Raw genomic sequence first — 72,089 nt, 5'->3', positions numbered from 1 at the left:
TTAGGGGGGGGGGGGTATATAAGTGCCAAGGGATTGAAGTTTTAATTTTAAAACATATTAAAACTTCAGTCCCTCATTCTCTTCGCTTCACCTTCTTCTCCGAGCCCTCTCTAAAGGCGAAACTGGGGTTTTATTTTCGCAATTCCGATTCAGCCATTTCCATGGCTCCATTGATGCGATTCTTGAGGGGTTTTGATCCCCACACTGTCCTCTACCTATTTCTAGGTTTATTTGCTTTTAATTGTTCCATTTTTTACCATAATTCAACTTGACCCGGGTTGTTGCTCGGGTCCTTGTTGAATTTTGGTAGCCATGGGCGAGGTTTATTACCTTTGGCCAACTTAAGCACCTAATTCGTAAATAAACTAGGACCAAGGGTAAAACCCATACAAATTATGGGAATTTTCGGGGGATTTATCCATTTCTTGTACTATTTGACCGTTATTTGCTATGTGTTTGTTTGCTATATGACTGAGTGTACTGTCCCTAAATTTTCACCTATGTTCTAGGGTTTTTGAATTGTATTTGGCTGGAATTTTGTCTTGTTGTATGAGGTGTTTTTGTTTGTAACTGATTTTAGTACTGGTTATACGATTTCTGTGAAAAATTCTATCCAATTTTGTCCTAAATTCGAATTTGGAATTGGGGGGAGGGGAGAATTTCTGATTCGGGGGATTCCATTTTTGCCCTTAATCATGTGTTATCTATAAATAGCAGCCTCATTTTTCACTTTAAGGATCCCCTTTTTTCTGATCCTAAGAATTATATATATACACTACTCTATATTATACACTGTACACTACAATACTACAGTTACAATACAATACTTCTCTAATATACAAGAAACATACAAAACTCTACTATATATTACAATACAAGTCTATACGACTGAAAAATACATACTGTTTTTACAAAAAAAACTCGAAAGCAATGGTTAAAAGCTTGTTGGTTGTTGAAGTTTGTGGTCCAAATCTCTCCATTTTGTTCTTTTGGTTGCCCCCATAAAAGGTAATATCTCATTCCGTCCTTTTTACCTCATTTACTTGCTTGCAACATGATTTTTATGCTATTACATGATCGAAACTGTCTATTTATTTTGTTATGGCTACATACTACTTTGAGGTTCATTAAAGGTGCACTATGATGTCTTTGTGTCTTATGTTTAAGTTAAAAACTTGTCTAAGAGGTTTTCATAGTTGTTTACTGCTTATATGATTTCGTGTAAGTGCTATAAGGTTAATAATGTAGAGATTGGTGTAACTTAAGCCAATGATGATTTTAAAAGGCAAAAAAAAAAATGAAAGAACCTATCTGTGTTTTTTCTGAGATTTCCTGATTGATTCTTAAGTTTTCAAAACTCTACAATGATGTTAGGCTAGTTTCAATAACCTTGCTTGATTATCCTGGTGTTATGGGTCTGTATATAATGCTATGTTAGTATTATGGATAGTTTAAGTTAAAAATGGCTCAATAGGGTAAAAATGAATTGAGAAAGAAGTCTTTTTGTCTGAGAGTCTTTATTGGCCTGCTAAAAGAAAAGAAACTTATTTGCATATGCTTATCAAGCCCCTCGGGCAACAGGAGTTCCAGTGACTCATCCCACACAACCAAATGTCACATTTCAAGAGCATGTCACCTGATATGACCCTACTAGTCACACCTCGCTTGAAGGCTCACATTGAAGACCAAGGCATGGCACTCCAATCCATTCAAGCTAGGAGGATGACCAAAGGAGCATTGGAGACCCATAAGAAGGCCTATGAAGTATGGAAAATAGCTTGGAGAGGAATGAAAGAAGAAGCTACATGAAAGAAGGCCAACACTCAGAGTGGCTAGAGTCGCAAAAGGACAGAAATGCAAATGTGGCTAGACGTGCAAAGAATGGCCATAGATGCAAAAGGGTCACAATTGCAAGCTTGAGGATTGGATGATGGCTATATGTGCAAGAGGATCCTTTTTCGGATTTCAAGCCAACATCCAACTAGCCAAACAAGGCCCTTGCCTCATTAATGGCATCCTTGTAATAACTAGCCTAACTCTTAAGTCTCTTAGTATAAATACTAGACTTAGTTATTTTCATCCTTAGATTAGGTTAAATGAAGAAAACTCCTATGAGAGATTGTAGTTGATAGTTTTAGATTAATATAGATTATTTGGTTGGTTAGCCAAGTGTTGCTTCCTAGTTGTGAAGTGAATTACTTATTTCCATCGAATTCAATGTTGCTTATTTATGGATTCATTTGAGTCATTTGTTGATTCAAATTGCTTAGGTTCTAGGGTTTGTAAATCCGATTGGAAGGGTTAGGGTTTGATATACCTTTTCTTGTCCATAGATTTCTTGCTCTTGGGTCAAGTATCTATCCATCTATCCTCTTCCATTTCTACTCTTCTTCCACCCTTTATTTTGATTCTTTTGTTCTTTTGTTTTTCGAGAGTTTCCTAGGTAGAATCGTATCATTTGGTATCAGAGCATAGGCTAAGAGATTGTTCTTACAATTTCTAATCCTATGCTCAAAATCTAAAAATCACATAAAAAAAATCCATTTTTTTTTTAAAATTGTTCTTGTGATTTGAATTTGTGGTTTTGAAGTTTAATTTGAGTTTATCAAGGTGGAAAACATCTAAATCCGAAGTTTGAAGTTGTTTGGGTGAGTTTTGAAGTTTTCACCATTGAATGACCTTCAAAGCTTGAAATTCAAAAAGTAGGTCTTGTGATTCAGTTGAAATTGAAGCTAATTTAGTGTTGAACCTTCTTCTCTAGGTGAAGGGGATCCTAGATGTAAATGTTGGTGGAAAAACAAGAAGATTTGAAAGGGTTTTAAATTTGGGTGTTCTTAGTGTTCTTGAAGGCATTCATATCTTCATAGTGAAGAAGAAGACCAGAAAGGGAGTTTGATCCAAAATATTTTCCCAAAGTTGTGGAAAGTTGTTTTTCTGCCCCAATATAGTAAATAGAAGGTTGTTAGAGGGTCAAAACGTCACAAATCCAAGAAAAACAAAATATAGAATAAAATGCATTTGAGAAGTGCATTTTATAGACTGCCACGTCAGCACTGATCAGGGCAGATTCAAAAGGGGGTTTATTGTGCGTTGAATGTGCGACGCACGACCATCGCACAAGGTCCAAAAATTTCAAATGTTTCCGAAAGTTTTGATTCTCTACAGGGCACGTGTTGCACAGATTCGGAGAGGGGTATTTTGTGCGATCATTGTGCGACGCATGACCATCGCACGACTCTAAATATTTTGAAAATTTTCTAAGTGTTAGATTCAAAGAGGGGTGTTTTGTACGCTGGGTGTGCGACACACAACCATGACACGACCATCAGAAAGTGGTTCTAAGTGTTCAAAAATGGTTCGATTCCTTCATAACTTCCTTTCTTTGATTCTTATTGCTAATTAACAACTAGTAATCGATCTTATTAGTTGTTAACTAGTTCTTGAGTCCTTAATTATTTCGTACTAATTTCTTTCAAGCTTTTCTTCGTTTTATTTCGTTGAAACTTTATTGGCTCTCGTCCTTTTTGCTTTGAGTCGTTTGTCATTCATCTAAACAAAAATCCATTGTACCACAAAGGATAAGCAACGTGTGAATTTGATTGGGCGAGTGATTCATCAACAACTTCAAAAGAGCACGGAGTGTGGTAAGGTTGAGAGTTCTATACGAGTGAAGTGAGGCTTTTATTACTAATCTTGTTTGCTAGTTTTGCAGGTCATCATGTCTAACCAAGGCGATAGGGCGCAAGAGGTAGTAGATATGTCATCTATAGCAAGTTCATTGGCTATGATCATAAATAAAATCTCGGGCATGCAAGCGGGTATGGAAGAGATGAGAGGAGAGATGAATGGGAAGTTGAAGGGTATGGATGATCGGATGGTGAGCATTGAGAAAGTTCAAATGGAGGGTTCGAGTAGAATGGGCACTCCTCATTCACGGAATGCCTAAGGTGATAGGGATAAAACACAAGACACTACACCAACCATTACCCCGGGACAAATCCATGCCTTGTGCAATCCAAACACCACAACCACCACCACCCAAAGAGCTCCACCACCCCAAACAACCAACCTTCCATCCCAAAACTCCACATTCGAAAACACCAATCGACAAACCTATCCCAAGTTTACCAACACAACCCGAATGAGGCAATCCCTCAAGTAACCTTTCAACAAACACCCCAAGCTCCACCCCAAGTCCAAACACAAGTTCCCTTTCCTAACCAAAACCAATACCAACGCCACTGCTAATACCCCATGAATGAAGAGGAGTATGATGACTATCCACAAGGTAGGTGGTGGGATGATAACCGGTAAGGAGGGAGGCGTGGAGGAATGAATAACCGGGGGAGGGGAGGAAGAGTAGGCTTTGAGAGATTTCCGGCCCATGACCCTAGATTCCAAGGTCATGTAGACTTAGGGAGGGCCCAAGGTCATGAAGACCGGGGAAGATGGCAAGATAATGAGCGGAATTTGAACACCATCAAGATGAACCTTCCTACTTTCCGAGGAGGTAGCAATACGGAAGAGTTCCTTGAATGGAAATTGCAAAGTGAGCGCATCTTCCTCACAAACAATGTGTCCGAGGACTTAAAGACAAAGTATGCCCTCACTCAATTTGAGGGGTACTGTTATACCCCGTAAGAGTCCGTGCTATTTTAATTAAGACAAGAAAGAATGAGTTAAGAAAGTTCAAGGAAAGTTAATCGAGTTAGTAAGAATATCGTTATATATATATGGTTGCCTTAAGTATCCCGAGGTGACATCGTAACCTAAAGGATTTGAAATCGCGTTATGAGCGTATATGAGTATGTATATGTATGTATAAGAGGTTACATGAGGGTCGGAAGAGGATTAGAAGTTAAACGAAGCTGAACGAAATGAATCCAAACAACTTCAGAAAATATCTCGGACCAGATTTTTAGCCCATATTGTTGGAGGCATATCTACTAGTATATGAGGAGTTTTAAGGTGTTTCAAAATTCTAAAATGAAGTTCATCGAGTATAGTTTCTAACGCAATAAACCGCTCGTCAAAACGATATCTGGATAAGCAGATATGGACGATGCAAGTTGGGCTGGCGGGGCAGAAAATTGTGACCCGATCCAAACATTCACATTTCGGCCCATGAGGCCCATTAACGTCAAGTATATAAGGAAAAATTATTTGAGGGCTTTTCATTTAACATAAAATCTTCCAAGAACATTAGGGAGAGAGAGAGAAAACTTCAAGGCTAAGAAGGTCATTTTGATCAAAATCCGAGCCCCGAATCCCGAAGCTCATGAAGAGAAAAGCATTGTACGTTGAGTTGCCTTCAATTTGAGCTAAATATTTGTCTTGGGGAATGAAATATTCGTGTTTGAGCTGCTTCTAAGGTATTTATAAGATTCATTTTATGTTATTAAAGTGTTTATTTAGAGTTTTAACGAATTAGAACGGAGAAAACAACATTATAAACTCGTTTGTTGTTTTGTTGAGATTTATGGATTAGGGGCTGTTTTAATTGAAATTGATGGACTGATTTGAATTAATATTTTGGTTGTTGTAATCATAGATTATGTGATGAGAATGAAGGAATTTGAAGGTTAGAGTTGGAGTTAAAAATTGTTGTGGGTTGTTGTAAGGATTATAGAGATAATAATGTGGTTTAGTTGCATATGAATAGATGATGTGGTGTCGTGTGGCTGCTGTTGTATTTCTCAGAAATTTGCTGAAAAGATTGCATGGAATAAGGTATAAGAAGTGCATACGGGCTGCTTGGTGTATTGCAAGTGTTCGTTAGAATTTCGGGCATCGTTATGTTATAGTTGGGGGCTGTTTTGATATGTTGTTGTTCTTGTTGAAATAAAAGAATTGAAGATATGGTTGTGTCCATATGTTATTGTTGGTATTTCTGTGTCAACAGAAGAGCAATTGGAAATTCGGATAGGCGAGTTTATAGGGGAAATGCTGCCGAAATTTCGGTAGACAATTATGTGATTAAGCTTAGATTCTTGAAAAGCTTGAAATTGACAATTGGTAAACATGACCATTTGTAGATTCTGGACGAAATTGGAATTGAAGCCAAGCGAGCATAAGGCGCAATCGAGGTATGTAAAGCCTTCCCCTTTGTTCTTTGGCATGTCCTAGGTGTGCTAGGTGGAGATTTTAGCCTCGGGGGAAATTCTGCTCATCGAAAACCAAGATTGATTTCTTGGTACTATTCATTCAATTCAATTGAACTTCAAAAGGTGCTTTTGTTGAAAAAAAGTGGTTAAACCTCCATAACTTTCACAAATGTAATCCAATCACTCCGAAACTTTCCTGGATGACTCCGTAGAGTCTAATGGGCGTGATTCATGTCCGCCACCCCGACTTGACCCGAGGTGGGCCCGTTACCCCCGGCGCCCCTCCTATGGTTTTGTTTGTCTAACTTCGGTGCGACAAGTCTAGGGACTTATGGCTATTGTCCCGACTACTAAACGGGAGATATTTTATCTATCCTGAGACGGATTTTAATTATTATTGAACCAACTGCGGGGACAGAAACCCTGATATGTGCTGTATGGCTTTAGCCAATGTACTCTTGTCCGGAGTTCGCAGGTAACTCCTGGTTATTATGCTGTTTACTATACGATAGGTGTTATGACCACCTTCATGAGCGTTATAAAATGTTTTTGACATCTAAAACGTTTTGAAAACCTTACCCTGATAATTTGGACAAACTACTTATCTTCTGTATTTTCTGATATACGATTTTGGCATACCTGAATCTTGTGTGATGCATGATCGTGGCACGTGTGATTTATGTTTGGGAAATAGTGATTTGGTATCCTGTATGGTTGTTTTCTGTTTCACCGAGTCCCGGGCCGGTTATGTGAATATGTGCATATGTAATATTGGCCGCTGGACCCTCGACCGCGGCGTGTCCGACATTGACAACTGGACCCTTGACCGCGTCATGTCGGACGTGTGGAATTGATTGCTGGACCCTTGACCGCGTCTGCCGCACTTGTGATTGTGCCTGACATAGACCGCTGGACCCTTGACCGCGGTATGTCAAATGTGTGATTGTGACCGCTGGACCCTCGACCGCGGTATGTGTGATTGTAACCGCTGGACTTTTGGTCGCGGTATATGTGATTATAACCACTGGACCCTTGGCCGCGGTACGTGTGATAGTGACCGCTGGGTACTTGGCCGCGGTATGCGTGGTAGCGACCGCTGGACTTATGGCCGCGGAAATTGTGCGTTGATTCTTTTATATGTGTGAAACAAAAATGTTTTTCAAAAGAAAGTAAAGCATTTTGACATTCTAACTGCCGTATTTTCCTGCTGGAACCTCTTGGGTATGACTTGTGCACTAGAGGCGACCTGGTTATTCGTGCACACCCCAGTGCATTGTCCATTGCGCCCCTCACTAAAGGGCCGAAACCTGAGGTAAATGTATACTACCTGTGCTTGTGTAAGTTTATGATTCTGCATGCATGGTTCTGCCTGTTACATTTCTGGACAGCGGATTCGGAGAATGATTCTGTTGGTGTTGCTTCTGCATGATTGAGCCGGACTATGCTTCAGTCGGCTATAGTTTTACACCCTTAGCTTCGGTTGCGGGTATGTCAGTCGCACTCTGTGCCCCGATCCGCACGATGATCCTGCCAGTTAGGCTTTGTACCTCTATTTCATATCACGATTCAGACGGCTACACCCCGTGCTTATGATATATATCGTGGTCCTGGCCACACACTCTGTATTTCCGTTTCGGCCTCGGATCCGATACTACCTGTTCTAGTTCTATACTTCTGGCTCGGTTTTGCTTATATTGTTATATTTCCGCTTTACATAATCGGTACATTTCCGTACTGACCCCCTGTTCTTCGGGGGCTGCGTTTCATGCCGCGCAGGTACTCCCAGTTGAGTTGAGGACAGATGGAAGATGTTCCAGTGCAGATGGCAAGCTCCATTTGTTCCCGGAGTGTTGCCGAGTCAGATTCTGTATGTTATGCTTTTGGGATCTTACTAGAGACTTTACAGACAGTGTCGTGGGTATTGGTTGTCAGTCTGTGTACGTAATGAATTTTGTATGATCACAAATTTGTTCGGCTTGAAAGCCACGAGAAAGAATATTTCTGAAAGAAAAGTTTTGCTATGTACTTTATTATTTGTTTTAAAGAAAAAAAAAAGAGTTGGCGTGATTTTATGTGCAGCGAGAGTCTGAGGGTTCGCTCGGCCCTAAGTAAGGGTCGGGTGCCCATCACACCCCAGCGAGGTCGGGGTGTGACAGGTACGCTTCTACTTGGTGGGAATCTAAGAAGTTACAAAGGGCTCAACAAAACATCTATGATCTTCCAACTTGTAACGACTTGATTGAGCTCATGGAAACAAAGTGGCTTCCACCCGCGTATCGTCAAGATGCACTCAAAATGGTGTATTTGTTGAACCAAGGGTCAAAAAGCGTGGAAGAGTACTTTGATGAGTTTGAGGACTTGCGGATGAAAGCCAAGTTAGAAGAACAAGAAGAGTGCACCATTATAAGATTCGTAGCCTACTTGAACCGTGACATTGCTAAACCCATGCGGCTCAAGACTTATAATATTCTAGAAGAGGCATTTCATGATGCATCCAAGGTTGAAGCGGATCTAAAAGAAGAGAGGCCTTACAAAGACAAAAGCAAATCATATTCAACTTAGAACCAAGGGAAAGAGAAGTGGAAGCCATCCACTTGGGAGAAGCCCAAGATCACTACTCCTACTCCTCAAGCTAAGTTTGATTATAAGGCTAGAGGAGACGACCAAGCCAAAGAAGGTCACAATGCTAAACCCAACTTCCCTCGTCCATCTACCATTCAATGTTTCAAATGCCAAGGTAGAGGACATATTGCAAGTGAGTGTCCCAACCGGAGGACTATCACTATAGTGAAGGATGGATATCAAACCGACGATGAAAATGAGGGCGGGGTTGGTCATGATAAGGAAGGAGAAAGTAGTGAGTGTGAGGGTGATTCTGAGGATGAAGTTGAATTGAAATATGAGGAAGATTTGAGTCATGCTATTGTTTCTAGGAGAGCCATGAGAGCTCTAGCTAGGGAAGAGAGTTACCAACGGGAGAACTTGTTTCATGCTAGGTGTAAGATTTTGGACAAGGTTTTTTCCTTAATCATTGATGGTGGGAGTTGCACTAATGCGGTTAGCCAATTTTTGGTTGAAAGTATGAAATTTCCCACAAGAAAACACCCTAGCCCCTGCAAGCTTCAATGGTTCAATGAAAGTGGAGAAATGCAGGTGACCAAGCAAGCGATTATCCAATTGAGCATTGGAAGATATGAGGATGAAATCTTATGTGATGTGGTGCCAATGCAAGCGTGCCATATTTTGCTTGGAAGACCTTGGTAATTTGATGTGGATGCTCAACATAGTGGGTGGACCAACAAGTGCTCTTTTGTGGTCAAAGGTAAAAAGTATGTCCTTGCTCCATTGACTCCCCATGAAGTACGTGAAGACTATAGGGTAATGAAAGAGCTACGTGAAAAGATGAAAAGAGAGGAAAGGGTTGTGAGTGAAAAGGAGACTTTGGTCACTCAAGAAAGACAAGGTTCAACCCAAGACAAGATTAAGGAGTGTATGGTCGCTAGAGAAATGTTAGGAGGAGAGGAAAGGTGTGGTGAAGAGAAGGACTTGGTGCCAAGTCAAGCTAACCCCTCTAACCTTTCTATTTCTTCTAGTTGTCTTATTCCTTTTGTAGTACTTATGTGGGTGATCACCCCAAAGAGGACATGGACCCGAGTTTCCAAGTTCCTTTGGAGGGTGAAGTAGTGCTACCCTCTTCCAAAGAGGAAGGCCAATACAAGGAACTTGACCAAATTGACAAAGGTGATGTGCTTCAACAAAGATGTAACAAAGCTAACCCTTCTACTTTAGAAAATATGGATCACTTTGTGCTTGATGAAAAATTGAGTAGAGGTAAAGTTTTGCCTTTTGTGGGAATTAGAGAACCTTTGTTAATTGATGATGCATTGGTGAAAAGTGCTTACACACTAGTTGATCCTTTTGATGACTATATTGACTCTTCTTGCAAGAGTAAATTGTGTCCATCTAGTGATAACACTTGTGTTGATATTGGTCCTATTGAGAATGAACTTGCTTATTTTGAATATGATCTTGTGATTGAACCTAATCTCTTCAAGGATGATAACTTGATTGATAGTAACATAGTGGATGATTGTGCATGTTACACCTCGGAAAAGTCCCCGTACATATACAAGGAATAGAACGACAAGGGTATGAGTGTGGGGTGCTTTACTAAGCAAGGGGTGATGATTCGTGAATTTTTGGAAATGTAAAAGTTATGGAATTTTATTCAGCACAGGGGTCGTGAAGTGGTATACGGCCCGTAAAGTGATTTACGGACCGTAAACCACCATCGTCCTCCAGCCTTTCAAGTTTCAACTTTCTGTTAAGTGGTGAAATGCTTAAATATGACTTGGAATACGGCCCGTAAACTGGTTTACGGACCGTAAACCTCGATCGTAAACTGCAATATTCTTCAGCCAACTTCTCTGTTTTGGACATGCTTAAATACGACCAGGGAGGACGGCTCGTGAACCAGTTTATGACTCGTAAATTGTGGTTTACGACCACTGTTCACCCCGACTGGAATTCATTAAAGACCAGATTTTGAATTAATAAATGGGACCAAGGCTTCATTTTATTTCATTATGCATCTACGCCATTCAAGAACACTCTAGAAGCTCTCCAAATATTCATCCACAAAATTCAAGAGATCAAAGGGGAACCAAGATCATCAACATCTAATTCATGAAAGCAAGTGCATGAGACTCTATTGGAAGTCATCTTCTTCAAGAAATCTAAAAAGGGTTGAAATAGGGTTTATTGTATAAAAAGAGTATTGTTGCTCAAGGCTTGTTCCACCATCATCCAAGGTATGTTTCATGACTATAGCATATGGTTCAAGGTATTGGAAGGCTCAGATACTTGAAATGTATAAGAACATAGAAAATGGGCCTTGTGTGGGTAAATAGTGGCACAATTGAATAGTAGTTGAATGGAGTCATGAATGTTGATAAGCTACGGTTGTAAATATGTTATAAATAACGTCTAGACCATGAAATAAGTATTATATACGAGAAAACGTGATAACGAGCTATAACCATGGATGTGGATAAATTGGAGGAAAATGGTAGATTTTTCTTAAAGTGTATAAGTGATGATTGTTGAAAGTAATATTGTGAGTGTCGTTATGAATGTATGAGAGTGGAAATGAAACATGGGGAAAGTATTAGAAATAAAGGGAGTGCTACCCAATTTTTCTTAGAAATGGTAGTCCGTTCTTGTAATTACTTAGCTAACGACGACATAAATTCTCTTGAAGGTATACGAGTGCATTAGGGGAGAACGAGCAAGCAATAAGAATTGTAAACGTCGAAGGTATGTGAGGCTATTCCCTTTCTTTCAAAGGCATGATCCCTAGCTTACGATTTCATAAATGCTCCCATCTTTTCCTTGCTATCAAAGGTTAAATAATCTAAGATTCCGAAGCACGATTTCCTTCTTGATATTTCATAAATGTTTTCCAAAGTACTCCTATTTTCCAAACCAAAGGTTGCGATTATGTGAGCGTTATGATAACGACCGTGGATATTGTTTTCAATAACAATGATGATGTCAAAAGTGAAAGTATCATTATGCTGACCATGATGAGAGCAAATCTTATGTTTAAAAGTTTCAAGTTTACGATTTCAAGGACTATATGAGAACGTCGAGCTATTTACTGATTTCTCAATTTATTCATGGATGGTGACTTTATTTCTAAATCTTCCAAAGTATATGAATGGATGCCTTATGAAGTTCATGATTTTATTCTATGCTTTCTTTTAATTCTATTCTTCATTGATAGTCTCTCCTTATAATAATTTCTCCTTCAAGGCGAGACAAAGCGACGATGATTACTCCATAACACAATCAGAGGCTTTCGACCTTACGTCACTCCAACGTACTTACAGCTTTTCCTTAGGCTCTCCAGCATGCCATGTATATTATGTATGTATATATATATGATATGAAAATGTTTTCAGGGGAAAGGGGGAAAGGTGAGGCGCTATAGACGCATAGCTACCTATACATCTGGCATATCATGATTCCATCCCGGACGCGGGATGCCCGGACGCGGGATAAATGGGTTATCGATCGGGTCGTACGTTCCTCGGCACTAACTTATTATATTTATGGATCGGGCCGTACGTTCCTCGGCACTAACTTATTATATTTATGGATCGGGCCGTACGTTCCTCGGCACTAACTTATTATATTTATGAATCGGGCCGTACGTTCCTTGGCACTAACATATGATGACATATGGATCGGGCTGCGCGTTCCGCAGCAATTTACTATATGATGCTTTATGAGTATGCATGCATGGATCCGCCTTAAGAGGCAAGCAGTTATCGATTATCTCCTTGTACTTACTTTATTTTCTTATTCTTCCTTTATTTCTTGATGTATGCCTTACATACTCATTACAATGTTCGTACTGAGATCCTTTTCTTTGGATGCTGTGTTCATGCCCACAGGTAGACGGGAAAGCGGTCCAGACTGATAGGAGTCACTAGCCGATATGAAGAGCACTCCATCTTCCGGAGGTGCTAGTTGGTTGTTCCTTTTGTGTATATATTTGTATGTCACTCAATAGAGGCTCATAGATGCTCGATGTGGGTTGTGTGGTTCCACAACATGGGTAGTACGCATGTGTATAAGTATATTGAAATATGTTTTTGTATCAACGCGTTATATTTTTGTAATGAAAAACAAATCCTCTTTTTAAAGTTAACCGGTAATAGATGAATGATTGTTAAATGGGTTAGGTAAATGATAGTACGAGCGGTGCTCGGTGGTTAGTCCCGGGTACCCGTCGCGGCCCCTAGCCGGGTCATGACAGAAGTGGTATCAGAGCAGTTCGTCCTAGGAATTGTCTACCAGCCGTGTCTAGTAGAGTCTTGTTTATCGGTGTGTTGTGCACCACATCTATAAACAGGAGGCTACCGGGCATTTAGGAAACATGACCATCATTCTTCTTAATAGATCGTGCGATAGAGCTGTGTTATCAGACTATCTCTCCCCTAACGGTGCGTTGTCATTTCAGCAGAACCGATGAAGGGAAAAGCTACGACGGCACAGAAGGGCAAGACGGTGGTTGAAGAAGGGCGTGATCGAGAGCCGTCTACGGATATGGAGGAGGACGAACCCCAGAATAACGCCCCACTTCAATTTTTCCATAACTCGCCCACTTTTAAGGATCAGAGGGAAGCCTCGGTCTTAGCTCCAGTACCCCCTGTTCCATCACAAGATACCGCGGGCCAAGAGATGTGACAGCCCATTCTTTTACTGACTCAATTGGTAGCCGCTCAGACTCAGCGGCAGAATGCGAGTCACGATGACAGGGGTTGGAGAAAGGGAGTTAATTCCTTTAGGTCTGACCGTGAGATTAGAGATGCGCCTTCACAGTTTCCCAGACCCAGATTTGATGGACCTGCTTATTCAAGGTCATCTCAGAGTCTCAGAGTTTCTCGTTCTCGGGTTCAGAGTGATTCCGGTTAGAAGAGGTCACCAGTACCACGATGTATTCAGTGTCGCAGGTTACATTGGGGACCGTGTCGCCGGGGCTCGGATGTTTGTTACGCCTGTGCTAGGCCAGGCCATTTAAAGTGAAATTGTCCATCGCTACGTGGTAAAAGTGAGGTTCGGACTACGGGAATGGTAATGGGCTCTTCATCATCGACACACCCTCCAAGGTCAGGGCCACAGGGGCTAGTAAGCAGTGGTAGAGACCGAAGAACGCCTAGTCCAAGCGGATCCCAGCATCATACCAAGGCGTTAGCTGAACGACGGGATCCTGAGTCTTCCCCTGATATTACTCTAGGTGTATTATTAGCACCCTTTTATGATTAATGCGAACACATGTGCAGGTAATCCATATGGTAAAGGCTATATGACTGACTAAAAAGGATAACAGGTTAAGTATGCCTACTTCGTGAGGTTATCCTATGTTATGAGCACGTAACGGGGACTGTAATGTAAAGTATAACGAGGAAACACCTAAGGGCATATTAAGCTTTATATGAATGCAAGCGTGAAACCAGCAAGTGAACCAGGGAACAGTAAATGAGAAAGCTTGAAGGACCTTGATAGGGAAAACTCAGCGCAGGAATTCTTCAACGATCGAGACTATCGACAGAAAAAGGGGGAAGTCAAAGGGAATCAAAGTGAAGAGACATAGCAGAGTAGCAGTAGTCGTGCTTGGCATAATTAAGGGTATGGATGATATCTCTAGTGGGTGTAAAAGATTAAGACTGCGGTAAGGATAAATAATGAAAGTAGGATAATTAGTAGGAGGAGGGTTGACGCGATAGGAGCGAGATGGGGGAGGATTAGGACGGATAGAATTAGTTCAGGCAGCAAGGGACGGATTGACACAGGTGGTGTATCCTAAAGAACAAAGCGGTACTCAGTTAAGAATATGGTTCCTCATCCGAAGAGTCAAGGATCGATTATTAAGTGGGAGGAGATAAGATAGCAAAGAGGAAGTGTACAAAGTACGAGTGCCTAAAGAATAGTGGCGTGGTAGTTAAAGGAGAACATATCTCCTACAAATATCCCCTACCAAGTTAGAACGAGCGAAGTGAATGAGGTAAAGAGTTGAAGAGGAAAGGATGATCATGAGTTATGGGTCTATTGTACGACGATAAAGCGATGAAGTAGAGTTATAATTAATAATGATAGTGGTATAATGCGGATATGAAATCGGTTCCAAGCGCAAACAAGAGTAAGAGAATAAGGAGGCATGGGGCGTATTAGCGGCGTAAGAGACCTAGGTCCTAGGGAAACGAAGGTGGCGTTACGAACAAATTTTGAGTGCCAGAGAAGAGGGAAGTGACACTAGATGGGTGGCATGGATGGCTAGACCTACTATTAATGTAAGCGTCCCTATGGGGCAGGAAGTGGTTAATCGGAGCAGATTCAGATACAGACACATAACTACTGGATGAGCTAAGTAACGTACGTTTTTGCTCGGAGTGTTATATCGGGTGCATTTCTTGGTTATAAGACTGTAAGGCGAGTACGCTAAGACTCCACGACTCCACGTATGAATTGTTATAGCCATAGACTGTAGGGGACGGAATAAGTAAGGCGTAGTGTAGCCAGGAGTACGTGGATTCGAGATTTAAAGGTACGAGTAAAACCCTTAAAAGGGGGGAAGCAAATAGAGAGGACACCAGAGTGAAGGTTGAAGTGACGAACCCTACGGGAGTGTATTGACTAAAAGCGGTAGGATAAGGACACGCAAAAGCAAGAAGAAGGGGGAAGAAGAAGAGCCGTGGGTCGGCAAAGATGGAAAAACACTGGTGACGGGCAGAGGTGGACTCACAATTCTCTAAGATTATACCACCTCATCGTGCCTCTAAATTATAAATCTTAGCTGAATTTGTAGCGAAGTATAAGGCCGATCTGTGAGATGTTGTGTCCCATAAGGTCCCAAGTGGCGCAAAATGAGGAACAAAATTGCGAAACTCTGATTGCAAGACATGGTTGGAGAAGAGTTGGAATCAGTTTAGGGAGTACTGATTTGTTACTATTACTCTTCCAGCAGAATGGAAACTCTCGTTACTCTGTCCTTATATTGATTTAATGACTTCCAGGATTGAATACTCTTTTAGCCCAAATAAAAATATAACCCCGGAGAATGTTGTGAATATAGTGGGTGACGGTAGCCCCAAGAAGAAGGCATGCAGGCCTGAGACACAGAATAATTCATGATATTAACACGGGTCTTATTGTAAAGTTACCCCGTTCCCGAGGTAAGGGCGTTAGCGAAAATGGCATTGAGAAGGATATTGACACTTAGATGAATAGGACCGTGGATACGACATACAGATGAATACGACTATGAATGCGAAGATAGACATGGATGCAGGTATACGGATGGATGGGTACGAATGAGAAACGCGCAAAAAGAGTATGTAATTCGTAGATGTTTACGCGTCGCCAATGAGACCAAGTGAACACTTAGGAGAAGAGTAAGAGGTAAAGTAAGGGTGAGAGAGTCATGATGCCCGGGGTGAGTTAAAGGAGGGTATGTGGTAAACGGAACTGAAATGTCGAGTTGGAATTGCTGTGAGAGACAAATGGAATAATTGCTTGGGGCATAGTATAAGTACAGGTTACCTACTCACCATAGAAGCCTGAGGATATGACAACCTACGAGAGCGATAGAATCACGGAATAAAGAGGGAGTTAGGTTCCGATGCATTAGATCCTATAAGATCGTATGCAACAAGCAAGGTAGCTTATAAATATGTTAGAACTCCCACTAGGAGCATGTCAATAAAATGATGCTCAAATGACAAGAAAGTTGATGTATGAGAAAGTACCCTTTGCCACATTAGATAGGTAAGTGTGAGGACTTCGAAAAAAGAGGTGGCTTAAATCAGAGTTTGGTGGCAAAAGCAATACTCGGGAAGAAATACTAGGGAAGCCAGAGTTAATGCGGAAGCCAAGTATCAGCACCTAGTCGAATTTCCAGGAAGAGTTCATGATGGTATGTATGTTTTAATTTTATGTTTTTGGTCGTGTGTGGCCATAAATGTGTTAATATTGTAATATGGCCCTGTGAGGCGAAGATATTGTGGGTTGTTGTAATGGAAAGGTAGTGTCCAAATTACAAAGCAAACTCTGGCCAATTTTCTTAGAATCCCCGCTGAGTTAACATTCGAGGACGAATGTTCAAAAAGGGGGGAAGAATGTTACACCTCGGAAAAGTCCCCGTACATGTACAAGGAATAGAACGACAAGGGTATGAGTGTGGGGTGTTTTACTAAGCAAGGGGTGATGATTCGTGAATTTTTGGAAATGAAAAAGTTATGGAATTTTATTCAGCACAGGGGTCGTGAAGTGGTATACGGCCTGTAAATTGATTTACGGACCGTAAACCACCATCGTCCTCCAGCCTTTCAAGTTTCAACTTTCTGTTAAGTGGTGAAATGCTTAAATACGACTTGGAATACGGCCCGTAAACTAGTTTACGGACCGTAAACCTCGATCGTAAACTGCAATATTCTTCAGCCAACTTCTCTATTTTGGACATGCTTAAATACGACCAGGGAGGACGGCTCATGAACCAGTTTACGGCTCGTAAATTGTGGTTTACGACCACTGTTCACCCCGACTGGAATTCATTAAAGACCAGATTTTGAATTAATAAAAGGGACCAAGGCTTCATTTTATTTCATTATGCATCTACACCATTCAAGAACACTCTAGAAGCTCTCCAAATATTCATCCACAAAATTCAAGAGATCAAAGGGGAACCAAGATCATCAACATCTAATTCATGAAAGCAAGTGCATGAGACTCTATTGGAAGTCATCTTCTTCAAGAAATCTCAAAAGGGTTGAAATAGGGTTTTGGTATAAAAAGAGTATTGTTGCTCAAGGCTTGTTCCACCATCATCCAAGGTATGTTTCATGACTATACCATATGGTTCAAGGTATTAGAAGGCTTAGATACTTGAAATGTATAAGAACATAGAAAATGGGCCTTGTATGGGTAAATAGTGGCACAATTGAATAGTAGTTGAATGGAGTCATGAATGTTGATAAGCTACGGTTGTGAATATGTTATAAATAACGTCTAGACCATGAAATAAGTATAATATACGAGAAAACGTGATAACAAGATATAACCATGGATGTGGAGAAATTGGAGGAAAATGGTAGATTTTTCTTAAAGTGTATAAGTGATGATTGTTGAAAGTAATATTGTGAGTGTCGTTACGAATGTATGCGAGTGGAAATGAAACATGGGGAAAGTATTAGAAATGAAGGGAGTGCTACCCAATTTTCCTTAGAAATGGTAGTCCGTTCTTGTAATTACTTAGCTAACGACGACATGAATTCTCTTGAAGGTATACGAGTGCATTAGGGGAGAACGAGCAAGCAATAAGAATTGTAAACGTCGAAGGTATGTGAGGCTATTCCCTTTCTTTCAAAGGCATGATCCCTAGCTTACGATTTCATAAATGCTCCCATCTTTTCCTTGCTATCAAAGGTTAAATAATCTAAGATTCCGAAGCACGATTTCCTTCTTGATATTTCATAAATGTTTTCCAAAGTACTCCTATTTTCCAAACCGAAGGTTGCGATTATGTGAGCGTTATGATAACGACCGTGGATATTGTTTTCAATAACAATGATGATGTCAAAAGTGAAAGTATCATTATGCTGACCATGATGAGAGCAAATCTTATGTTTAAAAGTTTCAAGTTTACGATTTCAAGGACTATATGAGAACGTCGAGCTATTTACTGATTTCTCAATTTATTCATGGATGGTGACTTTATTTCTAAATCTTCCAAAGTATATGAATGGATGCCTTATGAAGTTCATGATTTTATTCTATGCTTTCTTTTAATTCTATTCTTCATTGATAGTCTCTCCTTATAATAATTTCTCCTTCAAGGCGAGACAAAGCGACGATGATTACTCCATAACACAATCGGAGGCTTTCGACCTTACGTCACTCCAACGTACTTACAGCTTTTTGCTCATGAAACCCTTTGTATGTTGTTGCTTAAGTTTATGATGGGTTTGCAAGAGGAATGTGTAGTCCAAGACTTAAGGAATATCTTTGTTTATGATCCCAGTGTAGTGTCCTCTTGTTATGTCTTGGTAGTGAAACCATTGTTTGAGGAGACTAGTGTAGAGGTTTGGACTCTAGGTTAGAAAGACCTCACTTTACATCTTACACTTAGTCAAAATAAAGGTAGAACTTGCTTGGGGAGTGAGTTATTTCTTGAATTTTGGGGAATTCACCTTGTTGAAATCCCATGTATGCACTCTCTATGCATGATTACTATTGATGTGTGGTTGTATCACAAATTTGTTCATCCTTGGCATGATTATGTGGTTATTATTGTGTGTGCTAATCCTCAATATTTGAGGAGTATCTTGTCTTCCACCTTCCTTTGGCTTTTGCAAGGTTCGGATTCGAGGACGAATCCTTTTCAAGAAGGGGAGGATGATATGACCCTACTAGGCACACCTCACTTGAAGGCTCACATTGAAGACCAAGGTATGGGACTCCAATCCATTCAATCTAGGAGGATGACCAAAGGAGCATTGGAGACCCATAAGAAGACCTATGAAGTATGGAAAGTAGCTTGGATAGGAATGAAAGAAGAAGCTACGTGAAAGAAGGCCAACACTCAAAGTGGCTAGAGTCGCAAAGGGACAGAAATGTAAATGTGGCTAGACGTGCAAAGAAGGGCCATAGATGCAAAAGGTTCACAATTGCATGCTTGAGGATTGGATGATGGCTATATGTGCAAGAGGAGCCTTTTTCGGATTTCAAGCCAACATCCAACTAGCCAAACAAGGCCCTTGCCTCATTAATGGCATTCTTGTAATAACTAGCCTAGCTCTTAAGTCTCTTAGTATAAATACTAGACTTAGTTATTTTCATCCTTAGATTAGGTTAAATGAAGAAAACTCTTATAAGAGATTGTAGTTGCTAGTCTTAGATTAATATAGATTGTTTGGTTGGTTAGCCAAGTGTTGCTTCCTAGTTGTGAAGTGAATTGCTTATTTCCATCGAATTCAATGTTGCTCATTTGTGGATTCATTTGAGACGTTTGTTGATTCGAATTGCTTAGGTTCTAGGGTTTGTAAATCCGATTGGAAGGGTTAGGGTTTGATATACCCTTTCTTGTCCATAGATTTCTTGCTCTTGGGTCAAGTATCTATCCATCCATCCTCTTCCATTTCTACTCTTCTTCCACCCTTTATTTTGATTTTCTTGTTATTTTGTTTTTCTAGAGTTTTCTAGGTAGAATCGTATCACCATATTGACTCTTTGCTGGAATTGAAAAACATGGAACTGTTCTTCGAAGTAAGAATTAGAAAAAATAGAGAAAGAGATAGGCAAGAAGATTGTCGAGCTGGGGCATGGGTCCAAGAAGAAAGCAGGGTTGAGGTACTCTGACTTATGCATCCACCCAGAATTGGGTCTGCCCGAAGGCTTCAATGGGTCGGGCAACCCCAGAGCCCACTTGAGGGCTTACTGCGACCTGTTGGTCTGAAATGGCAGAAATGAAGCTTTGCTCATGAGGTTGTTTATTCGAAGTTTGTCAGGAACAGCTATGGAATGGTTCATCTCTCAAGATATTAGTCGTTGGAAAACATGGGAATAAATGGCGAGCTCATTCGTGGAAAGATTCCGCTTCAATGTGGAAAATGTGCCTGATCTCTTCTCATTGGAGAAACTTCATCAGAAATCGACTGAAACCTACCGAGAGTATGCTAGTCGCTGGAGAGATGAAGCGGTACGTGTCCAACCTCCTATGACTGAAGCTGAGCTGGTAGCTACATTCATATGATACCAAGAAGCTGATTGCTTTGATAAAATGATAACCATGAAAGGGAGTTCCTTCGCGGATATACTTGCTGTGGGGGAAGATATCGAAGACAGCCTTAAAATCGGTAGGATTGTTAGTGTACTAAATAGATCAGGCGCATTGGGCACCATGAGTGGAAAAAAGAAAAGAGAGGACATAGCCAGTGTTTCCAGAACTGCTAGTCCAAAGATTCAAAGAAAAGAGATGATCCACAAGAATCCAGATAGCTACCAATCACCTCCACTAACCAACTACACAATCACCTTACCACAATATAGCCCAATGACTGTGTGCTACACATAACCCGGCTACCAAGCTGTTACACCTCGGAAAAATTTTCCGTTGGTACGTAAGTGAACGAACTAGTGATAAGTGTGAGTGCATGATGTCCATGAGCAAGAAACGACGTTTGATGACCTTAGGCGAGATTTCGAAGGTATCCGATGTGAGATGAGAAAGTTGGCTAAATTAAGATGAGATATAAGGTGAGCAATGCATGTGCATGGACGTGGGTGATTAAAATGAGAAGTCTAAGAAATATGGGAAGTTGCAGAATTGCAACTGCCCAGTGGTCGTAAAGTGCTAGGACGGACCGTAAACTGGTATACGGTCCGTAAACTAGCAGGTCGTAAACTGCCATGCAAGGCTTCAACTTTCTGCAAACCGAGAAATGGTAAAATACGACCTGGAGGACGGACCGTAAAGTGATTTACGGCCCGTAAACCATGGTCGTAAATCACCATGCAAGCAGCCAAAGCTTCTGGTTCTGGAAATGGTTAAAGACGATCGCGAGGGACGGTCCGTAAACTGCAATACGGGTCGTAAACCATGATGGACGACCACTGTTCACCTCAGCACAGATTTTGCAAGTCATTAAATAAAGGGACCAACACTTGTTTTATTTCATTACAACATTACACCACTTCTCTCTAAAACCTCTCTCTACATTTATTATACAAGTTTTCAAGGATATTTGAGGATCAACAACATAAAACAACGTGAATCAAGAGTAAGAACATCATCAAAGATCATCTAGGTCATGAAATCCAAATGGAGAAAAACTAGGGTTTTGCTCAAAGTGGAGTATTATTAACCAAAGCTTGTTCCTACAACCTCTAAGGTAAGATTCATGATTTTTACATGGATTATAGAAAATATGGTCAAGTAGGTCATGAATGATGAATAGTGACATTTTGAGGAATAGTTTGAATTGAATCATGAATGTTGTTGTGTTGTGATATGAATGTATTATAAGTGGTACTAAGATCATGAACTAGACACTTTAGACGAATGGACGAAGTTGGATGTTATGACCATGAATATGGGTGAATTAGAGGCAAAGTAAGGAATCTAGGTAATGTGGATAATGTGAATGACTAATGGCCATTGTTATGATATTAATGAAGGTATAGACGCTAGCATTGGAAGAAAGCGTGGAAGTGTAGAATAGTCCGACGAAAAGGTATGTAAGGCTAACCCTTCTTTCATAAGGCATGGTTCCTTGGCCAAACTCTTAAATCCTCTATATGAGTATGTTGTATTCAAATGATTGACACTCCGAGCTCATAAGCTCACGATCCTCGATATGTGCTACGATTGTACTACGCACACCATATGACGAGTAAGCATAAGATATAGATATAGTGAAAACGATGATGATAGTGATGAAGATGATAATAATAATGATGCTAAAGGTGCCTACAGGCTATTATACTTACATGTGCCTATGAAGGGCTATAATGACACCCCGAGCTTATAACGCCGGGTAGGATATATGTATATGAATATGTATAAAGTATGTATACGATTACGAAACGCACGCACACCTCTGCAGATGGTACGGATAACCCTGAAGCCTTGGTAGGGCCAGGTATGAGTAACCTTGAGCCTTGGTTGGCCAAGTATGTATGAAACACCGATCCTATGAGGTCGGGTATGCTATATAAATGCTATGTATATGAAATGACTATGTATATAATATGAATATAAATGTGATAAGACTATGTATAAGAATATGAATAAGGACATGTATACGAATATGAGCACAAGTATGGTACGAGTACTATTATGGAATACGCATGATGACGTAGGTGTACAAATACGTATGAAAAACGGAAAGTCCTACGAAAGGCAGGTAAGTACTATGACGATGATATTATTGTCTCCCCCTCCTATGCTATTTCATGTGTTGTTCAAGATGCTTATTTATTGATGTTGCTCATGCTTTACATACTCAGTATATTCTTCGTACTGACGTCCTTTTGTTTGTGGACTCTGCGTCATGCCCGCAGGTGCACAGGGAGACAGACTTGATCTATAGCTGCCTATTCGGAGATTACATAGAGAGCTCCATTTCCTTCGGAGCCATATCTTTTGGGTACTCATTCTTTTGTGTATATAATTATGGGCATAGCGGGGTCCTGTCCCGCTAATGTGATATGTTATACTCTTAGAGGCTCGTAGACATGTGTGTGTGTGGGTAGATGTGTTTGGCCTTGTCAGCCTATGTTTTCTATATCATTTTGTCGGCCACGTTGGCCCATGTACATTGATGTGGCATAGATGCCTATGATGATATAAATGTGTTGTTGTCCAAATGGGACTAGTTGACGAATGAATGGAAATGCATGTATAATTATGTGGCTCACCTAGATGTAAGCATAAGAGTAAGCTAAGAGGGTGCCCGGGTGGGCTAGCACCGGGTGCTCGTCGCGGCCCCGAGTCGGGTCGTGACACAAGCCCCACAACCAAACTATCAAATACCAGCACCAAGAAACCGAACTCCACGACCAAATTATCAAATGCCAGCACCTAATAACAAAGCTCCACAAAACCAAAACTTCCAGAACCAGCCTCCACCGGCAAACTATGAGGCACCCCAAAGGAAACCTATGAGAGCATTCACCCCTCTGCCGAAACCAAGGACAAGTCTATTTTCCAAGCTAAAGGATGCTAGGCGAGTAAGAGTTGTCCCACCTAAACTTGCTAACCCCACTGATCAATGGTACAGGCCAGATCTCACTTGCGCCTATCATTCTAACCAAGTAAGCCATGCCACTGAATATTGCATAAATCTGAGACACAATTTACAGGACATGATTGATAATCGTGAGCTCATCTTAGAGCCAACACCTCCAAAAATGGACACAAATCCGCTTCCAAAGCATGGAGGGAACCAAATTCACATGATAGAGAGCGGTGATGAGTGGGAAGAGAGCCCAGCTATAATTCGTCCAGATGTTGAAGGATTAGAAAGCACCGTCGCCTCATTGTCACTATAAGAGCGAGAAGAAGTGGTAGATACCCTGACAAAAGGATCTGAGATATCTGCCATAGCCAAAAGAGAACCTTTCGTGCTTAAGTACTCCTCAACAGTTGCTCGAGTTCACAACGAGTCGTTCATACTTAGGACATCAGGATCAATTGAGAATGAGCCCTTTGTGATCAAACTGTCACACCAAATAATGATCAATAAAGATAAAGAAATAGCTGTTGTGACCAGGTCAGGAAGGTGTTATGCCCCAGAAGAACCTGTGCCTGAAGCGTCTCATCGCGAAAACCCTCAGAAGAAACCCATAACTGAAACAACTTGTGTACGGTATTGGTAAAATCCACCAGAGTCGGACCAACTTAAAGGCTTACGATGGTGCAACTAGTGACCCGATTGGGGAAATAGATTTACATATACAAATGGGCCCCGCGGAGTTCATAGTGGAGTTTGTCATTATGGATATCTAAATAAGCTATAACCTGTTGTTGGGACGACTTTGGCTGCACGCCGTTGTAGTTGTAGCATCTTCGTTACACCAATCTATCAAGTTCATATGGGATGATCAGGACGTCGTAATTCACGGCAAAGGAAGTGTTCACAATTATCCAAATAACTTTGTGCCAGTCATAGAGAGATCACAAGCAGGCACTGATTTTCACACTATTGAGCTAGCCCTGATAGGTAGTAGGGGAGATGATGAAGACATCCCTATAACACCGTTCTACAAGATGGTTGCTATAGATTTAATGAGGAATGGGTTTGAACCCGGGAAAGGTTTGGGAAAGAACTTACAAGGAATCACAGAACTAGTAAGTATTAAACAGGGGAGGTACCAGTTTGGGGTTCGATATGAGCCATGTCAGGCAAAAGAAGCGGACGAAGGGTACGGGCTAAGAGGTCCCATTGAAATGGGAAAACCATTCCCTCATCTTTATCAATCCTTCATTACATGCCCATTGAGCCACAACGGTAAAGATCCAGAAGAGGGTTTGATGACGCTGTTCGAGGAAAGAAAATGTGCAGCCATCATCGAAGAATGCTTTGAAGCATCAGAGATTCGCCATGCTGAACCAGGAGAGACAACATGTGGATGGACTTCTACCCCGTTGTTCACTCTGCAGTAGAAAGAATGCTCATTTTCAGAAAAAACGGCAAAAGTCGGCTTTGAGGCCCGGTTTATCGCCTTTTCATGTTTTCTTACTTTTTCATGTTGTTTAAATAACGGAAATGGCTCGATGTTCCATCCCGAGTCAGGACCGTCGTTCGTACCGCTCTTAAAATTTCAATGAAAACGCCTTACTTCACCTATATAAGTATATGTATAATTACAATATAATTATATATCAATACATAGTTAAAATTGCTTTTACGTGATTAATAACCGTGTAATTTTGCTTCACAGTCATAATATAGAGGCCACGAATAATGTCATGACATGTTACGAAACAAGTAAAAATAACGATGAACAAAATGATGATCAAGAGGAAGAGATAATTGAACCGGAAGGATTGATAGATGTCGAAGAAGAATATGAGAACAGACCTACACCAAACCTAGAGGAAACAGAAGCAGTTAATCTAGGAAGTGAGGAGTTGATAAGGGAGACCAGAATAAGTGTTCACTTGGTAGAAGCCGAGAAGGAGGGGTATCGGAGTTTACTAAAAGAGTATGAAGATGTTTTTCCTTGGTCATACACCGATATGCCAGGTTTGAGTACGACTACTGTTGCCCATAGGTTGCCAATCCTCGAAGGGATTGCCCCGGTAAAACAAAAAATCTGGCAGCCTAAGCCTAATGTCAGCATTCGAATTAAAGAAGAGGTAGAAAAATAGATTCAGTCAGGGGTCGTTGAGGTGACACCATACCCGACATTGTTAGCGAACATAGTTTCGGTGCCAAATAAAGATAAAAAAATAAGGATTTGCGTGGATTACCGTGATCTCAACCGCGCTAGCCCAAAGGATAATTTCCCGCTACCAAATATTCACATACTCATTGATAACTGCACCAAGCATGAGGTGCAATCTTTTGTGGATTGCTACGCAGGATATCATCAGATATTGATGGATGAAGAAAATTATCAAAAAACGGCATTCATCACACCGTGGGGGGTTTATCATTATCGAGTAATGCCTTCCGGATTAAAGAATGCCGGCGCCACTTACATGAGGGCAATGACCACCGTCTTTCATAATATGATGCACAAAGAAATTGAGGTGTATGTGGTTTACGTTGTCGTCAAGTCCCGTGTAGGTGAGGACCACCTCGAACATCTACGAAGTTTCTTTGATAGGCTCCGCAAGTACGATCTGAAGTTAAATCCTGCAAAATGTGCATTTGGAGTGCCTGCCGAAAAGTTACTGGGATTCATAGTCAGTCGTCGGGGTATCGAGCTGGACCCCACCAATATCAAAGCAATCCAAGAGCTACCACCTCCTAGAACAAAGAAAGAGGTCATGAGCTGTTATGTCCCGTATTTTCGTATAACGGGAAATCGTGAAATAAAGAAGACTTGTGTGTGTTGAGGAAATATTTGGATTTTGGTGAATATGACTATGTTGGTTATGGAGTCGTTAATGTTAAGACCTCGGGGAAGGCCGAGGGTAAATTTGGAATTTCGGAAATTTATTTCGGGAATTACAAAACGGGACTTTTAATGAATCGGGCCAAGAAAATTGAATACAAAAATTGAGGCCTAATGAGTGAAGTGGCCAGCCAAGGGAGCAAGTCCAAGCCCATTTTATTAAGGTCATGTGCTATGCACATGACCTATAAGTGGATATATATGATAATACTTAGCCTTATCAAGATCAAAACAAGAAAATTCAAGAACACCCCACAACAAGGGCTCTCGGCCGAACCAAGATAGAAAAAAAAAAATCTTGGCCTTTGTTTCTAATCCACACACCTAGTCTCTTTTGAATGATTGATGAGTTCGAGGTGCTCTTCGTTGTGGTACAATTAGTTTGACGAAAGGGCGACGTTTGCGGCGAATCGGAATCTTAAGAACAAGGTAAGATTTTTATGTTTTAATGTTATGAAATGGATATATATGTGTTAGTGATTGGATTAGCATGAAGATTGTGGGTTGGGGTTGTGTTTGTGCATGGCGTGTGTGTGTGAAAAGGGTGTGTTTGGCCGTGTGCCTTAGATGGGAGAACAAGTGTGAATTGATTTCGTTTAAGGTTGTTAGTTGTGTCGTCATGGCCTTTATAACGTAAATGAATGTTTGGAGAATTGATTTGGTGTTAGAAAATGATTTCGGACGTTATCGGAAAGTGTATACCTTTGGTATATTTGTGTATATCATAGTATATTTATGATATTAAGGACTTTAAATATGATTTATGGTTGATGATAATGAATTCGGAATGAAACGACGCAAGTTAGAACGTTCGTCGTAACTTTTGGTGTTTTGAATGAAAATTGGAAAGTAATGAACTTTGAATAAGTTTGTATGTGGTTTGGAACTTGTTGGTGGTGTGTTTGAATAATTTTGAATGAGTGAATGAATGGACTAATGTGGAAATAGATTTGCAACTTTGAAGTTTGAATATGGAATTACCAACTTATGTAATAAGGTGCCATTTTGAAGTTAGTGTGGTTGATTGTGGTTTGTATTGTGTAATGATGTTTGGGATTGTTGTTGTTATTGTATTTTGAGCCGAGCCAAGTCTCGGGGGTGTTAGATTTATAGGGGAAGTGCTGCCGAAATTTCGGTAGCCAAGTTTAGCCCAAAGATGAAAATGTTAACTCTCATGAATAGTAACTGGTAAAAGTGACCATTTGCAGTTTTCGGACGAAACGGGAATTGCGATTTGAGGAGCGTAAGGCGCCAACCAGGTATGTAAAGCCTACCTATCCTTCTTTTGGCATGTCCTAGTCATACTAGGTTAAGATCGGAATCTCGGGGGTAACTCTGCTCTTGGAAATTTAGGTTCAAGTTTGGGTACTATTCATCCAGCGCAATTGAACCCTTTTTGTTGTATTTGGTTAGAAGAGTGTTCGAACCTCCATAACTTTTGCTGTTGTGTCCGAAACTCTCTGAAACCTTCGTGGATGACTCTATGGAGCCTAAAGTCCGTGATTTGTGTCCGCCGCCTCAATTTGACTCGAGGTGGGCCCGCAAGCCCCGAGGCTTCCCTTATTTGGTTCGTTTGGCTCATTTTCGTCCGATATAAAAGGCAATCGTTTGTTTATGACTTAAGGGTCCGTTTGAAATTTCCTACGCCGTTATTGAACGTTTTACACTTTGAATGATGTTAGATTTTCGGAAAATGACTTGTGAATTGTTTTTCAAAGATTTTGCAGTTTGGAACTCCGTAACTATTACCTACTAAATTTTTATTTTCCTGACTCCTACTCCGAGCCTTTTTCGTCAAGTATATGCCATGGATAATCATGTGTTGAGTTCGGTAATTTACTTTTAATTTGCATATGGTTTCTGCACTACTCCGTTCGTGCCATTTACTATGATTTCGTTCGTCGGTACCCGGGCCGACTTTATGATCGTGCGCGCTATAACATATTCGGGAGTTATGATGTGTTACGTTTTCCGAGGCCTCGCCATAGGGCCGGTTACCGTTCATGGAGTTATGATGTGATATGGCATTTGACATGTTCTGATGATGTGATGTGTGTGTGATATAATGTGTCCGGAGACTGTACGGAGATTTGAAAACTTCTGGAGTTATGATGTGTTGTGGCACCAGCGTCGGGGGTGACCACGTTCCTAAACCCTATACATGATTTGAATTGCATTTGTACGTTTTCCTTCCGCACAGGTTTGCTTTGTTACGTTGACGTTGTGTTTGTTCTTTTTGACTCCAGCTGTGTTTGTGATTTCTGTACCTTCTGCTTTACATACTCAGTACTTCTCCCGTACTGACCCCCGTTCCTTCGGGGGCTGTGTTTCATGCCCGCAGGTACAGAAGCTCGTTTGGGTGGTTCTCCAGTTTAGGCTACTCATTCTGCTGTGTTGGAGAGCTCCCCTTGATCCGGAGCCTACTTTTGGTACATACCTTCTGTTGTGTATGTGTTCGGTATATTATGGATGTGTGGGTACGGCGGGGCCCTGTCCCGTCATATGTTCATCTGTTCTGTTTTGTCTAGAGGCCTGTAGTCACAATTGTGGGTCGTGGGTCCGGTGTGTTTGTATGTGAGTCTGTTTTGCGTTCTTAAGCAGCCCGTACGCTACTATGGCCAAGTCGGCCTCTGAGTTTGTATGTGTGTGTGTGCCTTTGGGTGATGTACATTCCGCCCCCTTTCTGATGTGTGTGTTTGTGCATTTGGGCGACGTATATCCCGCCATCTTTCTGATTTTTATTTGACTAATCTGAACGGGCGACCGCTTAAGATAAGTGTTCGATAAATGTTTGTGTCTAGCGTCTGTTGTTCATTTCAGTTCAGATAACGTATGTTGAGTTTGAACGAGTCTGAATACGACGATCTAGTTGTGAGTTTGTTTGGGGTACCTAAGTAGGGCACCAGTCGCGGCCCACGGGGTTGGGTCGTGACAAAAGTGGTATCAGAGCGGTTAGTCCTCGCAATGTCTACAGGCCGTGTCTAGTAGATTCTTGTTTATTGATGTGTTGTGCACCACATCTATAAACAGGAGGCTACAGGGCATTTAGGATGTTACTTTCTTTGGAATCTTAAATAGTGCGATAGAGCTGTGCTATTAGGGTCATTCTGATCTGACCCGTTGTTGTGTTTGCAGTGATGCCTCCGAAGAAGGCAACGGCGGCCCAGAAGGGCAAGGTGAAGGTGGGAGAGACCAGTCAGGCACAACGAGCTACTCGGGCTCGTGTCTATGATTTGCCTGAGGTTGCACCTCATTCTGAGGGGTCTGCTACACCCCCATTAGTACAGCCTGGAGCAGGACCTTCAGCAGCTCCAGAGGTCCGTGTACCAGCTCCTGAGACTCCAGCTCCTCAACCAGGGGCGGAGGATAGGACCCTGAGGGAGGCTGTACAGTTGTTGACCACGATAGTAGCAGGGCAGGCTCGCAGGCGCGGGCGGAGGGACGATGATGATGAGGACAGGCGGGACAGCCTGAGAGTTCGGGAGTTCTTGTTATGCGGCCCTCCAGAGTTTTTCGGGTCTAAGCCCGACGAGGACCCCCATGACTTCATTCGGGGGATGCGGCGTGCATTAGACTTGGTCATGGCTTCAGAGTCCGAGTCGGTTGAGCTGGCTTCACATAGACTTCGGGATGTTGCCGCGCATTGGTATGAGACTTGGGAGCTATCCCGGGGTGAGGGTGCTCCTCCAGCTATGTGGGATCAGTTTGTGACTGCTTTCACCCGCCACTTTCTGCCCCCAGAGTTACGACGGGAGCGACCTGATCGGTTTTTACATCTGCAGCAGAGGGGTCGAAGCGTTCGTGAATATAATTCGGAGTTTGATTCCCTGGCCCGATATGCCCCTGCCGTGGTGGCAGATATGACAGATCGGATGCATAGATATGTTATGGGGTTGGATCGTTACCTGATTGACGGCTGCATGACGGTGTCATTACAAACAGATATGGACATTGCCCGTCTACAGGCCTACGCCCAGGGGATGGAGAACCGGCACCGAGCAGATCGGCCCAGCAGAGAGTATGATGGGAGACGGCCCAAGAGGGCCAGATCAGCGGGGCATTTTGGAGATTCTCGGGGCGGGCAGCCTCAGTATCAGTCCAGTGGGTACTTTCCTCCGTCAGGCCGGGACACACAGTCTGTTAGTAAGAGATTTGATGGCGCAGGACCGTCCAAGGCAGACCAGAGTTCCAGAGCCCCAAGTCCTCAGGCGAGCAGGGGTCCCAGTCAGACTAGGCCACCTATGCCCCCGTGTTCGTATTGTGGAAGATCGCACCCAGGTGAGTGCTTCAGGGCCACAGGGGCCTGTTTTGCTTACGGCCGCCAGGGCCATATCATGCGGGATTGTCCGTGGGCAGGCGGTTCCGGTAGCGCAGCACCGCCGATGAGATCCGTTGCTGGTTCGTCATCTACCCCTTCGGCCACGCGCTCCACGGGGCGAGGAATGCCAGCACCGGCGGGCCGCGGTAGAGGCCGTGGTGGGGGTTCAGATTCTAGCGGTCCCTCGAACCGCATCTATGCTTTGACTGGTCGGTGGGACCCAGAGGCACCTCCAGACACAGACCCAGGTATATTACTAATCTTTTCCTGAATGAATATGTGCAATGATAGGTCTGTACTTCAGTATTATGCGATATTCTCTTTTTGTGTGTCAGTAAAAGTAGGGTAAGAATTCGAATTAATGAAAATATCCGAGGCTGTTATCTGTACATGTGGGAGGAAAATATATGGAGTTTGGAAGGCTAGAACGATAAACCACACAGCCAGGAAAGCAAATGACCTCTTTGGGTCGGGGTGGGACCCGCTACGAAAAAAATTTCTGAAAAATTTGCTAAGACATCGTTTGGCCCTAAAATTACGTGACAAAGGTCGTGCGGGGCAATGGACGAAATTATATCAGCCCTAACGCGTCAAAATGCATGAAAGTTTTGGGGTTAAGCGTGCTCAAGCCAGAGTAATTTTGGGATGGGTGACCCCCTGGGAAGTAATGCAAAATTTTGCACAAGTGTAAGTATGATTAATGTAAATAGGAATTTGGGGTAACCAAAAGGCAATAGAATGTGTGGGGGGTAATTAGTGCCCTTTCGGGAGTCGCGCGGAACGAGGCGGACTAAACGGGCAGAAAGAAAAAGGGTATAACGCCGCTTGGGAAATTGAACGAACTTGAATAACAGCCAGAGATGTTCGCCAGTAAGGTCTGAATAAGTGTGTGTATGTGTATGTGTGTGTATGATTTCCATTTGGTGCCATGTGGATTAAGAGCCGAGCCCCGGCAACTAATGTTGTGATAGATGAAAGGTAAGCAGTGTGAATAAATAGAATCTTTGAAAGAATCGATACGCGAGATGCAAGGTAATTTGTGTGACAACTTGGCGAATACGTTTACCAATAAAGAGAAATTCCCATGAAGCATTGGAGCCTTAATATGAACGATTTGATTCTAAATTAACATTCTATCTGTGGTGCTTCTGTACTTCCGATTCCGATGGGACTCTGCCTAGTACGCCTCTGTATTTCTGAGTTCGACTATGTTCCCGTCCGATGAACCTTTTGTGCGTTTGATTCTAAATACGTTTCTGTTTGGCACACCTCTGTAGGTCTGACTCTGGATATAAATCCGTCTGATATGCTCCTGTGCGTTCGATTTTGACCGCGCGTGTGTTTGATACATTTCGGTTTGTCTGATCACGACTCTATACGAAGCAATTCTGTATATTTGATTCTGGTTTCGAATCTGTCTGATATGTCTCCGTGTGTTCGGTTTTGATTATGAACCCGTTTGATACATCTTTGTACGTTTTACTCCGATCTCAGATTTGTCTGATTTACTTCTGTACCTTTGATGTTGACTAAGAATCCGTCCGCCATAGTTGAGTATGTTTGCCTCCGATTATGAATCCGTCCGATATGCTTATGCGCGTCTGGCTTTAGCTCTGAATCTGTTTTGCATGAAGTGTCTGATATGAAGTGAGGTGGGATTTCGACGATGTGGTAAGGAAACTCAGGAGTGTGACAAGAAAATGATATTGACTATGATGTCTGGGAAGCGTTCGTCCATTACAAGAATATAGCGCATGGTTCGGTGATTACGTAGGGTATGAGGAAAGGGGATTATGAAGGCATTTGAATCGGTGATGTGAGAAATCTACCCCTAGTATTGGTAAAGAAGCCATGTCGGAAAAATCAATAAGGGACAACTATCAAGAGAACCCTCCCGGAGTAGTACGACACCCATGAGGTCGATTCAACATTCGAGGACGAATGTTCTTAAGGGGGGGAGAATGTTATGTCCCGTATTTTCGTATAACGGGAAATCGTGAAATAAAGAAGACTTGTGTGTGTTGAGGAAATATTTGGATTTTGGTGAATATGACTATGTTGGTTATGGAGTCGTTAATGTTAAGACCTCGGGGAAGGCCGAGGGTAAATTTGGAATTTTGGAAATTTGTTTCGGGAATTACAAAATGGGACTTTTAATGAATCGGGCCAAGAAAATTGAATACAAAAATTGAGGCCCAATGAGTGAAGTGGCCGGCCAAGGGAGCAAGTCCAAGCCCATTTTATTAAGGTCATGTGCTATGCACATGACCTATAAGTGGATATATATGATAATACTTAGCCTTATCAAGATCAAAACAAGAAAATTCAAGAACACCCCACAACAAGGGCTCTCGGCCGAACCAAGATAGAAAAAAAAAATCTTGGCCTTTGTTTCTAATCCACACACCTAGTCTCTTTTGAATGATTGATGAGTTCGAGGTGCTCTTCGTTGTGGTACAATTAGTTTGACGAAAGGGCGACGTTTGCGGCGAATCGGAATCTTAAGAACAAGGTAAGATTTTTATGTTTTAATGTTATGAAATGGATATATATGTGTTAGTGATTGGATTAGCATGAAGATTGTGGGTTGGGGTTGTGTTTGTGCATGGCGTGTGTGTGTGAAAAGGGTGTGTTTGGCCGTGTGCCTTAGATGGGAGAACAAGTGTGAATTGATTTCGTTTAAGGTTGTTAGTTGTGTCGTCATGGCCTTTATAACGTAAATGAATGTTTGGAGAATTGATTTGGTGTTAGAAAATGATTTCGGACGTTATCGGAAAGTGTATACCTTTGGTATATTTGTGTATATCATAGTATATTTATGATATTAAGGACTTTAAATATGATTTATGGTTGATGATAATGAATTCGGAATGAAACGACGCAAGTTAGAACGTTCGTCGTAACTTTTGGTGTTTTGAATGAAAATTGGAAAGTAATGAACTTTGAATAAGTTTGTATGTGGTTTGGAACTTGTTGGTGGTGTGTTTGAATAATTTTGAATGAGTGAATGAATGGACTAATGTGGAAATAGATTTGCAACTTTGAAGTTTGAATATGGAATTACCAACTTATGTAATAAGGTGCCATTTTGAAGTTAGTGTGGTTGATTGTGGTTTGTATTGTGTAATGATGTTTGGGATTGTTGTTGTTATTGTATTTTGAGCCGAGCCAAGTCTCGGGGGTGTTAGATTTATAGGGGAAGTGCTGCCGAAATTTCGGTAGCCAAGTTTAGCCCAAAGATGAAAATGTTAACTCTCATGAATAGTAACTGGTAAAAGTGACCATTTGCAGTTTTCGGACGAAACGGGAATTGCGATTTGAGGAGCGTAAGGCGCCAACCAGGTATGTAAAGCCTACCTATCCTTCTTTTGGCATGTCCTAGTCATACTAGGTTAAGATCGGAATCTCGGGGGTAACTCTGCTCTTGGAAATTTAGGTTCAAGTTTGGGTACTATTCATCCAGCGCAATTGAACCCTTTTTGTTGTATTTGGTTAGAAGAGTGTTCGAACCTCCATAACTTTTGCTGTTGTGTCCGAAACTCTCTGAAACCTTCGTGGATGACTCTATGGAGCCTAAAGTCCGTGATTTGTGTCCGCCGCCTCAATTTGACTCGAGGTGGGCCCGCAAGCCCCGAGGCTTCCCTTATTTGGTTCGTTTGGCTCATTTTCGTCCGATATAAAAGGCAATCGTTTGTTTATGACTTAAGGGTCCGTTTGAAATTTCCTACGCCGTTATTGAACGTTTTACACTTTGAATGATGTTAGATTTTCGGAAAATGACTTGTGAATTGTTTTTCAAAGATTTTGCAGTTTGGAACTCCGTAACTATTACCTACTAAATTTTTATTTTCCTGACTCCTACTCCGAGCCTTTTTCGTCAAGTATATGCCATGGATAATCATGTGTTGAGTTCGGTAATTTACTTTTAATTTGCATATGGTTTCTGCACTACTCCGTTCGTGCCATTTACTATGATTTCGTTCGTCGGTACCCGGGCCGACTTTGTGATCGTGCGCGCTATAACATATTCGGGAGTTATGATGTGTTACGGTTTCCGAGGCCTCGCCATAGGGCCGGTTACCGTTCATGGAGTTATGATGTGATATGGCATTTGACATGTTCTGATGATGTGATGTGTGTGTGATATAATGTGTCCGGAGACTGTACGGAGATTTGAAAACTTCTGGAGTTATGATGTTTTGTGGCACCAGCGTCGGGGGTGACCACGTTCCTAAACCCTATACATGATTTGAATTGCATTTGTACGTTTTCCTTCCGCACAGGTTTGCTTTGTTACGTTGACGTTGTGTTTGTTCTTTTTGACTCCAGCTGTGTTTGTGATTTCTGTACCTTCTGCTTTACATACTCAGTACTTCTCCCGTACTGACCCCCGTTCCTTCGGGGGCTGTGTTTCATGCCCGCAGGTACAGAAGCTCGTTTGGGTGGTTCTCCAGTTTAAGCTACTCATTCTGCTGTGTTGGAGAGCTCCCCTTGATCCGGAGCCTACTTTTGGTACATACCTTCTGTTGTGTATGTGTTCGGTATATTGTGGATGTGTGGGTACGGCGGGGCCCTGTCCCGTCATATGTTCATCTGTTCTGTTTTGTCTAGAGGCCTGTAGTCACAATTGTGGGTCGTGGGTCCGGTGTGTTTGTATGTGAGTCTGTTTTGCGTTCTTAAGCAGCCCGTACGCTACTATGGCCAAGTCGGCCTCTGAGTTTGTATGTGTGTGTGTGCCTTTGGGTGATGTACATTCCGCCCCCTTTCTGATGTGTGTGTTTGTGCATTTGGGCGACGTATATCCCGCCATCTTTCTGATTTTTATTTGACTAATCTGAACGGGCGACCGCTTAAGATAAGTGTTCGATAAATGTTTGTGTCTAGCGTCTGTTGTTCATTTCAGTTCAGATAACGTATGTTGAGTTTGAACGAGTCTGAATACGACGATCTAGTTGTGAGTTTGTTTGGGGTGCCTAAGTAGGGCACCAGTCGCGGCCCACGGGGTTGGGTCGTGACAAGTCTGTATTTTGTTGCATTACGTGATCTTACACTTCTGGGTATTAGAAATAGTAAGGTAAATGTTAACTTGGTAGGTACCAAGATTCAGAAAGGCAATATGGTAATTGTATGACTTAGCCGGGGGTGGGACCCGTTACAAAAAATTTCCGAAAATTTGCTAAGACCCTGATTTGCTCTAAAATTACGCGACAAAGGTCGTGCGGGGCGATCGACGAAATTATATCAGCCCCCTAACGCGTCGAAATGCATGAAAGTTTTGGAGTTAAGCGTGCTCAAGCCAGAGCAATTCTGGGATGGGTGACCCCCTGGGAAGTAATGCAAAGTTTTGCACAAGTGTAGGTATGATGGATATAAATGAAAAGTTTGGGGTAATCTAAAGGAAAAGAGAATGTGTGGAGTAATTAGTGCCTTTACAAAAGCCACACAGACCGACGCGGAATTAAATGGGCAAAAAGAAAAGGGTACAACCCCGCTCGGGAAATTGAGCGAATTCGAATAACAGTCAGAGACGTCCGCCAGTAAGATAGTAGTAAATATATGTGTATGTGTGTATGTGTATGTGTACGTGCGTATGTATGATTTTCGTCTGGTACCCATATGGATTGAAAGCCGAGTCCCGACAACTAATATCGTGATCGGCGAAAGGTTTTACTGAACCGAATACACGAAACGAAGCGGGGGTGAGGGCACAGATGCTGTCAAGGACTAGAAAAACCCCTATCCCATTATAACTCAGTCTGGTATGACGATATCTTAAAAAGAAAATGAGCATGGATAGTAGGAAAGATGAAAGATAAGAGATGCGATTAAGCAAAACTTTCGAAAGAGTCGATAAGCGACACGTAAGACGATTTGTATGACAATTTGACGAACAAGTTTATGAATGAGTGAACAGGTTTCGACGAGATAATCCGGGGTACAATTGTTAGGGTGAACAATGAAATGTCGACAAAGGGAAATTTTCGGAAGTCACCGGAGCCTTAATAGGAGTGGTCTGATGCTAATCAAAACTCTCTCTGTTATACTTCTGCACTTCTGACTCTGATGAGGTTCTGCCTATTACGCTTCTGTCTGATATACTTCTGTACGATTGACTCTGAATACGAATCCGTCTAATACATCTCTGTATGTCTGACTCTGATCACGAATCTGTCTGGTACGTCTGATTCTGATCACCGATCCGTCTGACAAATTTTCATACGTCTGACGTTGACTACGAATCTGTACGCCATAGTTCAGTACATTTGACTCTGATTATGAATCTGTCCAATATGCTTCTATGCATCCGACCCCAGTTATGAACCTGTTTGATATGACGTGGTATTATGACAACGTTGTAAGTACCGAGAGGTGTGACAAGAGGTAAAAGACGTTGAGGGCAATTGTAACGTGGAAAAGGATTTTGAAGAGAAGAAAGGAACCTCCCCGAAGTGTTACGAGACCCCATAAGGTAAATTTAACATTCGAGGACGAATGTTTTAAAAGGGGGGGAGGATGTTACATCCGGCATTTTTGCATATTCGAAAAATTCGAGATAACTTGACTTGAAATGAATAAGGCCATGTTTGGACCTTACTTGGTATGAATGTGTCGGCTATGAATGTATTGGTGTGAAATTTCGAAAGGAGGCCAAGGGCAAAATTGGAATTTTGGAAACTTGCCTAATGAATTACAAGATTAAGCCATCAATTTTGGGCTAAAAAAAAAATAATAAAACAAGGCCCATTAAGGGATGGCCCAACCGGCCATTCAATGAAAAAAAAAAGGGGGGCCCAAGTCCATAATTTAATTAGGTATATTATATATGGTGATACATATCCATAGAATGTTCAAGAAAGCAAGAAAAATCAAAAAAAAAAAAAAGAGCAAGGCATTTCGGGTTTGAGGAGAAAAGAAGAGAGAAAAGAAAGAAAAAATTTTGGAGCCAATTCCTTGGTTTAAAAAGTTCATCTTTTGTGAAATTATTACCAAGTGCAAAGCCCTCTACAAGTTGGTACAAGTATTGTGGCAAGAAAGCAATTTTATCCTCCAAGTGAAGAACTTGAAGAAAGGTGAGGATTTCATGCTTTTGTTATGTTATAAATGGTATATGTATGTTGTAGTATGTGTGAATGAATGAAAAACATGGAAATTTTGTGTGTTGGAACTAAGGGTGTGTTGGCCGAATACATATATGTATATTGCATGATTTTGATGGTTTGAATTCATGTTGTAATTGAGTTATAGTATGGTGGAAATTGTATTAGGAATGAAAGTGGGATGAATTAATGGAAGTTGGGGGATATTGCATGTTGGCCGTGTGGTGCCTTGTATGAAAGTGGATGGATTGAATTTATTTAATGCAATACGTGTGTTGTTATGACTTTGTGAAGTAGATGGAAGGGTAATGGTTAAGCTAAAACGAAGAATTTGTTGGTTAAGTTGTTGTCGGAAAGTATGTCGCTTTAGCGTGATTTCTTGAAATTATGATTAATGATAATGAACTGGGAATATGGAAATGTGTTTATGAACTTGTATGTTGAAAGTTAGGAAAAGATTGGAAAAGTAGTGACTTAATGGAAAGTTGGAATGTTTGTGTATCTTATGAATATTATGTGAAAATGGTATGGATGCCTCCGATGTATGTCGTAATGATTTTGATGGATAATGGATATGAAAATAATAAGTTTGGTTTGGAAATGCAAGTTTGAAACGAAAAATGTTTCGTTATGTCGAAAGATGGCTAATGATGCCTTAGTGTATGTCTTGATGTTTGTTGTTGTTTGGATGTCATTTCTGGGTTGTTGTGTTGATGAATTGAGCCGAGCTAAGTCTCGGGGATGTCGTATATACAGAGGAAATGCTGCCGAAATTTCGGTAGGCAAGTATGTGTAAAGTTGGAATATTGAAAGTTTGAAACTAACCAAATGGTAAACTTGACCATTTCCAGATTTTGGACGAAATTTGGATTGACGCCAAGCGAGCATAAGGCGCCATCGAGGTATGTGAAGCCTTTCTCTTTGTTCTTAGGCATGTTCTGGATGTGATAGGCTCGGCCGCGAGCCTTAAGTACGACTCCGTTCCCCGGAATTCGAGACGGAAAACCGCTCCAATTCCTTTAATTCATTTGAAGCTATTTTCTTGCAAATTGCCTTTAAAGTGAGTTTTTGTACAAAACCTCCCTAAACGGAGTCGGAACACTTCCAAACGATTATGGATGACCTCATAAGGTCTATTAGCGATAATTTACATATGTTGCCTCGAGTTGGTCCGAGGCGGGCCCACAAGGCCCGATATCTTCTGTAATACTTTAAATACTTCCCTTTTGTCCGATTTTCTCAGAAAACAATTGAACTATTATTTTGATTATGATACAACTATTTTTATGCAATTCTTACAAAATGATTTCTGAACATCTGAGAATCTGATTCTGCTAATAATCTGTCGTGCCTTCCCAAGTAGGATATAGGCGCGTACTATGCATACTATCTGGATACTCTGATTTTGACTCGCCGTTTGGCACCCTTCAGTTTGATTGAGTCTGTATGTTGAGTCTGTATGTAAGTAGTTTCTCATTTATCGGTTCGTGTCTGCCTCAATGCATTCCTTCACTGCGTCCCGGGCCAGGTTCTGTTATCGTGCATATTTCCCTGCATTGTTCACCCTCGTCCCTCGGCGTACGGGCCGGGATCTGTATGTCTGTATGACATTATGATTTGTGTATGGGGATGGCGGCCAGGATGGCATATGATCTGATCTGATTCTGTCTGTCCACCGCGTTCCGTACTAAGAGGGCCGGGTTCTGTTACCGCGCCCCCAGACAGGGCCGGGATCTGTATGAATTTATGCGTGTGCTATCTATATTTATATAAGCACATGCCTCTGTATGATTCTGTATGACTCTGTACTACTCTGCATGCATGATTCTGTCCGACAAACTTCTGTCTGTCTTTCTGAAAGACGACTACGTCTGTATGTCCGTATGGATTCTGATTCTGTATGTCCGTATGGATTCTGATTCTGCTCGTCTGTCCGTATTATGATTCTGTTTGTCTGTCCGAACCATAATTCTGTTTATTTGTATGGTACACGGTTCTGTATGTCTGTCTGGATCATGACTCTGTCCGTCGGTCTGATTTATGGTTCTGTTCGTTATATTTCTGTGACTCCGGTTCGGACTATGTTTATATCTGTTATGTTCTGCTTTACATACTCGGTACATTTTTCGTACTGACCCCCGTTCTTCGGGGGCTGCGCCACATGCCCACAGGTACCGACGCACCAGGTGATACGCCGCCAACGTAGGGTTCTAATTCTGCTGTTTGAAGAGCTCCTTTGATCCGGAGCGTATACTTTTGGTATATATATCTTCTGTCTTCTGTATACTCTGTATGTATGGATATTCTGGGTACGGCGGGGCCCTGTCCCGTCATATGATTCTGTATGTCTGTAGAGGCCTGTAGATAGATGTGTGGGTTACGGGTTTCGTCTGTATGCTAGCCTTATCGGCTTATATGCAAATGTTTGTATGTTCAGGTATATATGTATATATATGTATGTTTGCGCGCGTGCCGTATTTGTATCGACCTACTTTTGTAACTTCTGTTTTAAAAGGAAAAAAAAAAATCCGTATGATTTGAAATTCGGTCGGGTAGGTATGTATGGGTACCCAGTTAGGGTACCAGTCGCGGCCACGGAGTTGGGTCGTGACATACACGACTCATCTGATCTCCAGAATGGACCCACTAAGGTACATCTTTCGCCAGCCCATGCCCATAGGGAAGCTGGCCAAATGGCAAATGCTTTTGAGCGAGTTCGACATCTAGTACGTCGCGCAAAAGGCAGTCAAAGGGCAGGCATTAGTAGACCTATTGGCAAGAAGCCCAGTAGATGACAATCCAGTACCTTTATGGACTTACTTTCCAGATGAAGAAATAATGACAATTGAAGGTGAGGAAAGCGAAGACAAGTCAGGATGGAAAGTATACTTTGATGGAGCAGTCAATTTTAAAGGATCAGGGATCGAAGCCATTTTGGTTTCAGACTCAGGCCAATATTATCCAGTGGCGGCTAAGTTAAATTTCAATTGCACTAACAACATGGATGAATATGAAGCCTGCATCTTAGGTTTACGCTTAGCTCTCAACATGGATGTGAAAGATCATTAGGTAATTGGCGACGCAAATTTGCTAACCATTAAGTTCGAGGAGCGTGGGCCACCAAAAATGAAAAGATCATACCGTACGTCGGACTTGTGCAGAGATTAGCAGATCATTTTCGAAAAGTCAAGTTCAAACATATACCAAGAAATCAAAATGAGTTCACCGATACATTGGCAATGATAGCATCAATGATCCAGCATCCCGACAGTAGATACATTGATCCTGTTAAATTCGAGATCAAAGATCAGCCAGCCCACTGTGCCTTTGTAGAAGCTGAGACTGATGGAAAGCCTTGGTATGTTGACATCAAAATATTTTTGGAGAAAGGAGAATATCCCGAAGGAATCACCTTGAATCAAAAGGGGACTATCGCGAAATTGGCAAATGGCTTTTTTCTTAATAAGAATGTCCTTTATAAAAGAACTCTAGATTTAGGATTGCTCAGGTGTGTGGACTCTTCTGAAGCCACAAAATTGATTGAAGAAGTGCACGCTGGAACCTGCGGGCCTCATATGAATGGGTTCGTGTTAGCGAAGAAAATTTTGAGAATAGATGACCATGGAAAATAACTGCAGCAAATTTGTCCAAAAGTGCCATAAGTGTCAGATTCATGGTGACTTGATAAAAGTCCCTCCAACACAACTAAATGCTATGACATCACCTTGGCCATTCGCCACTTGGGGCATGGATCCGTGTCAAACAAACATCGTTTCATCTTGGTTGCCATAGACTACTTCACCAAGTGGGTGGAATCAGCATCTTACTCATCAGTGATAAAGAAAATGGTCACGGACTTTGTGCGCAACAACATTATATGCCGATTTGGCATCCCAGAAACAATCATAACAGATAACGGGGCTAACCTGAATAGCCATTTGATGAGAGACATGTGTGCACAGTTTCAGATTACCCACCCGAATTCAACCGCATATCGTCAGCAAATGAATGGGGCTGTAAAAGCCGCGAACAAAAACATCAAGAAAATCCTCCGAAAAATGATTGATAACTACAAAGATTGGTATGAACAATTGCCTTATGCGTTGCTGGGATACCGTAGTACGGCCAGGACCTCGACTGGAGCAACTCCTTACTGTGGTGTATGGCACCAAAGCAGTGATACCAGTTGATGTAGAAATCCCTTCGCTCTGGATAATACAAGAAGCTGAGTTGGACGATGCGGAGTGGGTCCGTAAAAGATATGAGCAACTGGCTCTAATAGATGAAAAGAGGATGATCGTTGTTTGCCATGGTCAACTGTACCACCAGAGAATGGTGCTTGCTTTCAACAAGCATGTGAGAACTCGGGTGTTTCAGATTGGGCAATTAGTACTCAAAAGAATATTCCCTAATCAAGAAGAATACAAAGGGAAGCTCGCACCAAACTAGCAAGGGTCCTATATGGTACGAAAAGTGCTGTCAGGAGGAACCGTAGTGCTTGCTAAAATGGATGGTCAAGAGTAGCCAAAAGCGATAAATTCAGATGCCATCAAAAGATACTACGTGTGAAGAAGATGATGACTGTGAGGATTGAGAGTTTCCATAGTTTAGGTGTTCTTTAGTTGCATTCCCTCTATGTGTAATTTGTATTTCTTTTAGAAAACCAAATCCAAAACTATGTACGAACTATGCAAGGACCTGATTCCCTATACTTATAGGGGGATACGTAGGCATTTTTCCAAGCTCGGTTCGCTTTAACCCCCAAATATATATATATATATATATATATATATATATATATAATAAAAAATAAAATAAAAAATCCAAATTATGTATGTTAAACTACGTTATGACCTGATTCCCACTTGGGATACGTAGGCGCTCGTTTGAGTTCGATCTCTCATAAAAACATTCCAATATGCTTACCTTGAACTACGTTTCGACCTGATTTTCGGAAAGGGATACATAGGCACTCTCCCTAGCTCGGTTATCCCAAACAAAATTTCTAACAAACCTTAGGAAAATTCAAGAATGATTTAGCAAGGGAAAGATAAAGGTCACCCCACAAAGGAACTGGGCAAAATTTTTGAGAAAGATCTCAAAATTTCCTCAAGCGCAGTGAAATCAAGAAATGACAAGTACACACTTATACTGGGGCAAAATGTTTTAGAGGGTCTCAAAAATTCCTTTGACATAGCGAAACTCGAGTTGGTGCAAACACGTATACAAACTGGGGTAAATTTTTTGAAAGGGATTCGAAAATTTTCACGAGTTAAGGTCAAGAAGAAGAAGAAGAGACGGAAGACCTTGCTTGAGTGACTAATGTCATGACATTAAAAGGGCGTATATAAAAATATTATTTTTTTCAAAACATATATGCATATATCTTCAAAGGAAAATCATCGCACAAAAAAACTTTCCTAAAGGAAGAACAAAAGATTTTAAAGAAAATAAGCATCCTTCCCTTCGAGATATGAGCGGAAGAAGTCCATACGCATGGAAGGCGAGACCATATAGGAAACTGACAAATCTTTCTGTGGATGCAGGAACAAACAAGCATGGATGTTTAACACTAACACGTTTGCTAGAATGTTCAAAACAGGGTAACGATGACAAGTAAAGCAAAGAAAAAATTCTAAGGATAACAGCGCGAGGAGTGCGCAAAAAAGGGTAACAAAGTCCCTCTCTTGTGAAGTTCCTTTTATGCTGACAGGTTTGTCCATTTTGCAGAGCACAATAATTTTTACAAAAAAAAAAAAAAAAACTTTCAAGGGCTACTAGGAGATATAATCGCAGTATCAGAAGTGGGGTTTCCACTAAAAAGAATAGTTTTTGTATCAAGGTATTGAGACACCGGCCCAGACGTCGCATGGATTGCCTTGATACATTGGCTGAGTGGACGTCCAAAAATTTAAAATTTAAAATGACGCGTTGATAGCGAGATTGAATGCCGCTACTCACAATCGAGTCCAGTCCTTTTTGGAAGATGTAAATCCTGTCGATGGGTGGGTAATCTTCCCTGGAGTCGAAAAAGGAAGGTGTAAGTATTGCCACCGAGGTAAGCTTCATTCCTCAAAATGACGATATGGATTAGTAGACTACGTACCGAAGGGGCTGAGTCGCCGTCCATATATATATAGCCAAAAATAGGTAGCGTAATTCCGAGCTTGATGTCCGCAATCGCTGAAATACGAATGTGATTCCTACGGAAAGATTTACGGTCGCTATTGAAGTCTATTTCAAGTTAACGTAATCATGGTTCAGGGATAGTGGTAGTCATGAGAAAAGGCTCCGCCTCTGAATGTGCTGAAGTTAACTTGAAAAGTCTGACTAAATGTTGTAATCCTGGACACAGGACTTAGTGGTCATCATGAAAGGAATATGATCCGACACTCTGATAAGCAGTCTACATTTAGGTATTTTTTACTATAGGTGATGTTAGACCAACTGGTATATCGCGGTCACCGTATGCGGATAACAGGATGAGCGACACCAGATTTGGACAGTCATCGCGATATGCAATCATGATGTGACCAAATTTTCGAGGGTAGTGGACGTCGTAAGAAACAAAAATGACCCCACATGAGAAAACATGGTTTCATGATTGACATATCGAGTTACAAAAATGACAACCGGACTAGGGTGTGTAGGTTCGCAGAAATGCCATATAGCCTGACCCAGATCCCAACAAAAGTTATCATTTGAACGATGGAAACAGCTGACGATGACGAAAAAATTGGTCGAAATATCGTGATTATTATCCAGAGTAGATTATTTTTCAAAATAAAATATACACAAAAAAGACACACTTGCCGGAGAAAAGGAAGAAGACGGACAAACATTTGCAAAAAGAAGAATGTAACAGTGGAGGATGACTCCAATGTCAGCAAAATGGCAAAATGCCATTCAGGTATTATTACATTAAAATCAAAATTTTTGAAAAACTAACGCGCAGGACTCAACATTTGGAAATGAGCTAGGAGCTACCGAAGATGGAAGCAAAAGCCGGATTCAAAACATGCGGAGTATACGTGGAACTTTTCTTGGGCAACCGACCAAAATCGTGTAGAAAAGTCAAGCTTTCTACATTAGAGATTTGAAAATACTTCAAGCATCAACACCAACAGGACCTTTTAAAAACCGCCTCCGGATCGGGTTTCAACCGAAAATAGCTGAAGGAAGTCCCACATAAGGGACATTCCTTTTTAAACGTTTGAGTCGAACTACAAATGGCCTGATTCCCGAGGCCAGGGATATGTAGGCTACTCAATTTCGAGGATCGGCCATATTCCTATAATTATCTCGATACTTATTGGGATAATTTGAACAAAATCCTTGTCCTCCTAGACTCAGAACTACAAACGGCCTAAATTTTTGTGTAACCTGAGATATGTAGGCAGCCCAGGAGCCAGGGTCCGGCCATATTTCCAAAATTTGCACAAAGAGAGTTGTAGCTTTATTAGTTGGTAAAAATTAGGTTTGTCAAATTCGCATCTCAAAGATGGCCTTGCCATCCTTGAACTCCGAAGGGGCAGTTGTTGATACCTAATATTCACCTGACAATATTCGTATTTAAATTTTTGAGATTCCCGAGCCAAAATGGAGTACGGATACGCTTTTAGTTTTTTTTAGAGTCAAAAGACTGTTTAAAATGACCTGATAGTAAGTCAAATTAGGAATTTCACGAAAAATCGGGAAATTTGACGTAAAAATTGGGAATACGGTGAAAATGATCAAAATCAACAAATTTTGAGAAAAATTCAGGATATGTCATTAAGATATATGATTTAGAAGAAGAAATGCGTATCCCGTTCCGTTTAGTTCGGGAAATTTGGAATTTGAAACGACGTATGAGTTACGGGTTAATTTGATCGCATTTTTCATATTTTTTAAATGTGACTCGAAACTATGACAATATTGGTCTCGCATTAAAGCTCGTATCTTGAAATGGCGTAATATGAATTTTGTTTTTATAAAAAATAAAATTTACGAATGTTTTTAAATGAATACATTGTTTTAATTATTTAGTTTAGTGTTTTAAAAGTTTGTACAAGAGGGCTATTTGTCATAACTTATAAACACTGGGGGGATTTTTTAAATATTGTTAAATCTTTATTGGGGGGGGGGGGGGGGGGGGGGGTTATATAAGTGCCAAGGGACTGAAGTTTTAAAATTAAAACTTCAGACCCTCATTCTCTTCGGTTCACCTTCTTCTCCGAGCCCTCTCTAAAGGCGAAACTGGGTTTTATTTTCACGATATTGATTCAGCCATTTCCACGGCTCGATTGATGAGATTCTTGAGGGGTTTTGATCCCCACACTGTCCTCTACCTATTTCCAGGCTTATTTGCTTTTAATTGGTCTATTTTAAACATAATTCGACTTGACCTGGGTTGTTGCTCGGGTCCTTGTTGAATTTTGGTAGCCATGGGCGAGGTTTAATACCTTTGCCAACTTGAGCACCTAATTCGTAAATAAATAGGGACCTAGGGTAAGAACCCGTACAAATTATGGGAATTTTCAGGGGATTTTATCCATTTCTTGTACTATTTGACAGTTATTTGCTATGTGTTTGTTTGTTATATGACTGAGTGTACTATCCCTAAATTTTCGCCTATGTTCTAGGGTTTTTGAATTGTATTTGACCGGAATTTTGTCTTGTTGTATGAGGTGTATTTGTTTGTAACTGATTTTGGTACTGGTTTTACAATTTCTGTGAAAATTTCTATCCAATTCTGCCCTAAATTCGAATTTGGACATACTGTTTTTACAAAAAACTCAAAAGCAAAGGTTAAAAGCTTGTTGGTTGTTGAAGTTTGAGGTCCAAATCTCTCCATTTTGGTCTTTTAGTTGCCCCCATAAAAGGTAATATCTCCTTCCATCCTTTTTACCTCATTTACTTGCTTGCAACATGATTTTTATGCTATTTACATGATCGAAACTGTCTATTTATTCTATTGTGGCTACATACTACTTTGAGGTTCATTAAAGGTGCAGTATGATGTCTTTGTGTCTTATGTTTAAGTTAAAAACTTGTTTAAGAGGCTTTCATAGTTGTTTACTGCTTATATGATTTCTTGTATGTGCTATAAGGTTAATAATATAGAGATTGGTGTAACTTGAGCCAATAATGAGTTTAAAAGGTAAAAAAAATGGAAGAACCTGCCCATTGAATATTTATAATGTCACGGTGTCATCCCTATCTGTGTTTTTTCTGAGATTTCCTGATTGATTCTTATGTTTTTAGAACTCTATAATGATGTTTAGGCTAGTTTCAATAACCTTGCTTGATTATCCTGTTGTTATGGGTCTATATATAATGCTATCTTAGCATTATGGATAGTTTAAGTTAAAATGGCTCAAAAGGGTAAAAATTAATTGAGAAAGAAGTCTCTTTGTTTGAGAGTCTTTTTTGTCCTGCTAAAAGAAAAGAAACTTATTTGTTTGTGGATTTCAGTCATCTTATGGGCAGTTTGAAGGCCAAATGAATGAAAATGAGGAAACCAGTAGGCTTTGCCAGTGATATTTGCTATGTTTAACTTTGTAAACGTGTAAAAAGTTTAAATTAGTATAAAACTGGATAAATTGCAATTTCTGAGCTTTTGTGTGTTTGATCTTATCTGTTCTTGTATAAAAAAAGAGGTATTAAGCCATTGTCACTTTATTTTGCTTGGTTCTATGACTTACTGTCCCTTAAGGGGGATGTTCATGTGTTGTGTGGATCCATGTTCTTCTGTGTCATGTTAAAATCCACATATATGCCTTTACTATAATGTTAAAACCATAAAAATGGACTATTGACCCTCCCTTGACTAGAAATGGACTAATATTGAACTTCTTGTTGAAATCTTAAGCCATAAAACTAATTTTCTAAGATAATGTGACCCCAGCACTTCATAACTATCTGTAACTTTGAAAGAAATGGTTTTTCCTGCTCTGCTTGTCTGAAATTACCTTGACATACACCGTTTTACCTATTCTTACTCACTACTGACCAACTAAGTGCTATTTGAGACCCTATGCCATCTGTAAACTTAACTTCAGTGTTTGAAACTGCCTATGGTCTACTTTTGGTACTACCATGATCACTTGTATAACTAGAGTTTTGATAAAAAGACTTCTTGTGTTCCCTAAAACTTAAAACAAAGCTAAATGACTATTTTAAAAATGATTCTTGTTTCCATTAACTGCCTACAGTACCTAGACTTTCAAATGGTCTTAGCTTGTGCAGAATTTGCTTGTGTTTCCTACCTATATTTCCTGCTTGTTCTTAACCATAGTCATGAAAGCTTGCATTCACTCGACCCCATTTGAGTTTTTTATCTGTATTCTCTGTTTGATCTCAGTCACAATCATGCAAACCATTGTCTAAACCTAAACATACACATGAACTTTGAGTCTTAATTGAAGCTGATCATTTTTCAGACCCTTCTGAACCTTAAGATTTACCTTTGAATTTGCTTGTTTTGCTTGTTATGTGTCACATGTCCATCCCCTCCCTATGTTTCCCCTCCTAAATGTCAAAACAGTTTTTTGAAAACACTGATAAGTTCAATTGGTAATCCTGAAGATTTGCATTGTTATTTCTGAGATTCAATGTCACTATTTTGCCTTAATATACATCTTGCAAGACCTGCTAGTATTTGTCCTTATGTTCATATGACCTAACTGCCGTAAAAAACAACTCGAAACTATGCTTAACTTGGAAATTCTATGAATGATCAACCCTCTAATTACTTGATTTTCCTAGACCTTGAAAGATGATTTTAAACCTACTTGAACACTTAATGCTTATCTCTGAAACTGTACTGGACTTTTCTCTGACTTTAGGACCATTAAGTAACCATTTGGCATTTAAACTTGAAAACAAACTAACTTATGGGATCTGTCTATGCATTTAACATCTTTGGACATTGTTTGTTGTCCCTGCCTCTATGTGTGCACCCTTGACACCGCCTAGTCCTTGCCCATACTTGATTGCTTGACACTGCCTTTTCGTTTTGGTGCTTCCTGTGACTTTTGATGAGTCTGTTGCTAGAATTATAGTCCCCATTGCTTGCTTGTTTGAATTCAGAAAGCTTGAGTTATGTTATATGCATTATGTGTGGGGTTTACTTGGATGTGAGTAGGTATGCCCCCCTTTGGGATGGTTTTGCTCCTCACATTCAAGCATATCTATGAAAATTTGGGTACAATTTTGTCCTATATTTAAGAATGTTTTATAAAATAAGAGTATACCATGGGAGTATACTACTGCTATAGTTTCACTTCAGGAAATGGGGGAGAAAAGATGCATATAGGGGGGTTGTATATTGTGCATATTCTTCACTTAACACTTAGAATTATTTGGAAGGCTTGAAATTTGGGCCAACTTTGGCCACTATTTACGTTCAGTCCATTATCTGTTGGGTTCAACCCAAAATATATATGTTGTAATTTAAGTTTTGGCCTTGCAATAGTAATTAGGAGTTTGATTTTCAGCATTTTTAATATTAATCATTGAATATCTACTAATGTATATATACCCATTTGTGTTTCTACCCTAAAATCCGTTGGTGGGCTTCCACGAGACTCACTGTCATGACCCGGCTAGGGGGCCGCGACGAGCACCCGGTTCTACCCCACCCGAGCACCCCCTTATCGTACATAACATAACATCTAGGTGAACCATAAGTCAATTCGTGCTTTCCTTATCGTTAATCATATTGATCCCATTAGACGACCATCGTCATTTAACATATCATAGGCATCTGTGCCACATCGTAAGTACAAGGCCGACGAGGCCAACAAAAGATATACAAAACATGGGCCGACATGGCCGAACATCTCTACGCACATACACATGACTACGAGCCTCTAAGAGTATGACATATTGTATGAGCGGGACAGGACCCCGCTATGCCCATAATTATATACACAAAAGAATAAGTACCCACAAGCTACGGCTCCGAAAGAAATGGAGCTCTGCTATGCAATCTCTGAATAAACCGCTATGGATCAAGTCTGTCTCCCTGTGCACCTGCGGGCATGACGCAGCGTCCACAAACAAAAGGACGTCAGTACGAAGAATGTACTGAGTATGTAAAGCATGATCAACATCAATATAGAAGCATAATAGATATCATATGAAATAGCATAGGAGGGGAGACAGTAATATCATCATTATCATGTTGCTTACTTGCTTACATCGTCGTTCATATCCCATAATAATACTCGTACCATACTTGTGCTCATATTCGTATACATGTCCCTATTCGTATTCTTATACATAGTCTTATCACATTCATATTCATATTATATACATAGTCATTTCATATACATAGCATTTACATAGCATACCCGACCTCATAGGATCGGTGTCTTATACATGCTTGGCCAACCAAGGCTCAAGGTCATACATACCTGGCCCTACCAAGGCATCAGGGTTATCCGTACCATCTGCAGAGGTGGGCGCGCGTTTCGTAATCGTATACATACTTTATACATAGACATATACATATAGTCTTGCCCGGCATCATAAGCTCGGGGTCTTATTATAGCCCTTCATGGCATACATATACATATATCATAGCTCGTAAGCATCTCTAATCTCATTTTACTCTCATCATCATTACTATCCTCATCATTATCGTTACATCTACATTATAGACTTACTCGTCTTACGAGGAACATAGTATAATCATAGTACATATCAAGGGTCGTGAGCTTATGAGCTCGGAATGTCAACCATGTGAAGACAACATACTCATATAGAGGAATTAGGAATTTGGCCAAGAACCATGCCTTATGAAAGAAGGGTTAGCCTTACATACCTTTCCGTCGAACTATTCTATGCTTGCACGTTCCCTTCCAATGCTAGCGTTTATACCTTCATTAATATCATAACAATGGCCATTAGTCATTCACATTATCCACATTATCTAGATTCCTCAATTTGCCTCTAATTCACCCACATTCATGGTCATAACACCCAACTTCGTCCATTCGTCTAAAGTGTTTAGTTCATGATCTTAATACCATTTATGACACATTCATATCGCAACACAACAACATTCATAACTCAATTCAAACTATTTCTCAAAATGTCACTCTTCATCATTCATGACCTAGTTGACCACATTTTCTACAATCCATGTATTTTAATTCTCCAATACCTTAAACATCTTGTAAAAATCATGAATCTTACCTTAGAAGTTGTAGGAACAAGCTTTGGTTGATAATACTCTTCTTTGAGGAAAACCCTAGTTTTTCTCCATTGGATTTCTTGACTTGGATGATCCTTGATGATTCCCTTATCCTTGATTCACTTGTCTTAATGTTATTGATGGCTTATAATCCTTGAAAACTCATATAATAAATGTACAGAGAAGTTTTAGAGAGAAGTGGTGTAATGTTGTAATGAAATAAAATAAGTCTTGATCATCATATTTAATGAATTGGAAAATTTGTGCTGGGTGAACAGTGGTCGTCTATGGAGGTTTACGGTCCGTATTCCACTTTACGGACCGTCCCTCGTGGTCGTCTTTAAGCTTAAGCAGGACCAGAGACTTTGGCCTGCATGCATGGTGATTTACGACCATGGTTTACGGGCCGTAAATCACTTTACGGTCTGTCCACCAGGTCGTATTATACCTCTTCCTCAGCTGGCAGAAAGTTGATGTTTGGCATGCCAGTTTACGACCTGGCAGTTTACGGACCGTATACCAGTTTACGGTCCGTATTTGCACTTTACGACCACTGGCAAAAAGCTGAAGCTTTTGCATGGCAGTTTACGACTGCCAGTTTACGACCGTATTGCACTTTACGGTCCGTATTTTGCAATATACGACCACTGGGCAGTTTTGCCAACTTTCAATTTTTCTCATTTCTCGACTTTTCATTCTAATCACCCACATCCCTTCACATACATTTCCCATGAAACATTATACACTCGCACTCCTCGCACACATCATTAGTTCATTTACTTGCGTACCAACGGGAAATTTTCCGAGGTGTAACATTCTACCCCCCTTAGGAACATTCATCCTCGAATGTTAAAGGCTTGGGGAATTCCATAAGAATTTCGCCAGAGCTTCCTCTGTAATGTGGCACTACCACCCTGTCACAGCAACCCACAATAACAATGCCTCACAGGGCAATAATGCAACAACACTAGAAATTTGGCCACACACGACCGGAATGTATAAAAGGGAAACATGCATACCTTATGATTTTGACATCTCATCTTGGACCTCTTCCAAGGGCCGAAATAAATGTGGGTATTTGGATCGCATATTCTCTTCCGCTTCCCATGTCATTTCCTCTCGATTGTTATTTCTCCACAACACTTTAATTGAAGCCACTTCTTTGTTTCTAAGCCTCCGTACTTGCCTATCTAATATGGCAATGGGCATTTCATCATAAGTTAACTTTTCTGTCACTTGAATATCATTCACTGGGACGATCCTCGTAGGATCTCCAACACACTTCCGAAGCATCGAGACATGAAATACTGGATGGACTGACTCCAAATCTGGAGGTAGATCTTGCTCATAGGCCACTTTACCTATTTTGCGTATAATCTCATAGGGTCCGATATACCGGGGACTGAGCTTCCCCTTTTTGTCAAATCTCATAACGCCTTTCATTGGCGACACTTTCAAGAATACCCAATCCTTAACTTGGAACTCTAAGTCCCTTCGACGATTATCTGTATAGGACTTCTGGCGACTTTGAGCCGCTAACAATCGATCTTGTATAAGCTTGACTTTCTCTATTGCTTGCTGGACCAAATCTGGCCCTATCAACTTGGCTTATCCAATTTCAAACCACCTAATTGGGGATCTACACTTTCGCCCATATAGAGCTTCATACGGTGCCATTTGAATGCTAGAATGGTAACTGTTATTGTAAGCAAACTCAATGAGTGGCAAATGGTCATCCCAATTTCCTCCAAAATCTATCATACATGCCCCTAACATATCTTCAAGAGTCTGAATAGTACGTTCAGCTTGCCCATCGGTCTGTGGGTGAAATGCCGTGCTTAGGCGCACTTTGGTCCCTAAACCTTCTTGGAAAGACCCCCAAAACTTGGCTGTAAACTGAGTTCCTCTATCGGAGATAATAGATACCGGAACGCCATGGAGTCTTACTATCTCTTTAAGATAAAGCCTGGCATAATCTTCTGCCATATAGGTCGTTCTGATCGGTAAGAAATGCGCTGACTTTGTGAGCCTATCCACGATCACCCATATAGAATCATATTTACGTCGAGAACGGGGTAACCCTGTAATGAAATCCATATTAATCACTTCCCACTTCCAAGTTGGGATTTCTATAGCTTGCAATAAGCCACCCGGCTTTTGGTGTTCTATCTTCACTTGTTGGCAATTAGGACACTGAGCTACGAATTCTGCTACGTCTTTCTTCATCCCATTCCACCAATATATAGTCTTAAGATCATGATACATTTTCGTCGCTCCGGGGTGACCGGAGTAACGGGAACAATGAGATTCTCTCAAAATCTGATGGCGTAGACCTGCCACATTAGGAACACATAACCTGCCTCGACATCGGAGAACTCCGTCTTCCGAAATGTCAAATGATGACCCCTCCTTCTGAGGGAGTGTATCTCTGTACTGCATTAGCATGGAATCCTCATATTGTCGCTCTTTTACTTCCGCTACTAACGATGAAACTGCTGAATTCTGAATAGAAGCTCCGCTGCTACCTGAGTCCACCACTCGGACTCCTAGGCTAGCTAACTGCTGAAGATCACAGGCCATCTCTTTCTTTTCTGGTCGTACCTCACTTAGACTTCCCATCGACCTACGGCTAAGAGCATCAACCACAACATTTGCCTTTCCGGGGTGGTACAGGATTTCAACATCATAGTCTTTTAGCAACTCTAGCCATCGTCGTTGCCGCAAATTCAACTCTTTCTGCTTGAAGATGTACTGGAGACTCTTATGATCTGTATAAATATCCACGTGGACACCATATAAATAGTGTCTCCATATCTTTAAAGCATGGACCACCGCGGCCAATTCTAAGTCATGGGTAGGATAATTCTGCTCATGTTTCTGTAATTGTCTAGAAGCATACGCAATCACCTTACCATTTTGCATCAATACACAACCTAGCCCGACGCCTGAAGCATCACAATAAATAACATATCCTTCCAATCCCTCTGGAAGTGTCAAGACTGGGGCTGAAGTCAGTCGGTCTTTCAACTCTTGGAAACTACGCTCGCAAGCATCTGTCCATTGAAACTTAGCTGACTTCTGAGTCAACTTGGTGAGCGGTGCAGAAATAGAAGAGAAACCCTCAACAAACCTTCTGTAATAACCTGCTAAGCCCAAAAAGCTACGAACCTCCGTAGGGGTCGTGGGCCTTGGCCAAGTCTTCACTGCCTCAATCTTTTGGCTATCCACTCGAATACCGTCGGCTGCAACAATGTGGCCCAGAAATGCCACTGAGTTCAACCAAAACTCGCATTTGGAAAACTTCGCGAATAACTCTCGGGTTCGAAGAACTCCAAGGACAATACACAAGTGATCCGCATGTTCTGCCTCGGATCTAGAATACACTAGGATATCATCGATGAATATAATCACGAATAGATCCATAAAAGGCCTGAATACATTGTTCATTAAGTCCATAAACACTGCCGGGGCATTAGTTAGCCCAAACGACATTACTCGGAACTCGAAATGGCCATATCTTGTTCTGAAAGCTGTCTTAGGGATACCTTTCTCCCTAACTCTTACTTGGTGATACCCGGACCTCAAATCAATCTTTGAAAACCACTTGGCACCTTGCAATTGGTCAAATAAATCATCAATCCTCGGGAGGGGATACTTGTTCTTAATCGTCACTTTCTTCAATTGCCGATAATCGATGCACATTCTCAAGGAGCCATCCTTCTTCCGGACGAACAACACGGGTGCTCCCCACGGGGATGAACTAGGCCTAATGAAGCCTTTTTCAAGCAAGTCTTTCAATTGCTCCTTCAACTCTTTCAACTCTGCGGGTGCCATCCTATAGGGAGGAATATATATGGGTTTAGTGTCTGGCAACACATCAATCGCAAAATCAATCTCTCGTTCGGGAGGAAGGCCTGGAAGCTCTTCCGGGAACACATCCGGAAATTCGTTCACTACCGAAACTGACTGAAGAGTCGGCGACTCAGCTTCTACATCTTGAATTCGCACTAGGTGATAAATGCACCCTTTCGTGATCATCTTCCTTGCCTTTAGATAGGAAATAAACCTACCCTTTGGTGACGCCGTATTTCCTTTCCATTCTAAGACTGGTTCTCCCGAAAACTGGAAGCGAACCATTTTCATTCTACAATCAACATTGGCGTAGCAAGAAGCCAACCAATCCATGCCCATAATGACATCAAAATCTACCATCTTTAGTTCATGCAAGTCAGCTATAGTACGGTGGTCACATATCACGACTACACAATCTCTATACACTCGGCTAGCTATCACCGATTCGCCAACGAGCGTAGACACCTCAAAAGGTTTGATAGACTCCGGCTCAATTATAAATCGACCCACAATATATGGAGTAGCATATGATAATGTGGAGCCCGGATCAATAAAAGCATATACATCATGAGAGAATACCGATAATATACTTGTGACCACGTCAGGAGAAGACTCAAGATCTTGGCGTCCAGCCAAAGCATAAATACGGTGCTGAGGACCGCTAGTACTGGGAGCTCTGTCTCTACCTCTACCATGGTTGACTGGCGCATGTGAACCTGGCCCCGTAGGGCGTACAGATGCCGAAGATCCGGCTACCGACCCCGATGGCTGGGTCCTACCTCTACCATGTACTGAGGGGCAATCACGCATAAGATGGCCTGGCCGACCACATGAATAGCAATCATCTGAACCAAATCGGCATCGACCCCAATGCATCTTCCCACACTGGGAACACGGTGGTACGGGTGGCCTTGACTGGCCCAAATCACCTCTGAACTGAGGTCCTGTATAACTCGGCCCTGAACGAGCAGATCTATCAAATCTCTGCCCCGTGAACTGTGGAGGTGTACTGGTCATAGAATAGCCTGAATGGCTGGGAAACTGCTGTCTGTGTCCGCCCCTGGACTCGCTCCTCAAACCCGAAGGTTTGGCCCTCTTGTTATGGCCCCTATCCTGCTCACGTTCATTTCTCCGCTGCTGTAGGTGTTCCTCTAATTCCTGAGCATGTGCCTGAATGCGTGCAATATCCCTGCCATCCTGAAGGGACGCAGTCAAATATTTATCCATCAAGTGTGGCCCTAGGCCTTTCACAAACTGGTGCACCCGATCGCCCATATCCGCTACCATGGCCGAAGCATACCTAGCCAAGGAATTGAAGCGGAGACTATACTCTGTAGCACTCATGCTACCTTGCCTCAGATTCAAGAATTTATCGGCCCTATCCCGCCGAACTTCTGGAGGCATGTAGTGATGGAGAAAAGCATCGACAAACTCTTGCCATACCGGCGGAGGTGCATTGGCTCCCCGCGAAGCCATCCAAACCGTATACCACTGGATTGAGACATCCCTCAATTTGTATGACGCTAGCTCCACCGATTCGGTGTCTGAAGCATGTATCAACCGGAGCGTCCTTAGCATACCATCAATAAAGTCCTGGGGATCCTCCTCCAGTTTCGACCCAAAGAATTCTGGGGGTTTCAAAGCAATGAAGTCACGGGCCCTTGCACTAACAGTCCTGTCACCTTGCCCTGCACTTGGCCTCTGAGTCTGGGCCGCAACCAACTGAGTCAACGAATTAATGGCCTCTCTTACGTCTTGGCCCGAAGCATTCGGTGGAGGAGCTGGAGCTGGGGCTGAGGCTCCCACGTGCTCCTCAGTAATAGGCACTGTCTGGGAGAACTGAGATTGAGCCGCACTCTGGGACTCATCTTCCTCTACTACCGGTGGCGGTGCTCTTTCAGCCCGCTTTTCTGCCACCGTCTTGCCCTTTTGGGCTGATGTAGCCTTTTTCTTTTTAGGCATCTCTGAAATACACAACACACGATTTAGGAACAAGAATTTCTTACGTCATAGCTCTATCGCACGATTCTTATGAAGAAAGAAGGTCATACATTCCTAAAATGTCCGCAGCTTCTCGTTTATAAGTGTGGCACGCAACACACCCATAACCAAGACTCTACTAGACACGGCTCGTAGACACATCCTAGGACTGAACTGCTCTGATACCACTTTTGTCACTACCCGGCTAGGGGGCCGCGACGAGCACCCGGTGCTACCCCACCCGAGCACCCCCTTATCGTACATAACATAACATCTAGGTGAACCATAAGTCAATTCGTGCTTTCCTTATCGTTAATCATATTGATCCCATTAGACGACCATCGTCATTTAACATATCATAGGCATCTGTGCCACATCGTAAGTACAAGGCCGACGAGGCCAACAAAAGATATACAAAACATGGGCCGACATGGCCGAACATCTCTACCCACATACACATGACTACGAGCCTCTAAGAGTATGACATATCGTACGAGCGGGACAGGACCCCGCTATGCCCATAATTATATACACAAAAGAATAAGTACCCACAAGCTACGGCTCCGAAAGAAATGGAGCTCTGCTATGCAATCTCTGAATAAACCGCTATGGATCAAGTCTGTCTCCCTGTGCACCTGCGGGCATGACGCAGCGTCCACAAACAAAAGGACGTTAGTACGAAGAATGTACTGAGTATGTAAAGCATGATCAACATCACTATTCATCATTCATAACCTAGTTGACCACATTTTCTACAATCCATGTATTTTAATTCTCCAATACCTTAAACATCTTGTAAAAATCATGAATCTTACCTTAGAAGTTGTAGGAACAAGCTTTGGTTGATAATACTCTTCTTTGAGCAAAACCCTAGTTTTTCTCCATTGGATTTCTTGACTTGGATGATCCTTGATGATTCCCTTATCCTTGATTCACTTGTCTTAATGTTATTGATGGCTTATAATCCTTGAAAACTCATATAATAAATGTAGAGAGAAGTTTTAGACAGAAGTGGTGTAAAGTTGTAATGAAATAAAATAAGTCTTGATCCTCATATTTAATGAATTGGAAAATCTGTACTGGGTGAACAGTGGTCGTCCATGGAGGTTTACGGTCCGTATTCCACTTTCGGACCGTCCCTCGTGGTTGTCTTTAAGCTTAAGCAGGACCAGAGACTTTGTCCTGCATGCATGGTGATTTACGACCATGGTTTACGGGTCGTAAATCCCTTTACGGTCCGTCCACCAGGTCGTATTATACCTCTTCCTCAGCTGGCAGAAAGTTGAAGTTTGGCATGCCAGTTTACGACCTGGCAGTTTACGGACCGTATACCAGTTTACGGTCCGTATTTGCACTTTACGACCACTGGCAAAAAGCTGAAGCTTTTGCATGGCAGTTTACGACTGCCAGTTTACGGACCGTATTGCACTTTACGGTCCGTATTTTGCAATATACGACCACTGGGAAGTTTTGCCAACTTTCAATTTTTCTCATTTCTCGACTTTTCATTCTAATCACCCACATCCCTTCACATACATTTCCCATGAAACATTATACACTCGCACTCCTCGCACACATCATTAGTTCATTTACTTGCGTACCAACGGAAAATTTTCCGAGGTGTAACACTCACCAACTTTCCTAGATCGAGTCGACTTCAAATACGGACGGGCAATGCATATGGAGCATACGTTGGACTTAAAATTGCATTTTTACTTTTTCTTTTGGGCTTGGTCGGCCTAAGTTCCTCAAACTTTATATTGGTGCCTTTAAATTGTGATTGTATGAGCTTAAATTTCATATTGGAACCCATATGATTAAACCGTTCATTAGAGGTGCCTAAAATGATTTTCATTAACTAATTAACCTAAGTGTGGTATAAAATTAAAATTGGGCTGCTTTGGACTGTCAATGGACTGAATATGCCTGATTTCGAAAAACCTGTGGACTTAAATCGACATTTCTGGAACTTCTGGGGCTGGACTAATGCAGACTGTTTTTGGAACTTTCTGGATCGATTTAATGAAAATGAGACTTGTGCAAAATTTGTATAAAATTTATAAAAACAGACTAAAACTTGTATAAAAATTGGATAATTTAGAACACTTTAGTATGCCAAAACTATTTTATATAAAAAACAATTTTCAAAACGTAAAATACTTCTTTTTTCAAAAACCTTTTTGGGTGGACTTACGTGGAGTCCTACCTAGGCTAAGAGTCTTCGGGTATTAGCTTAGGTGTTCAAGTCCGATGCCCATACTGTATTTTGAGCGGAACTATACTTCGACGATTTCTTAAAAACAAATTTCTTGCATATAAATGACACCCTTTTATTGCGGAAATCTAGACTTAAACAATTTTTGTCCAAAACAATTTATAATCATAAAGGTAAACCATTAGAACCCGTAGGTAAACAACAATTGAGCGGATCCTTAATACCGAGGTGCCTAACACCTTCCCCGGGGGATCACCAGAACCCTTACCCAGACTTTGGTAGATTAGGTTTCTTTTAAATATTTTTAAATGAACCCTTTTCGAACTGGTTTTTCTAATTTCCTAAAAATTAGGTGGCGACTCTAAAATGTATCCTTCAGAGCACCATTAAGTGGTTGGCGGGTTTTTCCGACTTTCCCGGTATGATTCACAACCGTACTTCCCCGGATACCTCCCTCCTTTTATGAGGTATGTACGAGTCGGTTAAACTTAAAAATTCCCAACGCCCGCTACAATTATACTTCAATCCTGTTTATCAAGATCTGTTTCCGGAATCTTCGCATTCGTCTTTTATTCCATATTGTCATACTCTATCCGTCCTGCTTACTTACTTTAGAAATGTATCCGAATGGCTCTTTGCCTCTACCGTCGCCTTAACCCTTTTCTTGGAAACCTTACTTCACCCTTACTAGCAACATATTTCCCTTGCTTACCCTTCTCCTCTTCTCATGACATCATAACCTTCTTACTCTCATATACACATATTCTTCTTCTCCCCGATATTATTACATCATGATTATCCTACTTTAACATTCGGAGATAACAATATCAATTTACCCCGTAGCATTTGCTACCTTAACTTCAATACCCAGCTCAATCAATACCTTTAACATATTGTAAGATCGATCATAAGGGCATACATAATATTTAAAGTGACCACTCATGAGTTATCGTTTACATCACTTCTTAATACCTCACTTACGTAATATCCCAATACTATTTAACATTGTCCTGTTTCCTTTGTAATCGTATCTTTATTCCAAGTCCATTGTCTTATGCTATCAATGTCTACCTTTGGCCAACCTTACTAATTTATTAGACTTCCTCTTATCGTCAATGGTCACATAACTTCCTTTAACCAATTCATTAACATACTTTCTCTTACTTTCGTCCTCAAGGTCCTTCTTGATTTCCTTTGTTCTTAAAGTGTCGTTTTTCCCTTTGCCAGTTTATAGTATGTGCCTAGAAATCTGTAGAACATTCCACTATAAGTACAAACTCGTCATCAACCCATTCTGATCTTATGTGTGTGTGTGTGCATATATATATATATATAAACTTCTAGAGTAAAACTTTCCCCTACGCGTTAACTTCCTATCCCATATCAATATCTCCTCATTATCTCTTACTTACCAATCTATAAATCATAATACTGCATTTGAGTTTTTAATGTCAACTTTCCCTATATCTTCAATAAATCTCAATTCTCTGAAATCTCGAATGCAATTCGAGTTCCTTTAATTACTAACCATTTTTCCCCTCCAGGGTTCTTCCCTTAAATTAAATTAAAATCATTCTAAAACCTCTCTTTGAAAGCGTCTCACAATTGTTCATTCAATCATGACTTACCAAACATCCGATTGTCACAGTTTCCCTTCATTCTTTCTCTATAGGATAGACATTCAAACAATTCAATTTGTAAAAATTTCGGCAGAGTTTCCTCTATACTTCTTACTGCCTCATTCCTGCATGCAGCCCAGAGAATAAATCTAATGCCTCACGGGGCGATCACAAATACCCGTAACATCTAGCTCAAGTTCTTATATCAAAGTCTATCAATATCAATAAGGCAGGAAACATTCCTTTCGGAGTATCAACTTCAATTCTCATCAATTACCTCATAGCGGCATAATCAACTGCTTATCCAAAATTGAAACATTTAGGGCTAGAATCAGGGACATCACATCATATAATTTAGCTCTACGGCATGATATCAGATGAGAAGGAAGGGCCAATGGTTCCTAAATGCCCTGCAGCCTCTTGTTTATAAGTGTGGCGCACTTCACACCCATAAACAAGACTCTACTGGACACGGCTCGTCGACACTCCTTAGGACGAACTGCTCTGATACCACTTTTATCACGACCCAACTAGAGGCCATGACGGGTGCCCGGAGCTAATCCACCGAGAACCTCTGAACATACATCTCATAATCATTTCTAGGTGGACCAAAAAGAAAGCTCATGGGTATCATAATCTGTAAGGGCAAATATCACAAGACAACGGCACGTCTCTATATAATCGTCAACAACTAGGCCCATCATCACAAACCGACATGGCTGCCAAAATATTATACACCAATATGCACTGATAAGGTTATGGAACATCTAGCTACATACATCTGTCTACGAGCCTCTATATAGAATATAGGAATCCATGAAGATGGGGTAGGACTCCGCCGTGCCCAGTTATATACACAGAGATTAATACCAATAAACTGCATCTCTGAAACAAATAGAGTGCTCCTGAGATTCCGCTGATGAAGCTGCTAAGGGTCTGGTCCATCTATTTGTCTACCTGCGGGCATGAACGCAGCATCCACAAGAAAGGACGTCAGTACGAACAATATACTGAGTATGTAAGGCATAAATAGCAATATAACAAGAAATATGAAACATAACATGAGATAAAGATAACTTGTACATCTGATTGCCTCGTAAGGCGGATATCATGCATGCTTAGCTTTTTAAAGAAAACTTTTTTCATGCATATCAAACATAATATAATCATTAGCCCGCGTCCGGGGTAATCATCGCATGCCGCCCACTAGTGGTGCTGCCCGGCCATATAGGCGCGGTGTTATTATCGTTATCCACAAGCCGCCCACCGTAGTGGTGCTGCCTAGCCATATAGGCACGGTGTTATTATCATTATCCATAGTCACCCACCGTAGTGGTGCTGCCCAGCCATATAGGAACGGTGTTATTATCATTATCCATAGCCGCCCACCGTAGTGGTGCTGCTCGGCCATATAGGCACGGTGTGAGAAAATACTTACATATATATAAAGCATGCATGAGAGCCCAATTAAAAGCTACAACTCTATCGGAGTGATGTAAGGTCAGTAACCTCCGATTTATATTATAGAGCAATCATCATCACTATATCTCACCTTGAAGGAACAATTATTATAAGGTGAGATCAACAACAATGAACAATAAATTCGTGAAATAAACTTAATAATCTCATAATAGCATCAAGACTATAAACTTTGGAATCTCTAGAAAAAGGATCATCATCATTATTATCTTTAGCAATATAAGAACTTTGACAATCATGAACTTCTAGCTTTTGGGAATAAGAATGTTATGGAAGTCATGTATGCGTTCATAGGAAAAGAATCATGCCTTTAGAAAGAAAGGAAATAGCCTTAACATACCTTTTCAGTCGCCTTAACTTTAACTACTTAACGCTTATCCTCCCAAGCTTGTAAATCTACATTCAAAAGAATTCATACTATTATTAGCCTTATCGTCACATGCTTATCTTAAGCCTTCAAATTAAATCCTCTTAGAATCTGCCAAAATTCGGGTAGCATCTCCCCTATATTATTTACTTCCTCCAAATTCCAAAACAACTCCCAAATATCATTAACAACATCAACCATAACGCAATCAAAATACTACATGAAAAACGTATACAAATTCGTCTAAAACTTCCTTCGAAAATCAATCCATAAGCTAACAACATCAACATATCTATCTACGACCTTTATGCCATGTTTTCCCTTACTTTAAACCATTAAAATTGATACAAGAATGGATACGCGAAAACGAGAAATTAAGAAGATAATCAACAGGAAAAGAAAAGATAGATAATTTGACACAACTTAAGATTCAATTTAGCAACCAAAGTTATATAAAACTAAGACCTCTAAATTATCATCAAAAGAAACACCAAATTCTTAAGTTGACCTCAAGGGAATTGAATTCTCAAGCAACCAACCTCTCAATAACACAAGATTCAACAAGAGCCTACCAAAGGCCTCTCACAAGTTTCTCTTTCTAGAGATAACCCTAAAACACTCAATATATTCATCAATTCATCAAAAGCTCCTAAATGAAATGTTTGAACTACTATTTATACTAAGTCAATAAAGAAGACAACTACATTATTACATAAATGCCCTTGATGAGACAAGGGCCTTGTTTGTCTAGCCTTGTGGAGATGAAAGTCTTGAATTTAGGAAGCGGCCTCTTTTGCAATCATACCCTTCCTTTACTCATTTAGCCCCCTTCGATGCTCTTCCATCTCCAATCCGTCCTTCCTATGTTATCATCCACACTTGGAATCCCCGGGACGATTCTCGACATGTCCTAGAGGCAACTCGGTTGCATCATTCTCCCCTTCTTAAAAAGGATTCGTCCTCGAATCTATACCTTGCAAAGCCATAAAGGAGACAAACAAAAACCAAGTCCTCAAAGGATGAGGGTTAGTGTTAGAGTGGACCAACCTACCACCATGCCAAGTAAGCATAAATTTATGATATAGCCACTATCAACCATCTTAATGTCTTATAAGCTCTCAAGTAGAGCACCAAGGACTTGGCTATCCCAAAGATCAAGAAATGAGGATATTCTAAAAGAGCCAATGGTTTCACAATAGCAAGTTGGCATGACATACAAATGATCCACAATGTCAAAATGATACCATTCACACAAAGTTAAGACTTCACCTGGGTCAAAAGGGAAAGATACCCATATATCACGGTCAAGGAAACAATTAAGTACCCCAATAGGACCCCGCCCAACATCAAATGCACTCCCAACAATAACATGAATGCCATCATATGCAAATAGATAGTAAAGAAAGGTGTCACACAAAACAACTTCATCTATGGCGTCCTCAAATGTAGCCTCACTATCAGGTTCAAGAGCAAGATCTAGTAAGGTACTAAGATTCGGAACACTCAAAGAAGAATTAGCAATTTGTAAACAAGTATCACCTTCCTTTTTCAAGCACATTTTCCCCATAAATGTATTATCATTCCCCAAGGGAAGATCTCCATCATAGGGAAGAGCATCATCATTCCATAGTGGATTTTCAAACACAATATAGCCCCCAAAAGTGGCTACACTTTCAATATTACAAAACATTCCAATAGATACTTCACTTTCAATAGTCATGTTAGCGTCAAATAAGACATTATCTTTTAAGAGAGAGTAATCCATGAACAATGAGGAGTCAAAGCATGCAATTTCATTCTCACAAAGACAAACGTCATCTTTCAACATACTTTCATTCACATGACTATTTACATGACACACACCACCATCACAATTTTTAGTCTTATCACATAACACTAAGGCAAGATCAATGGACTCAGTTTGACATGAAACAAATAAAGGTGAGGTGTCATACTCTTTCAAATGACCAATTATATCAACATCAATATTCACTAGAGGCACATTAAGCACATCACAAGGATCCTCAAGTAGTGAATTATCATTACAAGCAAGTTGATCAACACAAATCTCAACACTAGTTGGTAGTATGTCAAGCTCACAAGATTTTCTAACATGATTACCACATGACAATGTTCTACCATTCAACTCAGACGTGTCAACACTAGGTGGGCACAAATTAATCTTACAAGAAGAGTCAACTTGGTCATCAAAAGGATCAACTAGTGTATGAGCACTCTTAGCAATTGATAATGCACTATCATTCCAATCACAACTTCCAACACTAGGTGGACACAAATCAACCTTGCAAGAATAATCAATTCGGTCATCAATAGTATCAACTAGTGTAGGGGCACTTGCAACAATGACATTATCAATACATGGCAAAGAATCATTAAGCTCACACAAAGACAAGCTACTACTCATACACTCATCACAAACTTGTCCATTTAAATAGTTGGAAGTATTGAGTTTAGTTATTGTACCTTGAAGTTCACACGAAGAATTTTCTTTACCTTTAGCTATCTATGGCAAGCTCACTTGACCAATCGTGAGATGGTCTTGTCCTCCTTTCCTCCTTTCAAGTACGGGAGTTCTTCACGTGAAGACTCCTTTAGCAATTCATTTCCTTGAGTACCTATAAAAGCTTCTTCACAACAAGGGAAAGAAGTAGAAAGATTAGATTTAATTTGTGGCAACTCTCTCACATCACTCCACACATCCTCTTATTTTTCCACTCGTGAGTTGCAACTTTGCACTCCCTTACTCCTCTCTATCTTTCCCATCGTCTCATCTAGGTATCCACTAGGTTTGTCAATTTGATTACCATAGCCATCACATCACTAAGTGTTGGTTCCCCCGTAGGAGTTTGAGTTTCCTTCACCGTCATCATCATACCTGCTTAAGAATACTTTAAAAAAAAGCGAACAACGTTAGTAGCTTAGGAATCTCACCACACTCGTGTTTACACTCTTTTGTGCTTGGCTAGCACCCCTCAAATAAACTCAAGCCCTCTTGCCTTTTACCACTCAATTGGATTGGCCGATGTCGATTCTTGTTTAGATCCAGTGGTTCGCAAGGTACACAATTGCTACTTGAGATAGGAAGGATTCTTGTTCAACCAAAGAAAGGACGACTCAATTTAATCTAGCGAACTTGAGCCAAGAAATTAACAACGAAACAAAAAAAAAAAGCACGAAAGAAAATACGGACAAAAGAACTAGTTAACAACCAGGAAACGACAATTACTAGTTGATAATTAGCTTGGAGGATCAAAGAAAGGTAGATAAGAAGTAGACAAACCTTGGCCAACACTTAGGAAAAAGTTGGAGAAGTTTAGGACACTTAGAAAATTTTTGGGGCTGCTTGCAGCATTTTATTAAGACGCCCATAACATTTTATTCGGAGCTCCGGTTGATGAACGGTTTGTTGCATTGGGAAGTAGACTCGCCGAACTTGAATTTGCATAGGTTATGCATCCCATAACTCCTTACACACAAAGATATGCCCCTCTAAAGTTGGACCAAAATCTGCCAACACTTAGAAAATTTTCTAAGTGTTAAAAAAAAAACTACTCTCTGAATGTGGGCCCCATGCGCCCATCAGGTACGACTGGGACAGATCTGACGCGCGTGATGATGAGGCAGATGATGTCAGTGATGATGTGGCATCTCTCTCTCTCTCTTTTTTTTTTTTTGAAATCCGATTTTTTTTCTGGGCTCACACAAACACTTTTCACCCCTTTTTCTTGAAGACTTTGGATCAAATACCCTCTTTGGTCTTCTTCTTCCTTTTGAAGATTTGAAGATCTTCAAGAACACCAAGAACTTTCAAAATTCCAATTCCTTCAAATCAACTTCAAATTAGCTCAAATTTTGGAAGTTCTTGTTGATGTAGAGAGCAAAACCCAATAGGTTTCAACCTTCAATTTCACCTTCTTCAACAAGACCAACTTTTAAGTTCTTGAAGTTTTTTCAAAGCTTCAAATTCCAAAAATGGCGGATCCTTCAAATCAACTTGAAATTGCCCCAAATTTTAGATGTGGCTTCCCCTCAAGATAGAAAACAAACCCCAATAATTTTTAAGCTCAAACAACAACAAATTCTTGAAAACCCAGTTCCAAGTTCTTCACGTTTTCAAGAGTTTCAAATTTCAAAAATGGCGGATTCTTCAAATGAACTCCAAATCTTCCCAAATTTTGGATTCAAGTTCTCTTCCACTAGAAGGACAAAGCCCACCAGCTTTCAAGCTCCAATTTCACCCAAATCATCAAGATCCAACTCAAGTTATTCAAAACCTACCAATGGTAGAATTCAAATCCCAACTCGAATTTGACACAAATTTCAGATCTAGAACCTAAGAACTCTAAGGAACTCGAATCTAACACTAGAATCAACAACAAAACAAGGAATTAAATGAATTTTTTGGATTTTCGAACTTTGGATTTTTTTTATAGAATCAAAACCATAGACTAGATTTGCTAGGACAAATCTATAAGTGGATCTGATACCAATTGATACAAGAACGGATACGTGGAAATGAAAAATTAAGAAGATAAACAAAAGAAAAAGAAAAGATAGATAATTTGACATAACTTAAGATTCAATTTAGCAACCAAAGTTATATAAAATTAAGACCTCTAAATTATCATCAAAAGAAACACCAAATTCTTAAGTTGACCTCAAGGGATGATACAAGAACGGATACACGGAAATGAGAAATTAAGAAGATAAAAAAAAGGAAAAGAAAAGATAGATAATTTGACACAACTTAAGATTCAATTTAGCAACCAAAGTTATATAAAACTAAGACCTCTAAATTATCATAAAAAAAAACACAAAATTCTTAAGTTGACCCCAAGGGAATGAAATCCCAAGCAACCAACCTCTCAACAACACAAGAATAAAAAAGAGTCTACCAAAGGCCTCTCACAAGTTTCTCTCTCTAGAGATAACCCTATAACACTCAAAATATTCTTAATTCATCAAAAGCTCCTCTATGAAATAAAAATACTAGATATTTATACTAATGAAATAAAGAAGACACTACATTATTACAATTATACCCTTAACGAAGTAAGGGTCTTGTTTGGATATCTTCCATGAAGGTGAAACTTGAAAAGGTTTGCATTTAAGTACTAGCCCCTTTTGCATGCATAGCCTTCTTCTCCAAATAGCCTCCCAAGCTATCTTCCATATCTTGAATGTGATGTTCTTGAAGCCTTCCATCCAAGATAATGATACAAGACCAACTGCATCGAGCTTCATGAAGATGGAGTCTTTGAAGATCATGGGAGGTCCACCGAGGATGGCCTTCAAGATATGGGAGATAGCTTGGATGGAAGGCTTCAAGAACGTCACATTCAAGATATGGAAGATAGCTTGGGAGGCTATTTGGAGAAGGAGGCTATGCATTCAAAAGGGGCTAGTACTTAAATGCAAGCCTTTTCAAGTTTCACTTCCATGGAAGATATCCAAACAAGGCCCTTACTTCATTAAGGGTATAATTGTAATAATATAGTGTCATCTTTATTTCATTAGTATAAATAACTAGTATTTTTATTTCATAGAGGAGCTTTTGATGAATTATGAATATTTTGAGTGTTTTAGGGTTATCTCCAGAGAGAGAAACTTGTGAGAGGCCTTTTGTAGGCTCTTGTTGATTCTTGTGTTGTTGAGAGGTTGGTTGCTTCGATTCGATTCCCTTGAGGCCAACTTAAGAATTTGGTGTTTCTTTTGATGATAATTTAGAGGTCTTAGTTTTATATAACTTTGGTTGCTAAATTGAATCTTAAGTTGTGTCAAATTATCTATCTTTTCTTTTCCTTTTGTTTATCTTCTTAATTTCTCATTTTTGCATATCCGTTCTTGTATCAATTGGTATCAGAGCCTAGGATGTTGAGTCAGGTATGTAAGCCATGTATCTGGGAGGAAGAATAATAAAAGAAGGGCTTTCGCCTCTTTCTATATGATAATATGCATCTTGGTTGTTGCGCTCCCTGCGAGTAATAGCAAGAGAGTGAATAACGAATGATCCTCCAAACTCAAAGAGTGATTGAGTCCGACTCAAGCGAGTGAGTGAAAGGTAATTAGGTTTGTTTCAACAAATCTACCTTGGCATTTGATTCTACAAAAAAAAAAAAAAAACTGAAATTTGAGGATTCAAATTCGTATTTGATATATCCTTGTTTGCTATTTTTGACACTAGATTTGAGTTCCCTACTATTATTTGAGTCTAGATCTTAATTTTCAAGTTATTTGGAGTCATATTGAGTCATTCACCATTGTTGGAGCTTGAAGGTTCTAGAACTTGAAAGTGGGTTTTGAAGAAGAAGTAGAAATTGGAGCTTGAAAGTCATTGGGTTGTGTTCTCCTAGTGAAAAAGGTTAAGAATCCAAAATTTGAAGTAATTTGGAGTATTTTTGAAGGATCTACCATTGTTGAAGTTTGAAGCTTTGAAGAACTCAAGAAACTGAAAAGTGGGTCTTGAGATTCGGTTGAAATTGAAGGTTGAAACCTATTGGGATTTGTTCTCTACATCAAAGAGAACTTAAATCCGAAATTTAAGCTAATTTGGAGTTGGTTTGAGGGTAGTTGAATTTTTGAATTGTTCTTGTATTCTTGAAGACCTTCAAATCTTCATAAGGAAGAAGACTCTCCAAAGAGCTATTTGATCCAAAAATTGTCAAATAAAGTTGTGAAAAAGTGTTTGTGGGTCCAAGTAAGTAAAAAAAAAAAATCAGAAATACTTATTCTAATTTTTTGATTTTTCAAAAAAAAAAATGTGCCACATCATCCGCCACGTCAGCGATGAAGTTAACGGTCTGACGCGCCTCTGACGGGCGCGTGGGGCCCAAATTCAGAGAGTGGGAATTTTCAACACTTAGAAAAGTTTTCTATGTGTTGGCAGATTTTGGTCCAATATTGAGGGGGCATATCTTTGTGTGTATAAGGAGTTACGGGACCCATAATATATGTAAATTCAAGTTCAGAGAGTCTACTTTCCGAATCAACAAGCCGTTCATCAATCAGAGGTCTGTAGATAAAGTTATGGGCATTATAAAAATATGTTGCAAGCTGTTCCGAATTTCTAAGTGTTGGCCAAAAACATCCAAAAATTTGTCTAATTGTTTGGCCAAGGTTTGTTCACTTCTTCTTCTCATTTCTTTGATTCTCCTAGCTAATTAACAACTAGTAATTGATCCTTACTTGGTTGTTAATTAGTTCTTGAGTCCTTTCTTTCAAGCCAATTCTTTTCGTTCTTTTCTCGTTTTACAACTTCATCGTTAATTTCTTGATTCAAGTGCGTTTGTTTTAATTGAGCCATCCTTTTTTTTTCTTCGAGTCTAGTAAGAATCCATTCTGATCTCGAGTAGTAATTGTGCACCTTGCAAGCAACCGAATCTAATCGAGAATCAACATCGGCCGATCCAATTAAGTGGTAAAAGGCAAAAGTGTGTGAGTTCATTTCAGTGATGCTAGCCATGCACAAAAGAGTGTAAACACGAGTTTGGTGAGGTTTCTTTACTACTAACGTGTTTGCTAAGTGTTCTTTGTAGGTACTACTCCATGGATAGAAGATGTCACTCAATGCTAGCGAGGGTGTTGAAAGAGGAGAGGATTCGTCTTGAAATTGATGACTAATTTAGTGAATGCTACGTTACTCCTCGTCTTACGGTTAGGTTGGGGTTATATATAGTGAAAAAGGCGAAGCAAAAGGGAAGGTTGACTAATGTGGCATATGTACCTTTCTCTTATGGGGAATACCATGAGGAAGTGTGTTGCGAAATACTCCCTATGGACAATTGTGACTTGTGCTTTGGGTTTGCTTGGTTTGAAGATCATGGGATTGCGGATGAACAAAATTGGCTTAAGTATGTTGTAAATGAACGGGGGACACCTTTATTTCCATACATACTCCATAGAATGAATCCAAGGATAAAAGTGCAAGAGCCCAATGTGAGTTGGCCTACCTTATGTATGAGCGCTAGTGGTGAAGAGTTTTATGAATGGGAACTCATGATGGACGAAATCTTTGCTAGCTACAACTACTCACGACTAAGGAAGATGGACTTAGCTTGTAGAACTTTTGATGCAAGGCTTGTCAAACATTGGGACTATGTGAAATATTATGGGAGACAAGTGAGGAGTCCCATCAAGACTTGGGAGGACATCAAAAGGATATTGAGAAGACAATATCCCAAGCCATATGTGAGAAGAAATGAATCTTTGAGGGGTACCTCTTTTGAGAGAACCCTATACTTCAAGGCAAGGATTAGGGCCATAACCATTCCTTCCATTGGTCAAAAGAGCTTGCATGAACACCAAGGTAAGATCACTTATCCTTATACTCCAACATCTTTGTGTGATTTTAATGTCAAGTCAAGTATGAAAGTTAGTTTACCTTGCGTTAATCCTAATGCTTCTTTGCCGTGTATTGATAATGCCATTGTTGAAAGTGTCCCCATACTAGTTGATCCTATTGATGACCGAATTGATCCTTCTTGTAAGGTTGATTTGTGTCCACCTAGTGTTGACACTTGTGCTTTGAATGATAGTGCATTATCGAATGAAGGTGCTCAAACACTAGTTGATCCTTTAGATGACCAAATTGATTCTTCTTGTAAGATCGATTTGTGTCCACCTAGTGTTGACACTTGTGAATCGATTGGTAGTATAATGTCATTTGGTCATCATGTTAGTAATTCTTGCGAGTTTGACATACTACCAACTCGTGTTGAAACTTGTATTGATCAACTTTCTTGTAATGATAATTCACTACCTGAGGATCCTTGTGATGTGTTTAATGTACCTCTAGTTAGTGATAATGTTGATATAGTTGGTCAATTGTAAGAATGTGCCATCTCTCCCTTGTTTGTTTCATGTCAAAATGGGTCTCTTGATCGTACTTTAGTGTCACATGATAAGACTCCATTTTCTAGTGGTGATGTGTGTCATGTAGATAGTCATGTGAGCGAAAATGCATTGAAAGGCGACATTGGTTCTTTTGAGAGTGAAATGACATGCTTTGACTCCTCATTGTTCATGGATTACTCTCTTGTAAAGGATAATGTTTTATTTGAGGATGACATGACTATTGAGAGTGAAGTACCTAGTAGGATGTTTGCTAATGTTGAAAGTGTGGCCACTTTTGGTGACTACATGGTATTTGAAAATCCACTATGGGATGATAACTCTCTTCCCTATGATGGAGATCCTCCCTTGAGGAATTGTGATCCACTTATTGGGAGGGGAAGTGTTCAAAAGGAAGGTGAAACTCGTCTGGAAATTGCTAATTCTTCCTTGGGTGTTCCGAATAGTAGTAGTATGATTGACCATGCTTTTGAGTTTAATAGTGAAACTACATTTGAGGATACCCTAGATGAAGTTATTTTGCATGACACCTTTCGTTATTACCTTTTTGCATATGATGACATTCATGATCTTTTTGGGAGTGCATCTTATGGAGGACGGGGTCCTATCGGGGTACTCAGTTGTTGTGTTGCCCGTGATATGTGGGTATCTTTTCCATTTGACCCCGGTGAAGTCTTAACTTGGTATGAATAGTATCATTTTGAAATTGAGGACCATTTGTATGTCCTGCCAACTTGGTGTCTTGAAACTCTTAGCGTTTTTAGAATATCCTCATTTCTTACTCTTTGGGTTAGCCAAGTTCTTAAATGCTCTACTT

General features: G+C 40.6%; 1 protein-coding gene across 1 annotated transcript; it reads left to right on the top strand.

The window, feature by feature from the left end:
• The first annotated feature begins 25,836 nt into the window (after positions 1 to 25,836).
• Positions 25,837 to 40,775, top strand: LOC132613537 (uncharacterized). The gene is made up of 2 exons (XM_060327589.1): positions 25,837 to 26,160; positions 40,434 to 40,775. The coding sequence occupies exons 1-2, from the start codon at positions 25,837 to 25,839 to the stop codon at positions 40,773 to 40,775; spliced, it is 666 nt and encodes a 221-aa protein (XP_060183572.1).
• The last annotated feature ends 31,314 nt before the right edge of the window (positions 40,776 to 72,089 follow it).

This window comes from Lycium barbarum, chromosome 1 (assembly GCF_019175385.1).
Source record: "Lycium barbarum isolate Lr01 chromosome 1, ASM1917538v2, whole genome shotgun sequence".
NCBI classification, from domain to species: domain Eukaryota; kingdom Viridiplantae; phylum Streptophyta; class Magnoliopsida; order Solanales; family Solanaceae; genus Lycium; species Lycium barbarum.
Note: the sequence above shows the minus strand (reverse complement) of the source record. Positions and strands in the feature narration are given on the sequence as shown.

Excerpts from the sequence above, each read along its gene's own strand:
- LOC132613537 (XM_060327589.1), top strand. The coding sequence starts at position 25,837 with ATGCCTTCCGGATTAAAGAATGCCGGCGCCACTTACATGAGGGCAATG. Across the intron at positions 26,161-40,433 it reads CTCCTAGAACAAAGAAAGAG|TACGTCGCGCAAAAGGCAGT; the intron begins GTCATGAGCTGT and ends TTCGACATCTAG.